This window comes from Haematobia irritans, chromosome 2, assembly GCF_050003625.1.
Source record: "Haematobia irritans isolate KBUSLIRL chromosome 2, ASM5000362v1, whole genome shotgun sequence".
In the NCBI taxonomy this organism is placed as follows: domain Eukaryota; kingdom Metazoa; phylum Arthropoda; class Insecta; order Diptera; family Muscidae; genus Haematobia; species Haematobia irritans.
This window is the reverse complement of record NC_134398.1, coordinates 108,983,035-109,055,123: the sequence shown is the minus strand read 5'-3', so window position 1 is coordinate 109,055,123 and position 72,089 is coordinate 108,983,035. Positions and strand designations below refer to the sequence as shown.

The 72,089-nt window shown below is 36.7% G+C and overlaps 3 protein-coding genes and 1 long non-coding RNA gene across 5 annotated transcripts; 2 read left to right on the top strand and 2 right to left on the bottom strand.

Annotated features, from left to right (window-relative positions):
- Window positions 1-17,812: 17,812 nt before the first annotated feature.
- LOC142224959 (uncharacterized) lies at window positions 17,813-20,305 on the top strand. The gene is made up of 3 exons (XM_075294736.1): window positions 17,813-17,989; window positions 18,278-18,484; window positions 18,983-20,305. Exons 1-3 carry the CDS (start codon window positions 17,813-17,815, stop codon window positions 20,303-20,305), a joined length of 1,707 nt encoding a protein of 568 aa, XP_075150851.1.
- Window positions 20,306-44,963: 24,658 nt separating this feature from the next.
- Window positions 44,964-45,579, top strand: LOC142223721 (uncharacterized). Its single transcript, XR_012718869.1, has 2 exons — window positions 44,964-45,173; window positions 45,282-45,579. It is a non-coding gene; the product is annotated as an uncharacterized LOC142223721 (long non-coding RNA).
- Window positions 45,580-50,910: 5,331 nt separating this feature from the next.
- LOC142223720 (uncharacterized) lies at window positions 50,911-51,982 on the bottom strand. Of its 2 annotated transcripts, none has more exons than XM_075293570.1 (3): window positions 51,704-51,982; window positions 51,405-51,615; window positions 50,911-51,340 (listed from the first exon to the last, which is right to left on the bottom strand). In XM_075293570.1, exons 2-3 carry the CDS (start codon window positions 51,462-51,464, stop codon window positions 50,966-50,968), a joined length of 435 nt encoding a protein of 144 aa, XP_075149685.1. In that variant the 5' UTR covers window positions 51,465-51,615; window positions 51,704-51,982; the 3' UTR covers window positions 50,911-50,965. The 2 variants fall into 2 exon arrangements, with proteins under 2 accessions (XP_075149685.1, XP_075149686.1); XM_075293571.1 differs by having other exon boundaries at window positions 51,707-51,982.
- Window positions 51,983-69,580: 17,598 nt separating this feature from the next.
- On the bottom strand, window positions 69,581-70,630 carry LOC142223719 (uncharacterized). Its single transcript, XM_075293569.1, has 2 exons — window positions 70,332-70,630; window positions 69,581-70,240 (listed from the first exon to the last, which is right to left on the bottom strand). Exons 1-2 carry the CDS (start codon window positions 70,378-70,380, stop codon window positions 70,089-70,091), a joined length of 201 nt encoding a protein of 66 aa, XP_075149684.1. The 5' UTR covers window positions 70,381-70,630; the 3' UTR covers window positions 69,581-70,088.
- Window positions 70,631-72,089: the final 1,459 nt, after the last annotated feature.

Sequence of the window (72,089 nt, the reverse complement as noted above, 5' to 3'; positions counted from 1 at the left end):
CTCCACCATAGGATGGGGGTATATTAACTTTGTCATTCCGTTTGTAACATATCGAAATATTGCTCTAAGACCCCATAAAGTATATATATTCTGGGTCGTGGTGAAATTCTGAGTCGATCTAAGCATGTCCGTCCGTCTGTCCGGCTGTCCGTCCGTCTGTGGAATTCACGCTAACTTCCGAACGAAACAAGCTATCGACTTGAAACTTGGCACAAGTAGTTGTTATTGATGTAGGTCGGATGGTATTGAAAATCGGCCATATCGGACCACGTTTACGTATAGCCCCCATATAAACCGATCCCCAAATTTGGCTTGGGGAGCCTCCCGGAGCAGCAAAATTCATCCGATCCGGTTGAAATTTGGTACCTGATGTTAGTATACGGCCTCTAACAACCATGCAAAAATTGGTCCATATCGGTCCATAATTATATATAGCTCCCATATAAACCGGTCCCCAGATTTGACCTCCGGAGCCTCTTGGAGGAGCAAAATTCATCCGATCCGGTTTAAATTTAGTACGTGGTCTTAGTATACGGTCTCTAACACCCATGCAAAAATTGGTCCATGTCGGTCCATAATTATATATAGCCCCCATATAAACCGATCCCCAGATTTGACCTCCGGAGCCTCTTGGAGGGGAAAAATTCATCCGATCCGGTTGAAATGTGGTACCTGATGTTAGTATACGGTCTCTAACAACCATGCAAAAATTGGTCCATATCGGTCCATAATTATATATAGCCCCCATATAAACCGATCCCCAGATTTGACCTCCGGAGCCTCTTGGAGGGGCAAAATTCATCCGATCCTGTTGAAATTTGGTACCTGATGTTAGTATACGGCCTCTAACAACCATGCAAAAATTGGTCCATATCGGTTCATAATTATATATAGCTCCCATATAAACCGATCCCCAGATTTGAACTCCGGAGCCTCTTGGAGGAGCAAAATTCATCCGATCCAATTGAAATTTAGTACGTGGTGTTAGTATATAGTCTCTAACAACCATGCAAAAATTGGTCCATATCGGTTCATAATTATATATAGCTCCCGTTCTTCAACCGTCGAACTGAACGGACGTGTTTTCTAATAGCGGAGTATTTCATCGTAATAAGTACTTATTACGAATTTCACGTGTGGTGGAAATAATAAACCACCATGCAGCGAAATTCAAAGTCATCCACTGGGTTGCTAACTTCAGGGCCCAGTGGACGGGTAACGACTGAAGTTATAAATTTGGGCATCGACCAAGAGTCAGGCCCAATTAGTCGACCTGTAGACGGGTCGACTGGCGGTGACACTTTGGCAAGTCGAACCTTTTCTAAGGTGACGACATCAAAAGGAGGCAATCCCTCTCGAAAGAGATTCAAGGAACGAAGAAATGCTTTGTTTATCCTAAAGAAATTAGGATCAGTCGACCCAAGCACGTTGTCGGCTAAGCAAAGCGATTCCTTAAAATGGGCTCAAGGAGTTCTTGAAGCTGGAAAAAGGGAACGATCACCGGATGAGCTGCCATCCTCTAAACGGGATCAAAGATCGTTTGCCTCAGTTGCAAAAGACAGCCTTGTGATGGCTATTATTAATAAAGGAGCATTGGACGGTATGATTCCAAGGCAAAAATGGGGGGAAATTGAGAACGCGATGTCTGGTGTCTACTCAGAGGTGCGAAAAAAGTTTCCCGGACCAAGTCCTCGACGGCAAGATGCTGGATGGTATCAAGGACGATATAAGTTAATAGCTTTTGCAGACCAGAGGTCTATGGATTGCTTTAAAGCTGCATTGATGCTAATTGGTGAAGTTTGGGAAGGAGCCGCTTTGGAGTTAGTCGATAAAAAAGACATACCGGCTAAACCTAGAGCACATGCATGGATACCGGCAAACCCTCCTGATCCTGAGTCAATACTAGAGAGACTAAAAGAATGTAACCCAGATCTTCCAACCGCCGATTGGAAGGTTGGTCGTTTGGATGAGGTGGATGGACCAAGACGGCATGCGGTGTTTATATTAAACATAGAGTCGCTGCCACATCTAGCCCAGACCCAAGGACGCGTAAGTTATGGCTTTCATGATATCCATATGAAGGTATACAAAAGCGATCAGCCAAAGGATACCGAAACGGACAAGCCTCCGGTAGAGTCAGCAGTGAAAAAATCTCCTAGCGAAGCCGAAGGAGACATAAAACCTGCAGACTATGGCGAAAATCATATGCGGGAAGTTTCTACAGGCTCAAGCCTCACCAAAGCTGAACCGCGGATTGTTGCGAGAGTCACCGAGATCTGTGAAGAGGAAGCCCTTGATGACTCAACTGAAGCGGCTGATGTGACGGTGGTTGAAAATTTGGATGGTTCTACGGTTCCTCCAGATAAATCTTCACCATTGTAAGGCCGCTTGTGATGCCTTAAAAGTTCTCCTGATGAAAGGAGACATAGATATAGTTCTTATTCAAGAACCATACATATATAAGAACAAGATCTGTGAATTAAGCACTCCGGGTTTCAAACTTTTGCATCATACCGGTACCGATATAAATCGAGCATGTATAATTGCTAAAAACGAACTAAACTTGTTTCTGCTTCCATCATTGAGCAATGCAGACACTGTCGTAGCCAGTCTAGAGATATCCACATGCAAATATTGGGTATCTTCGGTCTACATGGGACATGATAGGGAGATGCCACCCTGTGCCGTTAAGACCTTAGTTGAGGAGTCACTAAAAACAAAGACAAAACTCATTATGGGATGCGATGCAAATGCACATCATAGTATTTGGGGAAGTAGTGATACTAATGCAAGGGGAGAGTCGCTAATAGAGTTTATTTTGCGTACTAACCTGGTAGTTTGCAATAAGGGAGATGCACCAACCTTCGTCACCAGGAACAGACAAGAGGTTTTGGACGTAACGTTGACCTCTCCGGAACTGAATGATAAGATATCTGAGTGGCAAGTTTTGAGGGAACATAGCTTCTCAGATCATCGCTACATCAGTTTCAGATTGGCTGTTCGTACTTTAAAGACCATATTTCCGCCAAATGTTAGGAAAGGTGATTGGAATAGGTATAGGGAATCGTTCAATTCGATGATACCGGAAATGCCGGAGACAAATATGAGCACTGTGCAAGATATCGAACACGCAGTGGAGCGGATTACTAAGGCCTTCAACATTTCACTGAAAGCTGCTTGCCCTACTGGAAAGCCAATGGGAAAAAATCGGCCGCCATGGTGGACTACGGAGTTAAGTAATATGAGGAAATCCTGCAGGAAGCTCTTTAACAAAGCAAAGTCCACAAGAGCTCCGGAGGATTGGGACACGTACAAGATGAATCTGAGAGAATATAAACGAGAACTGAGAAGTTCTCAACAAAACTCTTGGGATGATTACTGTAGCAGTATTGAGAATACGTCAGAGGCTTCCAGACTACGGAAGGTACTAGCATCCACTAACACCGCTCCAGGTTTCATTAAAACATCGGAGGGAAATTGGACAACGTCCAGTGAGGAGACGTTGGAGGTACTTTTGGACACACACTTCCCTGGAAATCAGACGGTTGAACCATGTTCCGGCGGTGTAACAGAGGCTCAGCGATCATTTCCTATCGAGGAAATTGTGTCGGAATCTAGAATAAAATGGGCTTTAAATAGCTTTGGACCATTCAAATCCCCCGGACCTGATGGAATTACTCCGGCGGAGTTACAGGCAGTGGCTGAAAGAGTTATCCCCTGGTTGACGGTGATATATAAACGATGTGTAAACTTAGCATATATTCCAGAAAAGTGGAGGGAAACAAAAGTCGTCTTCATACCTAAAGCAGGAAAAGCCTCTCACTCGAGTGCGAAGGATTTCCGACCAATCAGCTTATCCTCATTCCTACTTAAGACCCTGGAGAGGATGATAGACATGTATCTTAGAACTAGCGTGGATTCAAGTTTGCTCTCGAAACGACAGCATGCATACTCGAAGGGCAGGTCTACTGAGACCGCATTGCATGAACTAGTCAGCTTTATTGAAAGCTCACTATCTGTCAAAGAATACACAATCGTGGCGTTTCTAGACATCGAAGGGGCGTTCAATAATGTCCATCCGAGCTCGATATTAAATGGACTGACAACTCTGAATGTTGATCCAGGTATACTTAGGCTGTTAGACGAACTTCTAATAAAGAGACGTATTTCAGCCACACTAGGGCAAGCAAACATACAAAGGTATGTGAACAGAGGCACTCCCCAAGGAGGAGTTCTATCACCTCTTCTTTGGAATGTTGCTATAAACAACCTTCTGGTTTCCCTAGAAAAAGAAAGGATAAAAGTGGTGGCATACGCAGATGATGTGGCGCTAGCAGTCAGGGGAAAATTCCCATCCACAATCAGAGATATTATACAGAGAGCTCTCCGGATGACTGAGAAATGGGCGAAAGATAATGGTCTTGGTGTAAATCCAGCCAAGACAGAACTAGTCATGTACTGCAAAGATCGTAAAACTCCCACGGTTAGGCCCATTTCCTTAGGGGGTACTGAAATTCCCTTTGGTGAGTGTGCAAAATACCTTGGCGTTATTTTGGACAGGAAGCTGAATTTTAAGCTTAATATTGAAGAGAGGGCGAGAAAAGCCACGGTAGCTTTGTACTCGTGCAAAAAGGCAATAGGGAAAAAGTGGGGACTAAAACCAAAAATTGTGCATTGGCTATACACTGCAGTAGTTAGACCTATAATGCTATATGGTGTTGTAGTCTGGTGGCCGGCACTTCAGAAACCGACTTGTTTAGATAAAGTTCAGCGTATGGCGAGCTTATGTATCTCAGGCGCATTTAGTCAGACAGGAACAGACTCCCTTAATGTCATGCTACATCTATTGCCTTTAGACATTTTGGCCAAACAGTCAGCTGCAACAACGGCTGTGCGGTTGCGCGAGCTATCGCTGTGGTCGGAAAAAATGTACGGTCATAGTTCGGTCCTCAAAATAATGCCAGATGTGCCTAACGTAGTGGATTATACCCTGGCAAAACCACTTTTCGACAAAAAGTTTGAAACTCTAATTCCAAACAGTGAGGCGTGGTGTACACAGACCCCGTGGAATAAAGGATATATAGATTTCTATACTGATGGCTCCAAATTGAATGGACAAGTGGGGTTCGGAGTATATTCTAAAGATCTGGAAATTCGAATAGCGAAAAGATTACCTAATCACTGTAGTGTTTTTCAGGCTGAAATATTAGCAATAAGAGAGGTGGCGAATTGGCTGAGAAGTAATGTTCCAACAAATATTGGCATTAATATATACTCAGACAGTCAACCTGCAATAAAATCCTTGGACTCTGTGTTCCTCAACTCGAAAACGGCCATCGACTGCCGCAAATCTCTCAATGAGATGGCTGAGCAGTACAATATTCACCTAATATGGGTGCCTGGCCATAGGAACATACCGGGGAACTGTAAAGCAGATGAGTTAGCAAGGCTAGGAACTACCTTACATATTCCAGGGGAACTAGAATCTGTTGGTATGCCCCTGGCTACCTGCAAGCTCATGCTGCGTGAGAAGGCTGTTATGATGGCAAATGTTCGATGGGAGAATTGCAAGGGCTGTAACGACACCAAGCAAATATGGCCCCATTTCAACTTAAACCGCACACTAGATATGCTAATATTCTCGAGACGTCAGATATCACTCCTGATATCTGCTATAACGGGTCGCTGCCTGATAGGCGATTTTGCAAAAACTATTGGCGCGAAGTATAATGACTATTGTATGAGCTGTCATGATGCGGAGGAAAAAGAATCAATTAAACACCTCTTGTGTGAGTGTCCTGCATTTTGTGTAAAGCGCAAGCAACTTTTAGGAGCATATAGCTTCAGATTACTGGCGGATCTGGAAAACGTTAACTTAAGCAGTCTGCTAATGTTTTTGGAACAATCTGGTTGGTTCAACAAAGAAAAATAATCAAGAAGGTTCAGCGGTTAAAACTAGAAGTGCCCATATGTAATAGGTACTTTTAGTTAATGTGGTATCACAATGGACTGAATAGTCTAAGTGAGCCTGAATCTTAATCGGGCTGCCACTTTAACCTAACCTAACCTAACCTAGCTCCCATATAAACCGATCCCCAGATTTGACCTCAGGAGCCTCTTGGAGGAGCGAAATTCATCCGATCCAGTTGAAATTTGGTACATGGTGTTAGTATATGGTATCTAACAACCATGCAAAAATTGGTCCATATCGGTCCATAATTATATATAGCAAAAGTCATCCGATGCGGTTGAAATTTGGTACATTTTGTCAATATATGGCCTCTAACAGCCATGTAAAAATTGGTCAATATCGGTCTTTAGTTATATATAGCCGATGACTTATTACACAAAAATTGGTCCATATCGCCAAAAATAATCTACCAAAACTTTATTTCCATAGAAAATTTTGTCAAATTTTATTACTATAGAAAGTTGTGTCAAAATTTCATTTCTATAGAAAGTTTTGTCAAACGTTTATTTCTATAGAAATGTTTGTCAAAATTTTATTTCCATAGAAAGTTTTGTCAAAATTTTATTTTTATAAAAAATTTTGTAAAAAATTTATTTCTGTAGAAAATTTTGTCAACATTTTATTTCTATACAAAATTTTGTCAACATTTTACTTCCATAGAAAATTTTGTCAACATTTTATTTCTATAGAAAATTTTGTCAAGTTTTTATTTCTATAGAAAATTTTGTCAAAATTTTATTTCTATAGAAAATTTTGTCAAGTTTTCATTTCTATAGAAAATTTTGTCAAACTATATTATATACGTATTTAATCGGCATTTTTTTGTTTAATATATACCCCGTATGGGCTAACTTACAATTTAGAAGACAGTGTTAAAAAGTTTTACGATACCTTGCCATCGGCAAGTGTTATCGCAACCCAAGTAATTCGATTGTGGATGACAGCCTTTAGTAGTAGTTCCTACGCAATCCATGGTGGAGGGTACATAAGATTCGGCCTGGCCGAACTTACGGCCGTATATACTTGATAAATTAATTGTGTTTTTCAATCAATATAAATTACATTTTTAATTTAAAATTAAATGGCTTTTGCTAATAAAATCAATTAATTTTTTTTTTGCCAAGAATTTTTCGATGCCCAATTGAAATTGTGACTGATGCTATCTATCATTTCTTGTGATTGAAGACATCTCAATTGAAAAATTGAGTGGATCAACAAACCACACATGAATTCACACGGAATTGTGTGTCACTTACTGGATAATGATACCATATGCAATTGCATGTTTTTTTTTTTTTGACATGATACTGACCTTTTGTTTTTTTTTTTATCGGAATCGGTCCAAATAGGGTTAGGTTAGGTTAAAGTGGCAGCCCGATTCAGGCTCAATTAGACTATTCAGTCCATTGTGATACCACATTAACTAAAAGTACCTATTACATATGGGCACTTCTAGTTTTAACCGCTGAACCTTCTTGATTATTTTTCTTTGTTGAACCAACCAGATTGTTCTAAAAACATTAGCAGACTGCTTAAGTTAACGTTTTCCAGATCCGCCAGTAATCTGAAGCTATATGCTCCTAAAAGTTGCTTTCGCTTTACACAAAATGCAGGAAACTCACACAAGAGGTGTTTAATTGATTCCTTTTCCTCTTCAGTCATGGCTTTCATAACTTCGCGTTGATCCCTTTGCTAAAATTACTCTGGACGAAATTCTTGCGATACACCTCCTGTCCAGCTTTAAAGTGAGTGTTCCTAGCTCTTTTATCATAGCTTCTAACATTTCTGTTGTACGCCTCGTGTAGCTTCTCTGTTATCCTACGGTTTATTATCTGCATTTTGTCTGTCTGTGGTAAAATTTGAACACTACCATCTGCCAATGCACCAATCTTTTTTAGTATCTGGTACGCTTGTGCATGAGTAATCATGTTGTAATCAAATAAGGCATAATAAGGAGTAAGACCAGTCGATGAGTGAACTGTCGAACGTAGAGAACATTCAATTTTCGACAAATTTTCATCCCATCGGTTCTGATCGCTTCCTAGGAAACTCCTTATGCTGCTTATTATAGATTGGTTAACTCTCTCACTAGCATTTGCCTGTGGATAATGTATGGCAGTTTTCATATGGTGTATTCCATACATATTTATGAGTTCTTGAAACGATTCACTCAAAAATTGTTTACCATTATCTGAGTGTAACGTTTCGGGAACTCCGAATTTATGGAATACTTCTTGTGTGAGAAATCGTATTACTGATTTCGAAGTGGCCTTAGGAATGGCTTTTAATAGAACAAATTTGGTTATATGATCCAAAACAATAAATATATAGGTATTTCCACTACGTGGACAAGGGTACGGTCCGAGAAAATCTACATAGATTTTCTGAAAAGGTCATTCGGTCTTTACTTCCAGTCCCATTGTAGGTCTAAGAGTTTGCTTTGGGTGTTTGTTCTCTTTGCAACTCTGGCAACCCTTTAAAAAGTTTCTAACGTCCGTGGACAAAGTGGGCCAATAAAAGAACTGTCGAATGTTTGAAATAGTTTTGGCAACACCACCATGACAGGTGTCCTCCTCGTGAGATTTTCGAATTATTTGGTCAGTCAACAGCCTTCCTCGAGGAATATATATATATATATATATATATATATATATATATATATATATATATATATATATATATATATATATATATATATATATATATATATATATATATATATATATATATATATATATATATATATATATATATATATATATATATATATATATATATATATATATATATATATATATATATATATATATATATATATATATATATATATATATATATATATATATATATATATATATATATATATATATATATATATATATATATATATATTTTCCTGAAATTCCTAGGAGGAACATAGGGCCGTAACAAATGCATTCCATTTTGTTCTGTCATTAGCTAAGTTTTTTAGTTTTTTAGTTCTCGCCAAGTGTATCCCGCATCGTGTACTTCGGCATCTACTAGTCTTCTCCACGTGTTCGCATTATTACCAAGATACAATTCATCCATATCGAGACGCGATAACATATCGGGTACTACATTTTTAGTTCCCTTTCTATGTTCTATGGAGAATTTGTATCCTTGGAGTTTCAAGCTCCATCGTGCTAGCCTACCATTCAAGTCCTGTTGCTTCATCAGCCATTTCAGACTTGAATGGTTGTCAATGGCTAACACAACGGCTAAACACTCCCTCTCGGTAGTCGAATAATTCTTTTGAGCCGAATTGAGTTTCTTCGAAAAGAATTGGATGTTCGTCCCCATCTCATCTCGTTAAAACAAAACTGCTCCAACTCCAATATTTGAAGCGTCGCATTGGACGAAAAATGGTTTTTGAAAGTCCGGGCTGATTAAAACCGGGCTGGAGACGAGTTTCTCCTTTAGCTTCTCAAACGCCAACGTGGCTTCTGTTGTAAAACAAAATTTAGTACTCTTCTTGAGAGTATCAGTAATAGGCGCAGTTAAAGTGGAATAGTCGGAAATAAACCGCCTATACCATCCGACTGTTCCAAGAAACGTTCGAACATATTTTGGGTTCCTTGGGGGAGTAATTTTGGTTATTGCCTCGACTTTTGAAGGATCAGTTTTGAGCATTCCATCACCGCCAATATAACCAAGATACTTCAGTTCTTTATAGCAAAATTTTGATTTTTGCATATTGATTGTCAAGCCGGCTGAAGTTAATCTTTGACCCACAATTTTCAGTATATTGATATGGGATTCGAAATCTGATGATGATGATATTACTAAAAGGTCATGCAGATATACGAACACATTTTCTTTCAGTTGTGATGGAATGACCCGATCCATCAAACGACACATACGTTGGGACGCGTTACACAGTCCGAAGGGCATTACTTTGAACTGGTAATGGGTTCTCCCTTGGACTGTGAAGGCCGTTTTGGATCTGCTAGATTCCTCCAACGGAATCTGCCAAAATGCGTCTTTTAAGTCAATGGCGGATATGTAGTACGTATCCCAATCGACTTAAAGATGGGTACGCATCTTTCTTGGTCACTTTGTTGAGCTCACGGGCATCAAGACAAAGTCTATTCTTGCCTGGCTTTATGACCAAAGTGACCCTATTGTTCCACGCAGCGTTGGTGGCAAGTTCTATTACGTCCAATTCGAGCATTCGGTCAATTTTGGCGTAAGTAAGTTTTTGGACTGCAGGCGAAATAGGATAGTAACGCATTTTCCTTGGCTCTGCGTCGCCAGTATCCATAAAATGTTGTTCAAGATTTGTTTTACCTAATCCAAACTTACTAAAACACCGAAATTCTAATTTCACGTTCTCGAGAACTATCTGTTGTTCGTGGGTCAAAACATGTACTTATGTGCCCAGTTCATTCGTCGATAATTCATTTACAGAAACATTATTGAATGAAATGTTGATACCAAACATTTTCCAGAAATCTATTCCAAGAATAAGTTCCTGTGATAATGTTGGTACAACATAAAAACACATCAATTCAGACCTACCATTGCATTCAACCTTATCTCTAATCTTCCCAACTAGATTCAATCCATATCCATCAGCAGCATTAATTGTTGAACGAAAATTAAAAAATTCTAATTTCATTTTTGAAATATTTTCAAAACAATCTTTGCCCAAACAGGAAACGGAAGCTCCGCTATCCATTAAACCTTTTAAAACAATATCGTTAATTTTAACATCTAAATAAGGACGAATATCTTTCTCCGAAGATAAAGTAGAAATAAATAAAGACGTTTGGATTTTCTGTTTTGGAATCTAATTCTTGTTTTTATTATTTTTGCAGAAGTTCCTGGAAAATCTTTAAATATTTCTTCAAGTTTCCTAATATAATTGGCTAAACGGACTTCATAGGGAATAATTTCTTTTAGTTTTCGTTCACAATTTTGCTTTTGGACTACATTTTGGGCTATATTGAAATTCATTGGTCTCTGGACAGTCGGGTTTACTTTTTGAATTCTGTTTTCGTCACAAATCGGGTTTGATGATGGTGCATTACTACAACCATGATTACTTACTGGGGCTGTTTCGGATCGGAACATGATGGCCCCGTCCTCATCATGCTCTTCCGTTGGTTTCCCCTGCATCTAGTGCAGTTCGGCGTGGTGACATTGTCGAGACCACACTTGTAGCAAAAAATGCGTCTCTTTTCAGATTCGCATTCAATATATGTATGTCCGGGTTGACAACAATTCCAGCATACCAATTGTTTGCCATTCGAATCCATTTTTAAAGCTTCCAATTGGTATTATGTTTGTGTCATTTGGTTAGAGTCATCGTAATTCCAATCAAGAGTATTTTGGAGTCCATTTACCCTACGCAATTGTTGTGGCGGCCTGTATGAAACACGTTTGGAGAGTTCCTCTCAGCTCGCCTACATTCCTCCAATAAGCCATCTATACTATAAATTTGCATTGGAAATATGAGATGTGCTAAGCCATCTTTCAAATTGTCCTTTACTATTCGAACAAGTTCATATTCAGGGATTGATCTTCGCATTTGGTTATTTAAATTCAAAATCTCTTGGAGATAAGTATCAGCAGATTCGTTGTAAGATTGGCGTCTTTCCATAATCTTACGCTGAATCTCGAAATCACTTTCGAACCGCTGAAACTTTTTCTTGAGATTTTGTTTTAAATAATCCCAATCACAAGTTGGATTTTGGCGTCTAAAACTCAAAAACCATTATATGCACTCCCGGATAAAAGATGAAGAAATCCTTTTAACAAAACATTCCAAGGGCAATTGGCATGGTGGTGGTAAATTCAAATTTGGCGGTTGGTTTGCAATTGGTCTAGGTGGCAAGTTATGCAAATCTGGCCTCTCGCTAGAAATGGCTCCCTCAGACCTCATTGTCTCTCTTACTAATTCTGGAATAATTCTTCGCAGATTCTCGTTCACCTCTTGCATGGCCTTAGCTTGTGCTGCACCGATAGCAGCTGTTACATAGTCCTGTACTATTCACACGTATATCGTTCTATACATGGTTCCTATTTTGTCCGTCATTTCTATTGGTTTGGTTTCCAGTCTGATTAACCCCTTGAGAACGCAATTCATCTCGTATACCTATGGCAGTTATGATACTAAACTCAGGTGACGGTCTTCAGGAGAGGAACTTGTCCGTGGATCTAAATTTAAATTTTACTCATTATCACCAACGAGTGTTGTATGTGAAAAATTATGGGGATTTACAAGAATATCTACTTGACTCGTAACTCTAGCATTCGAAGTCGAAGCTGTAGTAGTAGTCGTAGTAGGGTTATTTGTGGTCATGTTTGGATTTGTTGCCACTGGGTTTGATCTATTTGATCTTACAGCCTGTTTCTGTATGTCGATCGAGCTCTATCAATCGACTGAAATGGCATAGACCAAGGAAGGTATAGACATCTCAAGTGAATTCACAGCGCTGTAGTTTGTCTGCACACCGTAGATGGCTCTTTTTCGTCTGCAATTGAGTGATTTTTTAATTTGGCTTTAATTTGTTTTTTTTCCTTTGTTCTCTCGTTGAAACACCAAATATTGTGAAAGTTTATAAAATACTATTCATCCACACCTTTTTTGTAATGCAAATTGACTAATTTATACGGTTATTCTCGTTTTCCAAAAATAAATTGAGTCACTTGACTGCGCAATTGAGTGGAATGACTGCGCACCACATGCGCACTATATTTTCTTGGTCTATGGTTATAAATTCAGCTGTTTGTTTCCATTTCCATAGACCAAGAAAATATAGAGACATACCTTGCTAATTCACCATGGTTTTGTTTATTTGCAGTGCGCAGTCATTCCACTCAATTGTGCAGTCAAGTGACTCAATTTCTTTTTGGAAAACGAGAATAACCGTATAAATTAGTCAATTTGCATTACAAAAAAGGTGTGGATGAATAGTAGTTTATAAACTTTCACAATATTTGGTGTTTCAACGAGAGAATAAAGGAAAGAAAACTAATTAAAGCCAAATTAAAAAATCACTCAATTGCAGACGAAAAAGAGCCATCTACGGTGTGCAGACAAACTACAGCGCTGTGAATTCACTTGAGATGTCTATACCTTCCTTGGTCTATGGTTATAACCAAAAATCAGCTGTTTCTATGCATTTCAGTCGATCGATAGAGATCGTTCGACATACAGAAACAGGCTGTTAGTCTCATTTTCATTCTTACTCTCATTGATATCAATATACCCAAAAACGTTTTAAATAAATTTAGAAATGAATTATTGAATCGGAAGAATGTTTTAATGAATTGTTAAGGACTTTTTAAATAAATTTGAAGTAGAAATGTTTGTAGTGTAGATATTAATAAATTTTATGAGGTGTAGATAGTAATAAATATATTTGTAATGTAGATAGTTCTCTTATATATTTCGTAGGAAAAATTGGTTTGGATTATTTTGTTTTTGTTTTTTTTGTGATTTTTTTTTTTTGAAATTCAGTTTTTAATTTCTTTTTTACAGATATGAACGTTACTTTTCTTTGAAATTCACATTTCTCTACTTTTATCTTTTTGTTTTTTTTTAATTTTCCTTTTTTATGTGTATTTATTGTAAGATTTAATATTAGAAAAATTTCAATATTTTAATAAAATTTAATATTTTAACAAATTTTTCAAAATTTAATTGAAAGAAAAAGACTAACGTTCATAAATATTTTTTTATTGGTTTTGTAAACGTATGTGATGTAATGTTGGATGTAATATTTTTTTGTTTTTTGTACATGTTATGGTTAAAAAAAATAGTTTAGGAATTCAGTTCAATATGTCTGTACAAAGTAAACGTTACTTTCTTTAAATTCAAAATTTGTTGAATTAAAGAGATTTTTCTTTTAATTTTAAATTATGTTTCTAGGTTTTAACATGCAATTTTAAATCATACAGCTTCAAAAGAATAATTCGCAAAAATAACGTTTATTTTATACTGTTACGAATTTGATAATTATAGATATAAGTTTATTTAAATTAGTTTCCGTTAATTTAAAATTTAAAATTGTAACGATAAAATTTCGCTATCACTTGTTGGAATCATCTATTCATTTTCTAGTATTTTCCTGAATTTCTTTTATGTTCTTTTGTTTGCTTACCGAAATGTTAGTTCTTACTCTCTCATAGAATAACAACCCCTTTGCTTTGTTATTTTGCTTCCTCATTTCATCTCATTGTCTATTGTCATTGTTGTTGTAGTAATGCGAGCATATATCTATGTGAGTGTGTATGTGTTTGGCAGCCACCAGACGAATTACTTAATGGTCGTAGATCCTTCTAGCATTGTCTAAGAAGGTTCTGGCGTTGCCAGAATATTGTAGTGATACCAGAATGTTCTCGTATTGCCACACCGTCATATATAAAAGCGCTCGCATGCTGCTAAAGAGTCAGTCTTAATTAAAGCGTCCAACGAATAACTTCAGTGTGAAGTCATAGTAAATAAATTGTAGATTGTCGTTATTTAAAAGAACTGTGTTTTAATTGTCGGGTAATTGAAAACGCCTAAATATAAAAACGTAACAATTGGTGTCGGAAGTGAAATAACGAAAAAAAAAATCTACAATGAAGTTTAATGAGCTTCGTGTGGAAGACTTAAAAAAGGAATTGAGCAAACTGGAGCTGCCGACAACAGGAAACAAGGCTCAATTACAAAAGCGACTACTGGAAGAGTTCGAGCGGCGCAGTATTGATATCGAAACACATGAGTTCGATTATAAGGAAGATCTTGACGAATCAGTAGTAGTCAGCGCCTTGGAAACTCCATCTGTAGCTTCTAATGTTGTTGATTACACATCGATGGTCAATATTTTGAGCAAAATGATGGAAGAAAATTCTCTAAAAATGCAAGAGAATTCTAGAAAAATGATGGAAGCTAATTCTAGAAAATTGGAAGAAAAATTCGACGAAAATTCAAAAAAGATGGACGAAAATTCTAGAATATTAAATGAGAATCTTCAACAAATTGCTGAAGGCATGGGAAAACGTGTGGGCCATATCGAAAGCCAAATTGGGGAGCTGGATAAGAAGATTATTTCTGTGGATGAGAAAATTATGGTTCATGATGAGAAGTTTCTACATATTGAAAGAAGAATGTCAGAGCTGGAAATTAAAGGTGGGCCAGTGCGCGTCATCGAGGGCTCAAAAACCAAACCTCCTGTTTTCGATGGCTCAACTTCATTTGATGTATTCAAATTCCAATTTGAAATGGTTGCTTCTAGAAATTTATGGAACGACAATGACAAAGCAATTGAACTTCTATTGGCATTAAAGGGCAACGCCGCTGATGTGATACAAAGCATTCCCGCTGCCTCTAGAAATAATTATAATGAAGTAATAGCGGCACTTCAACGTAAGTACGGCGGAGAACATAAGCAAGACATCTTCAGAATGGAATTAAGAGGAAGAGTCCAGAAGTCAAATGAGACTCTACAAGACTTTGCAACAGAGGTTGAGCGGTTGGTGCTTTTGGCATACCCAGGAGAGAGTCACCCACTTGTGGACCGCATCAAAATTGAGACCTTTGTGAATGGCATTCGAGACCCAGACATAAAATGTGCAACATATGCCGCACAAAAAGCTACATTCACAGAAACAGTGACATTTGCACTTGTACAAGAGACTGCGAGATTGCTGGCACGGCCTCAAATTCACAAAGTACGCAGAGTAGAGACCGAGTGTGAAGAATCGAAATCGGTCATTGAATTGGTAAAAGAGGCTCTAAAGCAGATAATGCAAGAAATGAAGCAGCAGGCAAATAAATCTAGAATAAAATGCTATAACTGTGATAAGGCTGGACATCTTTCCCGGGAATGTAAAGCGTGGCGTAAAACGTCGGGGTCAATCTCGCCATCTCCATTAAACAATAGTCAGAAGAAGCCGACCACAAAGCCAAGCGACTCAAATTCAAATTTTGCGGATAATAGAAAAGGTGGCAAACAAGTTATTCATCAAGCCTTGTCACGACGGCATTGCAATGTAGAAAACGGACGCTACTCAAAGGCTGAACCAAAGGAGACAGTTGTAAATGTCAGGCAGCTACACATCGAATCTGGCACAGACTGGTCAACAGAGCAACGTAAAGATCCCATTCTGAGAAAAATTATTTCGGCAAAACAAGAAAATAAGAAACCCAGCAAGAAAGACATCGCAGCCGAAAGTCCACTGATGAAAGCATACTGGGCTCAATGGGATAGTTTAGTTCTGGTCAATGGATCCCTGCAACGTAAATGGGAAAGCGAAGATGGCAAGAGCAGCCGAAATTTGATCATCGTTCCAGATTCCAAAATAAGAGACGTTTTGGCGGAGTTCCATAATGGTCCCAGTGGAGGTCATCTGGGAATAACCAAAACCGCCGAGAAAGTGAAGCAACGATTCTACTGGGTTGGATGCCAGAAATCAATTGCTGAATGGGTAGCCAATTGCGAGAAGTGCATGAAGGCGAAAGGTCCAACAAGGAAAAGTCGAGGTCCTATGCAAGAGTATAGACCAGGAGCCCCGTTTGAAAGAATAGCAATGGACGTGGCAGGCCCTTTCCCAGTAAGTGATTCTGGAAACCGTTATGTCCTTGTGGTCATGGATTACTTCAGCAAATGGCCGGAGGTGTATGCAATTCCAAACCAAGAGGCAAAAACGATTGTGGATGTGGTCAACAAAAACTGGATATTGTTTTTGATTTATTATTTTGGTCCGTTTTTTAGTTTTAGAATTTTACCATATGTTTAAGCTATCAGACCTAAGGTTATTTTCCGCAAATAAAAAGACTTTATTGCATTTTTCCCAACGTTTCGACAATTGTTTGTTGTCTTCTTCAGGGGAATTCGTCTATTAAATAAAAACACGTTATAATTTTGTACATTTTACAAACACCATAAACATATCCACTTACAATATTGTTTTAACTTAAGTTACATTGAATTACAATATACACGAAACATATAAAACAACATAAAACATAAATTAAAACTAATATCACAGCCGGGGTTTCAGGATTGCAACACTGTAAGCAGCACTTATGTTGTCAGTATCTTCTTTTAAGTTCATTGTTCGTCTTATATTTTGTTGTATTCTTAAGCTTTCAATTGTCATTCGTTTTTTCTCTCTTTTCTCTTTGTCAAGTATTCTGTAGTTTTCAAAATCAGCTGTGTGTCCAGTGTTCTTTATGTGTTGTGATAATGCTGTTCTTTCTTTTCGTTTTTCTATGTCCGCTTTATGCTCTCCAATTCTTGTCTCCAGTGCTCTCTTCGTAGTTCCAATGTATATGCGATCACATTTCTCTTTATCACTACCTTTGCAGCTGATTTCGTATACCACGTCATGTTGTTGTTCTTTTTGTATTGGTGTCTTTACTTTTGTGAAAACGGCGCTTAATGTATTGTGTGGCTTGAAAGCAAAACATATGTTTTTTGTTGATATTGTTTCTCTCAAGTTCGCGTTGTCAATTAATCCAGGGATGTATTTTATATATATCGTGTATATTGTAATTCAATGTAACTTAAGTTAAAACAATATTGTAAGTGGATATGTTTATGGTGTTTGTAAAATGTACAAAATTATAACGTGTTTTTATTTAATAGACGAATTCCCCTGAAGAAGACAACAAACAATTGTCGAAACGTTGGGAAAAATGCAATAAAGTCTTTTTATTTGCGGAAAATAACCTTAGGTCTGATAGCTTAAACATATGGTAAAATTCTAAAACTAAAAAACGGACCAAAATAATAAATCAAAAACAATATCACCGGAAAGCCTGCCGAAGAACTACGTCATCTTTTAAAATAAAAAACACTCTTTCAACAACACCAGAAGAACACAATGGAAGGATATTTCCAACACATAGCACTGAAATATGACAAAAACACCTGTACGACGATGAAGGAATATTGCAACGAGAAAAAACGCCTGACACAACAACAAGAAACACTTAAGTTCTTGCTGACCTGTAGAAGCTACGGCATCATACCAAATCACACAAAATTCACAACAACAAAGGTAGCAAATCTCTTTCAATGTAATACATTAAAAAACCAATTAACGACAGTAGAGTACAATTTTCATAAGAAATAACTAAACTTTGAAATAACACAATTTAATATCAATACAAAATTGACAAGACAAAAGCTATACCACGTAGACTTAGGAATTAAAAACATGTTGACGGAAGAAGATTATACAGCATTTAAACAAAAACAAAATGACAGGATGAAAGGAATCGCAAAAAACATTAGGGAAAAACAAAACAAGAAGATCCATACACTGAAAAAAACTCTATTTAAAAAGTATGGACTTATCTATAATGACCATTGGTTCGATAATAAAACTCATATAGACATTCCAGATGAATGCAAATGGCTACTATCACTGGGAAAAAAGTTTGCTCTTCCAGTTAGCCATAAGAATTTTTCACCTTTGCACACGATAGCAGACGTTGAAGAATGTATACAACGATCTGAAGAAGAAGAAAAAGAAATATGCAGAGCCAAACTCGCAAACAAAATCAACATGTACAAAAGACACAAGAAAAATACACCAAAGGAAAAATTTATTTTAACAATTTATGACAAAACCAAAAAATTTCTAAAAAACAATAAAGACATTGTAATAATACAAGCAGACAAGGGAAATAAGACAGTTGCGATGTACAGAACCGAATATAGTAAAAAAATAGAAGCTCTGTTAGACGATAAAAATACATACCGAGTTGTGAGAGCTGATCCCACTGCGAAATTGCTCAAAACAAATAACTCCATAGTTGCAGAACTACACAAAAATAACATTATAGATAATTGGCAAAAAAGAAATTTACATTGCTCTGCTGCCACAGCACCACGGATATATGGCCTCCCAAAGGTACATAAAGAAAATATGCCTCTTCGTCCTATAGTATCGTCCATAAGTGTTCCGTGTTATAATATGTCAAAATATATTGGGAGCATTTTAAAACATATTGTTTCAACAAAATACAATATTAAAAACTCTACGCAGCTAAAACACAATTTAAAGGAAGTGAAGATAGAGAGAAACGAAATAATAATATCTTTGGATGTAATCTCTTTATTCACAAATATTCCAGTGCATACAGCGGTACAAATTATAATGAAACAATGGGAGAAAATAAAGCTAAAAACTAAAATCTCGAGATCTACTTTCCTAAGGATTCTAAATTTCTGCCTACTAGAAAACAACTATTTCATGTATGACAACAAAATCTATAATCAAATTTTCGGAATGCCAATGGGAAATCCCTTATCACCTATAATAGCAGACATAGTATTGGACAACTTACTTGACAACGCACTAGCAGATCTACAAATTAAGGACATAAATATCAAATACATAACAAAATATGTAGATGATATTTTAGCAATAATACATAAGGACGACGCTGAAACTATATTAAATACATTCAACCAATACCATCCGAAAATTCAGTTCACCATTGAAAAAGAAAAGGATAATAAAATTGCATATTTGGACACAAAATTACACAACATAGACGGGAACATAAAATTCGACTGGTACGCTAAAGAAATATCAACCGGGAGAATTATGAATTATAACGCCACACAACCTAGATCCCAAATATTAAACACAGCTAAAAACTTAATATATAGAATATTGACCCTAAGTGACGAAAATTATCATAACAAAAATATAGGGGAAATCCATAAGATATTAACTAATAACAGTTTTCCAAGGTCAATAATTGAACATTTAATAAAGGAAACCAAAAGAAAAATAAGCAAAGATACATATGATTTTACAATAAAGAACAACAATGACCAAAATGATAACAATGAACGGATTTTTCACGGTGTAAAATACATCCCTGGATTAATTGACAACGCGAACTTGAGAGAAACAATATCAACAAAAAACATATGTTTTGCTTTCAAGCCACACAATACATTAAGCGCCGTTTTCACAAAAGTAAAGACACCAATACAAAAAGAACAACAACATGACGTGGTATACGAAATCAGCTGCAAAGGTAGTGATAAAGAGAAATGTGATCGCATATACATTGGAACTACGAAGAGAGCACTGGAGACAAGAATTGGAGAGCATAAAGCGGACATAGAAAAACGAAAAGAAAGAACAGCATTATCACAACACATAAAGAACACTGGACACACAGCTGATTTTGAAAACTACAGAATACTTGACAAAGAGAAAAGAGAGAAAAAACGAATGACAATTGAAAGCTTAAGAATACAACAAAATATAAGACGAACAATGAACTTAAAAGAAGATACTGACAACATAAGTGCTGCTTACAGTGTTGCAATCCTGAAACCCCGGCTGTGATATTAGTTTTAATTTATGTTTTATGTTGTTTTATATGTTTCGTGTATATTGTAATTCAATGTAACTTAAGTTAAAACAATATTGTAAGTGGATATGTTTATGGTGTTTGTAAAATGTACAAAATTATAACGTGTTTTTATTTAATAGACGAATTCCCCTGAAGAAGACAACAAACAATTGTCGAAACGTTGGGAAAAATGCAATAAAGTCTTTTTATTTGCGGAAAATAACCTTAGGTCTGATAGCTTAAACATATGGTAAAATTCTAAAAAACTGGATATGTCGCTACGGTGTGCCGTCCGAGATTCACTCAGACCAGGGAAGAAATTTTGAATCGGCCATATTCAAAGAGATGTGTGAATCCCTTGGTATCAAGAAAACGAGGACTACACCATTACATCCACAATCCGATGGCATGGTAGAAAGATTTAATCGCACTCTGGAGGAACATCTTCGAAAAGTAGTGGACAACGGCCAGAGGGACTGGGACGAGCATATACCAAAGTTTTTGCTGTCGTATAGATCTGCCATTCATGATTCCACCTCTCGAACACCGGCCAATGTTCTATTCGGAACTGAGTTGAAGTTGCCTGGAGATCAGATATTCGGCGCTAAACCTAATGAGCTCGCCATGGAAGAAAACAGAAACGACATCCCAAACACTTTCGGTGAAGTTCACGAATCAGTGCGCAACAAAATAAAAATGGTCAGCAACAGAATGAAGGCGAGATACGATCGTGCTGTAAATACTGAGGGCTTCCAAGAAGAAGAATTGGTTCTGCTATTTAACCCGCAACGAAAGAAAGGATTGTGTCCTAAACTGCAAACACAGTGGGAAGGCCCATACAAAATCATCAAGAAGATCAATGATGTTGTATACCGGATTCAGAAGGACGACAGCCCTAGATCAAAGATGAAAGTTGTACATCTGGAACGATTGGCTCCTTACGGAACAGGTTCTGTGCCTGTTCGGGACGAACAGGCTTAAGCGGGAGGCAGTGTTACGAATTTGATAATTATAGATATAAGTTTATTTAAATTAGTTTCCGTTAATTTAAAATTTAAAATTGTAACGATAAAATTTCGCTACCACTTGTTGGAATCATCTATTCATTTTCTAGTATTTTCCTGAATTTCTTTTATGTTCTTTTGTTTGCTTACCGAAATGTTAGTTCTTACTCTCTCATAGAATAACAACCCCTTTGCTTTGTTATTTTGCTTTCTCATTTCATCTCATTGTCTATTGTCATTGTTGTTGTAGTAATGCGAGCATATATCTATGTGAGTGTGTATGTGTTTGGCAGCCACCAGACGAATTACTTAATGGTCGTAGATCCTTCTAGCATTGTCTAAGAAGGTTCTGGCGTTGCCAGAATATTGTAGTGATACCAGAATGTTCTCGTATTGCCACACCGTCATATATAAAAGCGCTCGCATGCTGCTAACGAGTCAGTCTTAATTAAAGCGTCCAACGAATAACTTCAGTGTGAACGAATTGTAAAGTGTGAAGTCATAGTAAATAAATTGTAGATTGTCGTTATTTAAAAGAACTGTGTTTTAATTGTCGGGTAATTGAAAACGCCTAAATATAAAAACGTAACAATACTTGTGTTTCAATTTATAACTTTGTATAAATTGAATTTCAAAATATTTTAAATTCGCAAAATTTTTTAACAATAATACAAAAATAGTAGCTTTAACAATTTTGTAGAAAAATTTATATTGTTGTTTCAACTAAATTTGAAAATAGTAACGTTTTTGTTTCTTTGTTTTCTTAACTTTTTTTAATTCTTTTAATCTTTTTATACTTCTTTTAATTTTTGCCATAAATTTTTAACGTGTAATAATTTTATTTTTTGTTTTTTTTTTTATTTTCAGATTTTACATATGGTTGAGCATTTCTGTAGTTGATGTCAAAAAAAGGAGATCGTGTAAAGTGCCAAATCCTCATATAATTTTTATTATTTATATTCGCCTCACTTCAACTTATTATCTTAGTTTAAAAATCGAATTGAATTATATGTATAATATTTACAATTATATATGGTTTTAAAGGAAAATCTAATAAATTGATTTGCCTGTATTGTATAAAACATTCTCTTTCTTTTTCTCTGTTTTTATTCTTGTAACCTTTAGGCTATTTTAAATGTTAATTTTATACAACTTCCATTTGAAAAATACGGATAGACAGGAACACAAACTTATACTAAAACAAATCTAAACCTAAGCTAACCTAAGTTGACTAAGTAACAATAAAGTTGTTGACGCTAATTTGGAGTAGCAAATCTCAAAAATATCAAGGATCATATGAGATGACTTACCCAACGAACTTCAACCACTCAAACGTCACTTGTAGCAACACAGGCATAGCACTTTGACTGCTTTCCGGGACTTACAGGATATCAAGAAAAATCAAATAATGGTTAAAGTGGGATTTTTATGCAATAATTATTCAACAATGAAACACTAAAACATAAAAATAGTCCCACGTTGTTGAGCGCCAATTTGTAAGGGACGAGGTTTTATTAATGAGCGGTGGCACTACTGGCTTTTGTTGCGGCTTGAGCTCGTCGGAATTGTGGGTTCTTTTCCGCACTTATCCAAATTACAGATAAATTTAGTGCCAGGTGGTAAGATGAGTTTTACTTGACAAATAACATTTGACGGTTACACTTTTGAATTTTGAATTTTTAAAACGGATGTACATTTTCCAAACGGAAGTTGATACAATACTAGGCAAACATTGGATTTGGCCCCTTATTGGAATCAGATGGAAATGATTCCTTGGGCAGCCCACCCGCTACATGAACAAACAGTGTTCATCCAAATGAGATGTTTAAGGCCCAAGATGAATATGATTAAACGTCTCCCTTAACGCACAACTCTTCTTTTCAAATCAACTACATACTCAACCTTTAGTTTACCAAGAATTCAAAACAATGTTTTTGACTTTCAATTAAATTCACATAATTTATATTATTTTTGTAATATAAAAATAATGGCTTATAACATATGTATGTAAAAAAGAGACAAATAATTAACAAAAACAAAACATAATAATATAACAATAAGTTAAACGTAAATGAAAATATTAATAATAATTGGCCAGTAAGTTTTGTTAACTAGTAATTTTATTTCAATCTTATATAAATGAAAATATATTAATTTTCTTTAGTTTTTTTTTTTGTTCACTTGGCCACTTATTGTTATTATTTTTATTTTTAGACAGTTTTTAGAAGAATTATTTTTAGTTGTCTTTTAGATTTCTTGTAGATTTTCTTAATTTTTTGTAACTTGTAATTTTAAGGAAATGACGAAATTAGTTTCATTTCTTTGAATAAATGTATGTTCTTTCGTGATTGTTGTTTTTGCAAAAAAAAAATGATGTGTTATGTTTCTGAATTTCAAAAAAAAAAAAATTATGAATTTATTTTTGTTTCTTTTTTTAGAGTGACTTTCAATTCTTGGGATTACGTAATATTGTCACGTTTTTGGTGTTCGTAAAATCTCACGTGGTTTTATGGACTTTACGTTTTTTAATTTTTGTAATTCTTCCGTTAGACTCTTCGTGATCAAAATTTAACTATTTTGGCGTAAAACTCTTGTTAATAATCATTTACTGACATCTATCTTTCGATATTATGAGTCATATACCCCTTTATAGCAAATCGCAATAATTTGGTTGAAGAAATGTGGTTCGTGTACTCACTGTTCTTTCTCACCAATAGCGTAATGAGTTCCTCGGGACATGTTGTAGATGGAGCCGTTATCCTTCACATTGTGCAGTGAATAGGTTTGTGGCCACGATATCCTACGAAATGGATTAATTCCAACTTGAATTACAACCTATTCAACAAAAATCATATAATGGCACAATATTCTGCTTACCCGAGGTATAAATGGCCATAAAAAAAAGTTCTACGATTGTTGCTGATTTGGGGGATAGCATGGATATAGATACGTAGGGACTTAGTATGGTGGGATATCATACATAGTCGGTTCTACATTTTCCTTTTCTACTCCAATTAATAATAATCCATGCTCGCATGCGTACCATAAATTGCATCTGTTCACATACAGGCGATTCAGAAAACATATGGAAAACTTCATACGTTAAACAACCCTGTAAAAACAACTGACCTGTCAGAATTAAGAACATTTGCAATCGAATTACAAATTTAACCAAAATCTATTTAATTTCTGTATGTTGGCCAATTATAATTCAACCCAAATTAGTAATGGCTATATCACATCACATAAACTTCAATGGCCTTTCAATACAAATATATTCTCATTGTCTGGAAATTAATGAAAATAAAAATAAAATGAATAGTGGCCGCTCGCTCTGAGGAGGAGACAGATAGAGGCCTGGCCACAAGGAGCATAATTAATGAACACACTCAGCCACAAAGAGTGCATTGGCAAGTCAAAACAAGAGTCATATCCACAAGGGTGGATGAAATCTGTTAGCATAAGACGTCAAACATCAACATTCCACAGATGCCGGAACCAGGAAGTTGTGGATTTTGGTCAACTTAATCCCATGGACTATATGTATTCAAATAAATGAAATAAATAAAATTATGTATTCAAATAAAATAAATTTTGCTAATGCCTACATCCACTTTTTTTCTTGGATAACATATCTTCGAAAATAGGAAAGGGTATATTGTTTATATTCCATTCCATCTAGATCAAGAACAAAAGTCTTTGCTAATGTTTACTTTTGTGTACAATGTGGTGGTACTGTGTTCATGCCAAATGTTTTTCCGAGTCAATAATTGTTTATCTAATTACTATCAATTTCCAAAAAGATATAGAATCATTCACAATAGTTACAGAGTGTCCTCTTTGACTTGGCAATATACATTTGAATAGTTCATTTGTTCTCAGAATTGAAGATTTCCTATTTTATCTTTGGGGACACCAAAACGGATTAATAATATTTATAATCATATTGCAAACATAATTTCATTTGCCTTTAAAGAAAGTACCTCATAACAAGAAGGGTATTTTGTCTTGAACCAAATTCGGGTTTAATTTTCTTTGGGAAATCTAAAAAAAATGTTTAATGTATGTTAAACCATGATATAATGCTACTTATTTATTTATTAATAAATTTATTATAATTATAAATTATAATAAACTTATTCATATGAGTTCTAGCAACTAGAGACTCAGTTCGAATATAGTAGGTATCATACACTCAAAGAAATTTGTTCTTAAAAAAATCTAAAATAAAAGCAATACTGATACAAAAAAAAATTAACAGCCTGTTTCTGTATGTCGAACGATCACTATCGATCGACTGAAATGCATAGAAACAGCTGATTTTTGGTTATAAATTCAGCTGTTTGTTTCCATTTCAGTCGATTGATAGAGCTCGATCGACATACAGAAACAGGCTGTAAAGCTAAGATTGTTTGTTTGAATAACAAGCAATTACTTCTGCTCTTTTTATTTATGTAAAAAAGGAAAGTCAATTTATTGGTTTATTTAATGACGGTTTCTGATGGAATTAATAAAAGCCATTTTTGAACGAACTGAATGTAATTATAGATTTTATTTTATTATTCCACGAAAATGTATTGGATACATTTTTTTAAAATGACACTGAGCGGCTATGCCCCCCCCAGACACCCTTCAAAATTTTGTCAAAATTTCCGAAGCGATAAATTACGCCTACTGATAAAACTATACATCCTCAATTTTATTGCGGTGTTAAAGGCAACATGCAGCAAAATCAATCAAAAACAAAAAAAAAACTCAATCACAAAAATTAGTTGTATCAATTAATTTTTTAATTGGCTTTGATGATTGATACTATCATCTTTTTTTTTTTTTTGATTGAATACATCTCAATTAAAAACAAGTAAGTAAAGTCTAAAGTCGGGCGGAGCCGACTATATTATACTCTTCACCACTATGTAGACAAACATTTGTGTTACCATCTCAACTACTTAAAATTTGCTGGGAGCTAGATAAAGGTTTGCAGATACAAATACTTTTAATGGAAACAATTTTTTGTACTTCTACAAAAACTCTAGAATTAAAATTTAAATCGGCTAACGCCCTGGGATGATACACAATGTTAGTAAAAAATATGGGAAATATGAAGCGAGAGAAATTTTAATGCAATTGTACAAAAGAGATTTATGATTTTTCAGGCGATACATATGTATTCGAGATATAGGACAATTAGAGTAATATTTACATTTTTTGCTACTCAGCAGTGGCGATTTTACAAGGATATTGGTTAGATCTCGCCAAGATATGTGTAGGGCGACTAGGAGCCTTATTTAAAACTCATCCGTTCTGTGGAAATTTTGGCATTGCAGTGTGTAGGATATGGCTAAGATATGGGGAAATCATCACAGAATTTTGTGTAAACTGTGAGAATTTTGGCCAGTCGACCATATTTCCCCAACTCTGGTGTACGTATATATGGGAGCTATATACAATCTGAACCAATTTTGACTAAATTTGACATGCATAGTTAGAATAATATTTCTGCTATCTATGCGAAATTTCACGTAAATGGGAGTATAACTTTGGGCCCCCTGGTCATATGAGTGCAAATCGGACGGGAGATATATATGGGAGCCATATCTAAATCTGAATCGATTTCAACCAAATTTGGCACAATTACCTATACTACTAAACGTACTCCTTGTGCGAAATTTGAAGCAAATCACGGCTAAACCCTGGATTTTGAGGCCATATAAGTTCAAATCGGACGAAAGATATATATGGGAGCTATATCTAAATTTGAACCGATTTCAATCAAGTGTACCAAGCATTGGTAGAATGCCAATTCTACCCTCTGTGCAAAATTTCATGAAGATCGGTAGTAAACTTTGGGCTCTGTGGTCATATGAGTCTAAATCGGACGAAAGATATATATGGTAGCTATATCTAAATCTGAACCGATTTGGCTGATATTTTGCAAGATTTGCGAGATTCATTAAATATTTGGATGTACGGTATTTCAAGAAAATCGGTTGATAAACACGCTAACTATGACCACATCGTAGATAATTATATATGGCAGCTATATCTAAATCTGAACCGATTTTTTCCAAAACCAATAGCGATTGTCTCTGTCCCAAGAAACGGCCCTATGCCATATTTGAGGACGATCGGACTTAAATTGCGAGCTGTACTTTGTGCACAAAATTACATATACAGACAGACGGTCGGACAGACAGACAGACAGACGGACATCGCTAAATCGACTCAGAATTTAATTCTAAGCCGATCGGTATACTAAAAGATGGGTCTATGACCACTATTTCTTGGCGTTATTTACAAATGCACAAACTTATTATACCCAGTACCACAGTAGTGGTGAAGGGTATAAATAATTAGATCAATTAATTTCATGGTTGAAGACAAAAAATATTTTATTGTGTGTGGGAGCCGGTTCCACGACACCGCTATAAATAATCAAATAGCAACTTACCATTATTTAATATAACAAAAAATAAAAGCATTGCTTTAAGTATGTGTTTGAAAAATATTTTATTTAAAATGTGTGTTTTAAAACAGGACTAGAAATCATAAAGCAAAACATAAACTTAACATATTCATCGTGTATAAAAAATACTAAGAATAAAAAATTAAATAAAAGGCAAAAAATAAATTGAATATTATAAAACGTCTATCTTCGATTAGTTTTTAAAAATTCTCTGAGAACAGAATACAACGAAGCAACTGTCGAGAGCAGCGGTGCCAACTCTGTGGATTTTTCGTGATTTTGACGATTTTAGATGGTAAATTGGGCATATGACGATTTATGATTTTAATCAACGTAGTTATAAATTGACTATTTTTGAAAATGTGCGTCTCAAGTTTCCTTTTAGTGTTTTTATTACGTCTTTTTAGTTGTAATGTAAATATCAATACTAAAAAATATGCTTATCATACTCTCTCTACCACAATCTTAATTGGATTAAACACATCGCAAAGCTTGAATTAAAATATAAAACAACTGTAGCTTTGATTATTCTGGGGGGGGGCAAGAACTATTCTGGGGGGGGGGGGGGGGCATAGCACCCCCCAGCACCCCCCTAGCTACGCCAATGGTCCTACATGACATTACCAACAATAATTAGATGTAGTACTTCTTTTTGTTTTGAAAACTATTTATTGATTTTCTTTAACAGCAGCCGTCACATGCGTTCGTAAGTTTCTCAAATGAGTACATTTTCATACCCTGCGCCAAACTGTGGATTACAAATAAGTTAGGTGTCGCATATGTTTGCAACACCCAGAAGTAGACACACATTGTGTATTTGGCAATAATGCTCAAGCCGGTACCAGGTAGAATTATTATTCAACCGTCGAATTGAACGGACGTGTTTTCTAATAGCGGAGTATTTCATCGTAATAAGTACTTATTACGAATTTCACGTGTGGTGGAAATAATAAACCACCATGCAGCGAAATTCAAAGTCATCCACTGGGTTGCTAACTTCAGGGCCCAGTGGACGGGTAACGACTGAAGTTATAAATTTGGGCACCGACCAAGAGTCAGGCCCAAATAGTCGACCTGTAGACGGGTCGACACGCGGTGACACTTTGGAGGAGGCAATCCCTCTCGAAAGAGATTCAAGGAACGAAGAAATGCTTTGTTTATCCTAAAGAAATTAGGATCAGTCCACCCAAGCACGTTGTCGGCTAAGCAAAGCGATTCCTTAAAATTGGCTCAAGGAATTCTTGAAGCTGGAAAAAGAGAACGATCACCGGATGAGCTGCCATCCTCTAAACGGGATCAAAGATCGTTTGCCTCAGTTGCAAAAGACAGTCTTGTGATGGCTATTATTAATAAAGGAGCATTGGACGGTATGATTCCAAGGCAAAAATGGGGAGAAATTGAGAACGCGATGTATGGTGTCTACTCAGAGGTGCGAAAAAAGTTTCCCGGACCAAGTCCTCGACGGCAAGATGCTGGATGGTATCAAGGACGATATAAGTTAATATCTTTTGCGGACCAGAGGTCTATGGATTGCTTTAAAGCTGCATTGATGCTAATTGGTGAAGTTTGGGAAGGAGCCGCTTTGGAGTTAGTCGATAAAAAAGACATACCGGCTAAACCTAGAGCACATGCATGGATACCGGCAAACCCTCCTGATCCTGAGTCAATACTAGAGAGACTAAAATAATGTAACCCAGATCTTCCAACCGCAGATTGGAAGGTTGGTCGTTTGGATGAGGTGGATGGACCAAGACGACATGCGGTGTTTATATTAAACATAGAGTCGCTGCCACATCTAGCCCAGACCCAAGGACGCGTAAGTTATGGCTTTCATGATATCCATATGAAGGTATACAAAAGCGATCAGCCAAAGGATTCCGAAACGGACAAGCCTCCGGTAGAGTCAGCAGTGAAAAAATCTCCTAGCGAAGCCGATGGAGACATAAAACCTGCAGACTATGGCGAAAATCATATGCGGGAAGTTTCTACAGGCTCAAGCCTCACCAAAGCTGAACCGCGGATTGTTGCGAGAGTCACCGAGATCTGTGAAGAGGAAGCCTTTGATGACTCAATTGAAGCGGCTGATGCGACGGTGGTTGAAAATTTGGATGGTTCTACGGTTCCTCCAGATAAATCTTCACCATTATAAGGCCGCTTGTGCTGCCTTAAAAGTTCTCCTGATAAAGGAGACATAGATATAGTTCTTATTCAAGAACCATACATATATAAGAACAAGATCTGTGAATTAAGCACTCCGGGTTTCAAACTTTTGCATAATACCGGTATAAATCGAGCATGTATAATTGTTAAAAACGAACTAAACTTGTTTCTGCTTCCTTCATTGAGCAATGCAGACACTGTCGTACCCAGTCTAGAGATATCCACATGCAAATATTGGGTATCTTCGGTCTACATGAGACATGATAGGGAGATGCCACCCTGTGCCGTTAAGACCTTAGTTGAGGAGTCACTAAAAACAAAGACAAAACTCATTATGGGATGCGATGATACCGGAAATGCCGGAGACAAATATGAGTACTGTGCAAGATATCGAACACGCAGTGGAGCGGATTACTAAGGCCTTCAACATTTCACTGAAAGCTGCTTGCCCTTGAGGAAAGCCAAGGGGAAAAAATCGGCCGCCATGGTGGACTACGGAGTTAAGTAATATGAGGAAATCCTGCAGGAAGCTCTTTAACAAAGCAAAGTCCACAAGAGCTCCGGAGGATTGGGACACTTACAAGATGAACCTGAGAGCATATAAACGAGAACTGAGAAGGTCTCAACAAAACTCTTGGGATGATTACTGTAGCAGTATTGAGAATACGTCAGAGGCTTCCAGACTACGGAAGGTACTAGCATCCACTAACACCGCTCCAGGTTTCATTAAAACATCGGAGGGAAATTGGACAACGTCCAGTGAGGAGACGTTGGAGGTACTTTTGGATACACACTTCCCTGGAAATCAGACGGTTGAACCATGTTCCGGCGGCGTAACAGAGGCTCAGCGATCATTTCCTATCGAGGAAATTGTGTCGGAATATATAATAAAATGGGCTTTAAATAGCTTTGGACCATTCAAATCCCCCGGACCTGATGGAATTACTCCGGCGGAGTTACAGGCAGTAGCTGAAAGAATTATCCCCTGGTTGACGGTGATATATAAACGATGTGTAAACTTAGCATATATTCCAGAAAAGTGGAGGGAAACAAAAGTCGTCTTCATACCTAAAGCAGGAAAAGCCTCTCACTCGAGTGCGAAGGATTTCCGACCAATCAGCTTATCCTCATTCCTACTTAAGACCCTGGAGAGGATGATAGACATGTATCTTAGAACTAGCGTGGATTCAAGTTTGCTCTCGAAACGACAGTATGCATACTCAAAGGGCAGGTCTACTGAGACCGCATTGCATGAACTAGTCAGCTTTATTGAAAGCTCACTATCTGTCAAAGAATACACAATCGTGGCGTTTCTAGACATCGAAGGGGCATTCAATAATGTCCATCCGAGCTCGATATTAAATGGACTGACAACTCTGAATGTTGATCCAGGTATACTTAGGCTGTTAGACGAACTTCTAACAAAGAGACGTATTTCAGCCTCACTAGGACAAGCAAACATACAAAGGTATGTGAACAGAGGCACTCCTCAAGGAGGAGTTCTATCACCTCTTTTTTGGAATGTTGCTATAAACAACCTTCTGGGTTCCCTAGAAAAAGAAAGGATAAAAGTGGTGGCATACGCAGATGATGTGGCGCTAGCAGCCAGGGGAAAATTCCCATCCACAATCAGAGATATTATACAGAGAGCTCTCCGGATGACTGAGAAATGGACCAAAGATAATGGTCTTGGTGTAAATCCAGCAAAGACAGAACTAGTCATGTACTGCAAAGATCGCAAAACTTTGGTGAGTGTGCAAAATACCTTGACCTTATTTTGAACATGAAGCTGAATTTTAGGCTTAATATTGAAGAGAGGGCGAGAAAAGCCACGGTAGCTTTGTACTCGTGCAAAAAGGCAATAGGGAAAAAGTGGGGACTAAAACCAAAAATTGTGCATTGGCTATACACGGCAGTAGTTAGACCTATAATGCTATATGGTGTTGTAGTCTGGTGGCCGGCACTTCAGAAACCGACTTGTTTAGATAAAGTTAAGCGTATGGCGAGCTTATGTATCTCAGGCGCATTTAGTAAGACAGGAACAGACTCCCTTAATGTCATGCTACATCTATTGCCTTTAGACATTTGGGCTAAACAGTGGTCGGGAAAAATGTACGGTCATAGTTCGGTCCTCAAAGTAATGCCAGATGTGCCTAACGTAGTGGATTACACGTGGTGTACACAGACCTCGGGGAATAAAAGATATATAGATTTCTATACTGATGGCTCCAAATTGAATGGACAAGTGGGGTTCGGAGTATATTCTAAAGATCTGGAAATTCGAATAGCGAAAAGATTACCTAATCACTGTAGTGTTTTCAGGCTGAAATATTGGCAATAAGAGAGGTGGTGAATTGGCTGAGAAGTAATGTTCCAACAAATATTGGCATTAATATATACTCAGACAGTCAATAAAATCCTTGGACTCTGTGTTCCTTAACTCGAAAACGGCCATAGACTGCCGCAAATCTCTCAACGAGATGGCTGAGTAGTACAATATTCACCTAATATGGGTGCCTGGCCATAGGAACATACCGGGGAACTGCGAAGCAGATGTGTTAGCAAGGCTAGGAACTACCTTACATATTCCAGGGGAACTAGAATCTGTTGGTATGCCTCTGGCCACCTGCAAGCTCTTACTGCGTGAGAAGGCTGTTATGATGGCCAATATTCGATGGGAAAATTGCAAGGGTTGTAGCGACACCAAGCAAATATGGCCCCATTTAAACTTAAACCGCACACTAGATATGCTGGTGTTCTCAAGGGGTCAGATAGCACTCCTGATATCTGCTATAACGGGTCGCTGCCTGATAGGCGAATTTGCAAAAACTATAGGTGCGAAGTATAATGACTATTGTAAAAGCTGTCATGATGTGGAGGAAAAGGAATCAATTGAACACCTCTTGTGTGAGTGTCCTGCTTTTTGTGTAAGGCGTAAGCGAATTTTAGGAGCATATAGCTTTAGATTACTGGCTGACCTGGAAAACGTTAACTTAAGCAGTTTGTTAATGTTTTTGGAGCAATCTGGTTGGTTCCACAAAAGTAAATAATAGAGAAGGTGGTTAAGACTAGAAGTGCCCATATGTAATAGGTACTTTGAGTTAAATGTGGTATCACAATGGACTGAATAGTCTAAGTGAGCCTGAAATTAAATCGGGCTGCCACTTTAACCTAACCTAACCTATGTCCGTCCGTCAATCTTTTTTCCAAGCCTAGTTAGGTTAGGTTATGTGGCAGCCCGATGTATCAAGCTCACTTAGACTATTCAGTTCATTGTGATACCACATTGGTGAACTTCTCTCTTATCACTGAGTGCTGCCCGATTCCATGTTAAGCTCAATGACAAGGGACCTCCTTTTTATAGCCGAGTCCGAACTTCCACATTGCAGTGAAACCACTTAGAGAAGCTTTGAAACCCTCAGAAATGTCACCAGCATTACTGAGGTGGGATAATCCACCGCTGAAAAACTTTTTGGTGTTCGGTCGAAGCAGGAATCGAAACCACGACCTTGTGAATGCAAGGCGGGCATGCTAACCATTGCACCACGGTGGCTCCCTAGTTAGTCCAATCGTCTTCAAATTTGATACAAATGTGTTTGGGTCAGAATGATTTTGGTACAAATCAGTTCCAATTTAGATATAGCTTCTATATATATCTTTCGCCCGATATGCACTTGTTTTACTACAGAGGCCAAAGTTTTTTTTCGTGACATTTTGCACTGCGACTAGAATTCACATTTTTACTATAAGGTATATTCCAATATTCGGAATCGCACACCTTTCGTTTGGCGATATATTCTTAAACCCTAGGGTTACATACAAATTTAAATTTTGGCAACACAATTTTATATAATAAGAATTTTATATAAAAATTTTATTTATTTTCGATAGTATCACAATTATTTGCTTTATAGGAAAGCTATATTGTAGCGATTTTGTTGCAGCCGATGTGACTATTCAGGAAAAGGAAACCCCTTTTCTGTGGCCAACTATTCCGTAGGCTCATGCGTCTTATGGTTGCGACTGTGTGGTAATGTTGTTCGCTCCGGCGTTAGCCCAGTCTTGCGTAGATTCTTTTCGCCACCATAACCACTCTGAACTCCATCGATCACAATAAAATACTTACTATTACCACCATTCATAAATTTAGAATTATCTACCCGTGACTGTTTTACTTGATGGTGGGGTCGTGATGTCTTTGGACCCCATTCGACCCTCCCTGTGGATGGGCTTATAGAGCCATCCCCTTTGGACACCATTCGAGTTTATGGCGGCCCCCGTTTATCATGGCTGTAAACCTCCTTACCTTTCCTTACGAAATTATTAAGCCATATTGTTCATTTCAAATTCACATACAATTTACATTTTTATTCAAGGAATTAACAAGTATGTCGTAGTATTTTATAGAGATCTCGAATTGTCTTGCTATCTATTATAATAAATAAAATAGATGAAAAACTTAATCATGAAATATAGAGTACTATCACTATGTTCCAGGAAATCTACACCAATGAACTAAAATCAGTTGAGCCGATGCCACTTTGCATCAATTCCTTTTTATTATCTTCGTTTGATTTAAATTGTACCTGCCTAACCTATCGAGCTCGATTTGTTGGGGATCTATTCCAAAATTGTTGGATCAAAGTCACATGAGACAAACAAAACCCACCGATATTAGTGTAGAAATCCTACAAACCAGTATTATAAAACAAATTCTTACACAAAAAAAAACACAAATCTCAGGATTCTATATCTGGTACTAGTGAAACTTATCGGCTTACCGTCGATTAAAACAAAAAAAAAATCTATAAATCTGAACAAATTGTTTCAGTTTCTCAAAACGTTGGAATAAATGTTATGTTTTATAGCCATATATAAGTATATGAGATATATTTAGAAAATCAAAAAAAACTATTTTTTCATTTTTTTTTTTTCAAAATTTCCCTTTTTTTTTTTTTGTTTTAATCGGTCACTGTATTTTTTATTCTTTTGCACAAAATTGGGTAGTTATAGTCGTAGACTATTATCGTTGATACCAAATACCACCAAGCAAACGTTGCATAGGCCACAATACACCTCTGTACAAAATAACTTTTCATGATAGACCACTCGTCTATTTTGAATTTATCGCATTAATGGTATTTGATTTCAGACTACATATGAATACGTTAATAGTGAACTATTTTCTTCGGCGGTGACAATTGTGATTCATTTTATGGTAAAACAGCTATATTAGCATTACTTCACAGACAATTATTTAGGTCTCTGCCCATTGAATTATATCTACTCCTTGCATGGATTCCTGGCTGTTGATTGTGCTGTGTTACGAGGAGGTCCAGTACAATCGAAAGCACTAGTGTAAATATTACACTAGTAAATATCCTTATCCCCGTCAATCGGCTCGAAATCGTGGTTATCTTTCACGATGATGTGATGCCGATACAAAAATAAGCCAGCAGTGAAGATATCGACAACTACTACTAATACTACTGAACACTTATCTTGTGAGCGGTCATTCAATCCCACGAAGGTGTCGTCGACGGTTTCCTTATAGTGCTTGTCCAAAGTTCGGTGAGTTTCTGGAACTAATCGAACGGGCACCTAGAAACGCTGATGGATGAATTCGTATGTCCTCCTAAAGCGGGACTTCGTCCCGGGCAAGGGCCGGTAGAGTGTGCGGTCTTTCCCCAAAAATAGAAAATTCGTCTTGGCTGTGCGTGTGTCATGAGATTGTCGCCAACACCAGAACTCGCACGATGGCCTACAGCGACAGCCGAATAGCCAGAAGCAATCGCTCAAGGCTTGGAAATATCTTAACCTTGTATTCGCGGCGCACAGGTGACACTTGTGGAAGCCACTTAGTCGAACGACACAACACGTGGCCAAGTGAATTATTCTATTGACATTGGCCCTAAGCCACCCGAGGGAAAATATTAAAATGTTTTGGGCATATAATGGAACCTTGGGGTTCCCTTGAGGTTGTCCAAAACGTGGTGTAAGCACAGCAATAGGAAGACGCTGCTCCGAATCTACTCTAGCCCAAATTCGCAATGTAATATGCTCGAGTACTCTTGCCGAATGGCGCGAATGAAATTGCCGATGCAATTTTAAGGTAAACACGTCAAAATGACAAGTCACCAGAGTTGCCAAACATACAAAACTATCAAACCTACAGGGTCAAAGTAGAAAACGTTCATACGGCCATAGTGATCGAAACAGGGTGACATAACAAACCCGAACAGTGGTCAGAGTCCTGACGGTAGACCACTGATTCGGGAAGTCAGCCATCTGGGAAACGTGGGGAAGAACCGCGACCCTGTTGCAACACCATAGGAGATCTCAGCCGGGCATCACTACCTCCGTGGGATCATGTGCTGAAGATCTTTTGCATGGTAGTTTCCAATCTTCCGTCCCCTAAGGTCCTCAATCTCGTAGATCGAGTTTCCGATCTTGCGAACAACTCGACACTTCACAAATTTCGGGCACAATTTCGAATTGATATTCTTCGCGGCGTCACTCAGAACGAAATTGCGGCGGAGGATTTCCTGGCCGGGCTTGAAATCAACTTGTCGAGACCTAATGTTATAGCGCGCTGCGCTCTTCTCATAAGAATCATGTAACTTTTCCTTAAGGGTACTACGAAGCAATTGAAGCATGTTACCCTTCGTTACGACTTCAATTTCTCCATCCTCCAGAGATCGCAAACGTTCCGATAAGGCATATGACTCGCCATGTGTAATCATGTGTACCCCAAACAAAGCATAGAACGGCGAACATCCAATCGAAGAGTGAGTCGTAGTTCTTAAAGAACATTCGACGGCGGACAAAAACTTATCCCAGTTCTTCTGGTCCTCAGAAACGTAGCTACGTATAGCCGCGACGATGGAACGATTGACTCGTTCCGAAGCGTTGGCTTGTGGGGAATACACTGCGTTCCTCACAGGAGTACAACCATATCGCTTTAGGAATGCAGAAAATTCCGAGGAGGTGAATTGCTTCCCATTATCAGAGTGCACATATTGTGGAACTCCGAATTTGTGAAACACCTCACCTTCCAGGAATTTAATGGCATTTCCAGAATTCGCCCTAACCATGGCCCTCAAAATGACAAACTTCGTCAGGTGGTCAACGACAATCATAATAAAGGTATTTCCAGAGCTGGACCGCGGAAAGGGACCAATGAAGTCGACAAAAATCTTTTGCCAAGGTCGGTCCGTAATCGTCTCATTTCCCATCCGAGGGCGCAAGACCCTGTTCGGAGCCTTGGTCTGTTTGCACGTGATACAACCATTCACATAGTTCCTAACCTGCAGTGCCAAGTTCGGCCAATAAAAATAGTGCTTCAATGCGGCAATGGTTTTGCCGATTCCGCAATGAATATGCACCGAAGACTCATGGACGTTACGAATGAGAGTTTCGGTAAGAGCACTCGGAACCCAAAGTTTCCACACGTAGTCCTCATGGACCAAATCACCATTCGATGGCACGGTTCTTTTATACACATAATTCTGATGAATTCTTAAGTCCGGAAGACGCTCATGATTCTCGAGGATGAGTTCTTTCAGTTGCGTGTACTCATCGCCCTGGAATTCATCAGAATTCATGTCAATGATAGGAGCATTCTCCACAAACATGTCCAATTCCTCCGTCCGTAGACGCGACAATGTGTCCGCCACGACGTTCTGGGAACCTTTGCGGTGCTGTATGTTGAAGTTGAAGGCTTGCAACTTCAAACTCCAACGCGCCAACCGTCCGCTGAGATCCTTCTGTCCCATTAGCCATTTCAACGCGCTATGGTCCGTCACCACCGTAAAAGGCATCAATTCAATGTAGGGTCTGAATTTCCTAATAGCGCTGATGACGGCCAAGCACTCCCGCTCAGTGACGCTGTAATTCCTTTCGGCCTTTGTCAACTGAGCGGAGTGAAAGGCAATGGGACGTTCCAGGCCCTCAGCGTCCAATTGGTACAGCACCGCACCGATACCCAGATTCGACGCGTCACATTGGACGTAGAATCTCTTATCAAAGACAGGGTGAGTCAACACCGGACTCGTGGTCAACGCGACTTTCAATTGCTGGAAAGAGGCAATAGCCTCTTCGCCAAACGAAAACAATTTACCCTTCTTCAAAGTTCGTGTTATCGGTTCGGTAATAGTGGCATAATTGCGGATAAACCGCCTAAACCAAGACGTCATCCCTAAAAATCGTCGCACCTCTCGGGTATTCTTAGGAATGGACATGTTGATTATCGAATCAATTTTGGAAGGATCGGGCTTCAACATGCCCTCACCCACTATATACCCGAGGTAACGTAACTCCCGGCGACAAAACTTCGACTTCCCGAGGTTGATCGTCAGATTTGCTTCAGTAAGAAGGTTGCCCACTTCACTAAGCAACTGAACATGGGAATCAAAATCTGACGATACAACCAGCAGGTCGTCGAGGTATACGAAAACTCTTTGCCTCAGTTCCGGGGGAATCACCTTATCCATTAACCGGCATAACCGTTGGGCTGCATTACACAACCCAAACGGCATGACGGTGAATTGATAATGTGGTCTCCCCGGAACTGTAAATGCGGTTTTCGGACGGCTCTCCCTCTCGAGAGGCACCTGCCAGAAGGCGTCTTTCAAATCAATACTTGAAATGAAATACGTCTCCTGTAGGCGACCCAACAAGGCGTCGATAAACGGCAAGGGATACGCATCTTTCGTCGTCAGCTCGTTGAGCTTTCTAGCGTCGAGACAGAGGCGTTTCTTCTCACCTTTCCGCACAAGGGTTATGGGCGAGTTCCACGGGCTAGTACTGGTCTCTATAACGCCAAGGCTCAACATGCGATCCAGTTCCTCGTAAATCAACCCTTCTACGGCCGGTGACACTGGGTAGTGACGCTGTTTAACGGGAGGCGCGTCACCAGTGTCGATGACGTGTTCCTCTACCCAGGTCTTGCCAAGCCCGTATCTCTCGCAGTCGCGAAAACACTTCTTCGCTTTTTCCAAGGACTCTGTCTGTTCCCGCGTGAGGATATGGCAGTCGTCGTCTTGACAAAGAACTATAGATTCGAAAACATCACGGCCAACACCGAACTGTCGCCAAAAGTCGATCCCGCAATACATGGCGTTCTCAAGTCCTGGAACCAAATAAACGCTCATGGTATGCGTACTGCCATTATAAGATAAGTCAGCCGTAATTCGTCCCACACATGGGGTCTTGCCCCCGTTCGCCGTACCTACTTCACACTTATAAATGGGACTGATCCGGAGACCCAATCTTTCGACGAACATCAGACAGTCCCTTCCCAAGCAGGTCACGGTTGCCCCACTGTCAAACAGTGCGAGAACTGTGACACCATTTACCAACACATTTCTAAAAGGTCTCGGGTCCTTGTGAACCGTAAGTTCGGAGAGACGTGCGGAAGATATTGAAGACCTTTGCTGGCAACGGATTCTATACCGGTTCCTAGCCTTGAGTATTCTATTGGATACTGGGGACTTCATAGACATCCCTGAGTCAAATATCCTCCGCCGAGCCTCAATGTAGTTTCCCATGCGGACGTGAAACGGGAGGGTCAAATCAGGTCTTGGTTTTATAATATCTGTTGTAAGTCTGGTGCTAGGGGATTCGTCATATGTCTGGGTCGATTTGCTCTCGGTCACCCTAGATCCCTGAGAGGCAAATTCATTCGCGGCGGTCACTAGTCTATTGTCTGTGTCGAACGCGATTCCCCTTTCATCGCGTTCGAAGACCGGTTTCCCTGTTTACATTTAGGGCACTGAGGAGCAGTGACACCAGGGGCTCCACATCTAAAACAAAAATACCCCCTTTGGGTGGAAGTACAATGTTTGAACAAATGACCGGTGCTCCTGCAATTCCAGCAGTGAAGTTGATCTGCACCGCTGTTATCCACTGGCCTAGGTCTGATCCTTAGCTCCTCAATCTGGGTAACCAAGTGGCCCTCGTTCTCCACAAAAATTTCATTAACACCCCTAGTGGTTGAATTCAGCCGTGTCCTTTGTTGCAGCTCTCGTTCTAGGAGCTCCTCTGCTCGTCTACACTCAGTACGCAGGTGCTCAACTGAATATATCTCAACCCCAAAAATTAGATGGGCCAATCTCGGTCTCAAACCAGATTTCATAATATCAACGAGCTCATGTACCTGCATCGGCTGGGTTAATTGATTGCGTAGGTTGGTAATAGCATCTATGAAATCTGCAGCTTTCTCATCACGACCCTGCTTTCGGTCCATCATTTGACGCAACACGTCAACATTCGAATGATACCTCTTAAATTCCCGGACAAGGTCGTTTCTCAAATTCTGCAAATTTATGTTGGGAAAAAGTCGGATGCGATCCCAATACCATTGGTTGGCCCGGCCTTCCAATAGCTGATGGAAACCATCGACTAATTCCTCATCCGGGCAACCATAAGTCCTCTGTAGCCGATCCACTCGGAATATAAAATCCTCAACAAGTGGGGTTTTAGGGGTCGCATCGAACTTAATTCCCCACTTGCAGAAAAGGGGATATCGCGGTCTGAAATTGTCGTTCCTATTCGAATGGTCTTCAGCAGGAGGCACATGTCCTACTCCTAAATCTCGTCCGTTATTACTTGCCATTGACGGCATGTCACGCGGCCAACTTATATCTCTGGCACGTGGATATGGGATCCCATTGCGTGGAAGAGACGAATCTGACATCGCGTTATGCACAGCCTCAGCAACAAGTGATTTCATTTCCGATCTCATAAGTTGAAGCATAGAGGCTTGGGCAACACTAACGTCCGCCTCCTCATTATGCCCGTCCCTTTGCGTCAAAGGGCTATATGGTGGAGGGGTGATTGTACTACTTGTAGAATCCAAACTGGCTGGCGGTACTTGGGAGGAACCCGCTGCCTGGCCAGCAGACTCAGACCTTGTCTGAAGATCAGTATTCCCCGCCACGGTTGGTCGAATATTTCCCATATCACTCTCCAAATTTCTACTTGCCAATCTGGTCACTACCCCAGTTGGTACTCGAGTCCCCGAACCCTTAGTGTCGTCCGGCATGGCACTTCCGTCCAATTATCACAATCAGAATAAGTGCGCAGACCCAAATGATGAGAAATAAAAAAAATAAAATCCCACAAAAATTATTGTCAGATTGTACAGTCAGTTATAACGGAGAATACTAGTAAATAGTATAGATTAAACAAATTACCCCTTGAAATTACTATTCAACTGATTCACTTGGATTCACTCAAAAGAAAGCCTAAACGATTCGTATATGTAAATCCTCCTTCGAAAATAGATACGCAGAACGAGTAATCTACATTCAATTCAATACACAGAACTAACAACTGAATAAACAAAATAAGAAACATAAAGCATTCAAAAAAACTAAAACTTTAAAACGTCAAACGATAAATCTGATAAACTAAGGTAAGTATAAGGAGATTAAACAGCCATAAATGAAGAACCATCATACGTAACAGCCACAAGTCAAACAAATCCGTTTGTACGCAAAATACGTAAGTCTTGACCAAAACTTGAATGTATAGCAAATGAACACGTCTTTAAACTATTAAAACGCACATGACAATATACATCTAAGTTTTGGAAACGAACTAGTTATAGTATACCGATGCAAAATTATACATTCTAAATTCCACGATGTATCACGACAATCTGCATACTCTCTCAGTCAGATGAAATATTGAGAAAAGTTTCTAGAATATCGATCCGCGCAGCTATTGATTGACGACATTTTTTTTTTTTTTTTAAACAAAATTTAACAAAAGTCCGAAAATTTAACAAAAGTCCGTACGTTGGGCGCCATTTGTTGCAGCCGATGTGACTATTCAGGAAAAGGAAACCCCTTTTCTGTGGCCAACTATTCCGTAGGCTCATGCGTCTTATGGTTGCGACTGTGTGGTAATGTTGTTCGCTCCGGCGTTAGCCCAGTCTTGCGTAGATTCTTTTCGCCACCATAACCACTCTGAACTCCATCGATCACAATAAAATACTTACTATTACCACCATTCATAAATTTAGAATTATCTACCCGTGACTGTTTTACTTGATGGTGGGGTCGTGATGTCTTTGGACCCCATTCGACCCTCCCTGTGGATGGGCTTATAGAGCCATCCCCTTTGGACACCATTCGAGTTTATGGCGGCCCCCGTTTATCATGGCTGTAAACCTCCTTACCTTTCCTTACGAAATTATTAAGCCATATTGTTCATTTCAAATTCACATACAATTTACATTTTTATTCAAGGAATTAACAAGTATGTCGTAGTATTTTATAGAGTTCTCGAATTGTCTTGCTATCTATTATAATAAATAAAATAGATGAAAAACTTAATCATGAAATATAGGGTACTATCACTATGTTCCAGGAAATCTACACCAATGAACTAAAATCAGTTGAGCCGATGCCACTTTGCATCAATTCCTTTTTATTATCTTCGTTTGATTTAAATTGTACCTGCCTAACCTATCGAGCTCGATTTGTTGGGGATCTATTCCAAAATTGTTGGATCAAAGTCACATGAGACAAACAAAACCCACCGATATTAGTGTAGAAATCCTACAAACCAGTATTATAAAACAAATTCTTACACAAAAAAACACAAATCTCAGGATTCTATATCTGGTACTAGTGAAACTTATCGGCTTACCGTCGATTAAAACAAAAAAAAAAAATCTATAAATCTGAACAAATTGTTTCAGTTTCTCAAAACGTTGGAATAAATGTTATGTTTTATAGCCATATATAAGTATATGAGATATATTTAGAAAATCAAAAAAAACTATTTTTTCATTTTTTTTTTTTCAAAATTTCCCTTTTTTTTTTTTTTTGTTTTAATCGGTCACTGTATTTTTTATTCTTTTGCACAAAATTGGGTAGTTATAGTCGTAGACTATTATCGTTGATACCAAATACCACCAAGCAAACGTTGCATAGGCCACAATACACCTCTGTACAAAATAACTTTTCATGATAGACCACTCGTCTATTTTGAATTTATCGCATTAATGGTATTTGATTTCAGACTACATATGAATACGTTAATAGTGAACTATTTTCTTCGGCGGTGACAATTGTGATTCATTTTATGGTAAAACAGCTATATTAGCATTACTTCACAGACAATTATTTAGGTCTCTGCCCATTGAATTATATCTACTCCTTGCATGGATTCCTGGCTGTTGATTGTGCTGTGTTACGAGGAGGTCCAGTACAATCGAAAGCACTAGTGTAAATATTACACTAGTAAATATCCTTATCCCCGTCAATCGGCTCGAAATCGTGGTTATCTTTCACGATGATGTGATGCCGATACAAAAATAAGCCAGCAGTGAAGATATCGACAACTACTACTAATACTACTGAACACTTATCTTGTGAGCGGTCATTCAATCCCACGAAGGTGTCGTCGACGGTTTCCTTATAGTGCTTGTCCAAAGTTCGGTGAGTTTCTGGAACTAATCGAACGGGCACCTAGAAACGCTGATGGATGAATTCGTATGTCCTCCTAAAGCGGGACTTCGTCCCGGGCAAGGGCCGGTAGAGTGTGCGGTCTTTCCCCAAAAATAGAAAATTCGTCTTGGCTGTGCGTGTGTCATGAGATTGTCGCCAACACCAGAACTCGCACGATGGCCTACAGCGACAGCCGAATAGCCAGAAGCAATCGCTCAAGGCTTGGAAATATCTTAACCTTGTATTCGCGGCGCACAGGTGACACTTGTGGAAGCCACTTAGTCGAACGACACAACACGTGGCCAAGTGAATTATTCTATTGACATTGGCCCTAAGCCACCCGAGGGAAAATATTAAAATGTTTTGGGCATATAATGGAACCTTGGGGTTCCCTTGAGGTTGTCCAAAACGTGGTGTAAGCACAGCAATAGGAAGACGCTGCTCCGAATCTACTCTAGCCCAAATTCGCAATGTAATATGCTCGAGTACTCTTGCCGAATGGCGCGAATGAAATTGCCGATGCAATTTTAAGGTAAACACGTCAAAATGACAAGTCACCAGAGTTGCCAAACATACAAAACTATCAAACCTACAGGGTCAAAGTAGAAAACGTTCATACGGCCATAGTGATCGAAACAGGGTGACATAACAATTTACGATTCCGAATATCGAAACATGCAAGCCAAATTTGTTTGAAATGTAACCTCCATATTTATATGTTTGCTCGATGGGAGCAAAATGACCTGAATACCTACAATTTCTTTATAAAATCGCCACTGCTAAGTGGAAAAATTGTGTTCCTATACCACTAGTATATATGTATGACTGTATGAATTAGGAGATTACCCAATTTTTGATTTTAAACCTGTAGAGTTTGAATAAGTATAAACAAATGTGGTCCAAATCGGTTCATATATATACCGGTTCATACATGTGTATGCATATAGAAATCTTTACATACAGTTCTCAACAAATTCGAAAGACTTAAGATGGTATCAAAAATGTTGTTTATAACTCAAGACGCAGTTGGGTTTTGCACATTGTACTCTTCCGAAATTCATGTTTGTCATACACCCACACATAGACCTTATAATACACAGATGATCCACTATTCTCTTTAAAAAAAATGTGTCAGTTCCAAAAATTAATTTTCTGACATTTCGTTTTGATTTTTTCGTAAAGAGTCAGTCCCAAACATTAATTTTCGTGCATTTGCTTTTGTGTTGTTCGTAAAGAGCAATGCTACTCAAAATTAAATTTCGCGGTTTTGGTCACAATTTTTTGTTCAAATATTAACTTTTAATATATTAATTTATTTATAAATATTCTGGTGCATCATAAACGGCCTAATTTTGTGTAAAATTAGCAAACTACAAAAAGGAAAACGAAAGAGATTGTACGCGTGCTCTTATTTTTCTCGTTTATTCTTAATCTTTGGAACTGTCAAATATAGTTTGACACCCATGGCTCATCTATGTATTATAAGGTCTATGCACCCACATTAAAACTATCGATATTTCTTTTGTTGTAGTCTTCTACCCCTGTGTACAATTTTGGTGCATCCACTGTTTATAGCTCTAGACGCAGTTGGGTTTTGTACATTGTACCATCATAGACCAAGAAAATATAGAGACATACCTTGCTAATTCATCATGGTTTTGTTTATTTGCAGTGCGCAGTCATTCCACTCAATTGTGCAGTCAAGTGACTCAATTTATTTTTGGAAAACGAGAATAACCGTATAAATTAGTCAATTTGCATTACAAAAAAGGTGTGGATGAATAGTAGTTTATAAACTTTCACAATATTTGGTGTTTCAACGAGAGAATAAAGGAAAGAAAACTAATTAAAGCCAAATTAAAAAATTACTCAATTGCAGACAAAAAAGAGCCATCTACGGTGTGCAGACAAACTACAGCGCTGTGAATTCACTTGAGATGTCTATACCTTCCTTGGTCTATGCTATTATATTTAACAACTTGCGTGAAGATACCGACGTAGGTAACTTTTTAAATTACAACAAACACCGAAATGACAGGGTGACACAGAGTTGCAAAAACCATATAAAATCCAAATAGTACGGAATTTATCAACTGTGGTGGCCACAAAAATTATGGAAAAACAAAATATGACCACAAATTTAGCGAATATAATGAATAAAGATATGTTTAACAAAATTATTAATGTGTAGATGTGAAGGTATTACTACCACAAATTGTTTAAACTGTGATTTAAAACAGAATGTGCACCCTTTCCGCGTAAAACAAGAGGACAACCTCAAGCACAAACTTCGCTCCTGGTGCCAAAATAATAGCTTCGTTCAAAATTCCGCTAATGGGACATCAAAGTGGAGGTCATTACCTACATTTTGATGTATGGCATGTGTTCCAACAGTGTTTTTTACGAAGATATCCCTGATTCCAAGTTTTCAACTGGGAGGGCAGAACATAGATTCTACCATGGAAGCCAGGAACGGACTTCGTTCAAAATTCCGCTAATGGAACATCAAAGTGGAGGTCATTACCTACATTTTGATGTATGGCATGTGTTCCAACAGTGTTTTTTTACGAAGATATCCTGGATTCCAAGTTTTCAACTGGTGGGCAGAACATAGATTATACCATGGAAGCCAGGAACGGGCTTCGTTCAAAATTCCGCTAATGGGACATCAAATTGGAGGTCATTACCTACATTTTGATGTATGGCATGTGTTCCAGCAGTGTTTTTTACGAAGATATCCCTGATTCCAAGTTTTCAACTGGGAGGGCAGAACATAGATTCTACCATGGAAGCCAGGAACGGACTTCGTTCAAAATTCCGCTAATGGGACATCAAAGTGGAGGTCATTACCTACATTTTGATGTATGGCATGTGTTCCAACAGTGTTTTTTTACGAAGATATCCCTGATTCCAAGTTTTCCACTGCGGGGCAGAACATAGATTCTACCATGGAAGCCAGGAACGGACTTCGTTCAAAATTCCGCTAATGGGACATCAAAGTGGAGGTCATTACCTACATTTTGATGTATGGCATGTGTTCCAACAGTGTTTTTTTACGAAGATATCCTGGATTCCAAGTTTTCAACTGGTGGGCAGAACATAGATTCTACCATGGAAGCCAGGAACGGACTTTGTTCAAAATTCCGCTAATGGGAAATCAAAGTGGATGTCATTACCTACATTTTGATGTATGGCATGTGTTCCAACAGTGTTTTTTTACGAAGATATCCTGGATTCCAAGTTTTCAACTGGGAGGGCAGAACATAGATTCTACCATGGAAGCCAGGAACGGGCTTCGTTCAAAATTCCGCTAATGGGACATCAAAGTGGAGGTCATTACCTACATTTTGATGTATGGCATGTGTTCCAACAGTGTTTTTTTACGAAGATATCTCTGATTCCAAGTTTTCAACTGGGGGGGGGGCAGAACATAGATTCTACCATGGAAGCCAGGAACGGACTTCGTTCAAAATTCCGCTAATGGGACATCAAAGTGGAGGTCATTACCTACATTTTGATGTATGGCATGTGTTCCAACAGTGTTTTTTTACGAAGATATCCTGGATTCCAAGTTTTCAACTGGTGGGCAGAACATAGATTCTACCATGGAAGCCAGGAACGGACTTTGTTCAAAATTCCGCTAATGGGAAATCAAAGTGGATGTCATTACCTACATTTTGATGTATGGCATGTGTTCCAACAGTGTTTTTTTACGAAGATATCCTGGATTCCAAGTTTTCAACTGGGAGGGCAGAACATAGATTCTACCATGGAAGCCAGGAACGGGCTTCGTTCAAAATTCCGCTAATGGGACATCAAAGTGGAGGTCATTACCTACATTTTGATGTATGGCATGTGTTCCAACAGTGTTTTTTTACGAAGATATCTCTGATTCCAAGTTTTCAACTGGGGGGGGGGCAGAACATAGATTCTACCATGGAAGCCAGGAACGGACTTCGTTCAAAATTCCGCTAATGGGACATCAAAGTGGAGGTCATTACCTACATTTTGATGTATGGCATGTGTTCCAACAGTGTTTTTTTACGAAGATATCCCTGATTCCAAGTTTTCCACGGGGGGGCAGAACATAGATTCTACCATGGAAGCCAGGAACGGACTTCGTTCAAAATTCCGCTAATGGGACATCAAAGTGGATGTCATTACCTATATTTTGATGTATGGCATGTGTTCCAACAGTGTTTTTTTACGAAGATATCCCTGATTCCAAGTTTTCCACTGGGGGGCAGAACATAGATTCTACCATGGAAGCCAGGAACGGGCTTCGTTCAAAATTCCGCTAATGGGACATCAAAGTGGAGGTCATTACCTACATTTTGATGTATGTCATGTGTTCCAACAGTGTTTTTGAACGAAGATATCCCTGATTCCAAGTTTTCCACTGGGGGGCAGAACATAGATTCTACCATGGAAGCCAGGAACGGACTTCGTTCAAAATTCCGCTAATGGGGCATCAAAGTGGAGGTCATTACCTACATTTTGATGTATGTCATGTGTTCCAACAGTGTTTTTGAACGAAGATATCCCTGATTCCAAGTTTTCCACTGGGGGGCAGAACATAGATTCTACCATGGAAGCCAGGAACGGACTTCGTTCAAAATTCCGCTAATGGGACATCAAAGTGGAGGTCATTACCTACATTTTGATGTATGTCATGTGTTCCAACAGTGTTTTTGAACGAAGATATCCCTGATTCCAAGTTTTCCACTGGGGGGCAGAACATAGATTCTACCATGGAAGCCAGGAACGGACTTCGTTCAAAATTCCGCTAATGGGACATCCAAATGGAGGTCATTACCTACATTTTGATGTATGTCATGTGTTCCACCAGTGTTTTTGAACGAAGATATCCCTGATTCCAAGTTTTCCACTGGGGGGGCAGAACATAGATTCTACCATGGAAGCCAGGAACGGGCTTCGTTCAAAATTCCGCTAATGGGACATCAAAGTAGAGGTCATTACCTACATTTTGATGTATGTCATGAGTTCCAACAGTGTTTTTGGACGAAGATATCCCTGATTCCAAGTTTTCCACTGGGGGGCAGAACATAGATTCTACCATGGAAGCCAGGAACGGACTTCGTCCAAAATTCCGCTAATGGGACATCAAAGTGGAGGTCATTACCTACATTTTGATGTATGTCATGTGTTCCAACAGTGTTTTTGGACGAAGATATCTCTGATTCCAAGTTTTCCACTGGGGGGCAGAACATAGATTCTACCATGGAAGCCAGGAACGGACTTCGTTCAAAATTCCGCTAATGGGACATCAAAGTGGAGGTCACTACCTACATTTTGATGTATGTCATGTGTTCCAACAGTGTTTTTGAACGAAGATATCCCTGATTCCAAGTTTTCCACTGGGGGGCAGAACATAGATTCTACCATGGAAGCCAGGAACGGACTTCGTTCAAAATTCCGCTAATGGGACATCAAAGTGGAGGTCATTACCTACATTTTGATGTATGTCATGTGTTCCAACAGTGTTTTTGGACGAAGATATTCCGGATTCCATTTTTTCCACTATGGGTCAGTAGATAGATTCTATCATGGAAGCCAGGAACGGACTTCGTTCAAAATTCCGCTAATGGGACATCAAAATGGAGGTCATTACCTACATTTTGATGTATGTCATGTGTTCCAACAGTGTTTTTGAACGAAGATATCCCTGATTCCAAGTTTTCCACTGGGGGGCAGAACATAGATTCTACCATGGAAGCCAGGAACGGACTTCGTTCAAAATTCCGCTAATGGGACATCAAAGTGGAGGTCATTACCTACATTTTGATGTATGTCATGTGTTCCAACAGTGTTTTTGAACGAAGATATCCCTGATTCCAAGTTTTCCACTGGGGGGCAGAACATAGATTCTACCATGGAAGCCAGGAACGGACTTCGTTCAAAATTCCGCTAATGGGACATCAAAGTGGAGGTCATTACCTACATTTTGATGTATGTCATGTCATGTCAAAATTTTCTATAGAAATAACATTTTGACAAAATTTTCTATAGAAATAAAATTTTGACAAAATTTTCTATAGAAATAAAATTTTGACAAAATTGTCTAGAAATAAAATTTTGACAAAATTTTCTATAGAAATAAAATTTTGACAAAATTGTCTATAGAAATAAAATTTTGACAAAAATTTCTATAGAAATAAAATTTTGACAAAATTTTCTATAGAAATAAAATTTTGACAAAAATTTCTATAGAAATAAAATTTTGACAAAAATTTCTATAGAAATAAAATTTTGACAAAATTGTCTAGAAATAAAATTTTGACAAAATTTTCTATAGAAATAAAATTTTTACAAATTTTTCTATAGAAATAAAATTTTGACAAAAATTTCTATAGAAATAAAATTTTGACAAAATTTTCTATAGAAATAAAATTTTGACAAAATTTTCTATAGAAATAAAATTTTGACAAAATTGTCTGTAGAAATAAAATTTTGACAAAATTTTCTATAGAAATAAAATTTTGACAAAATTTTCGATAGAAATAAAATTTTGACAAAATTGTAGAAATAAAATTTTGACAAAATTTTCTATAGAAATAAAATTTTGACAAAATTGTCTATAGGAATAAAATTTTGACAAAATTGTCTATAGAAATAAAATTTTGACAAAATTGTCTATAGAAATAAAATTTTGATAAACTTGTCTATAGAAATAAAATTTTGACAAAATATAGAAATAAAATTTTGACAAAATTTTCTATAGAAATAAAATTTTGACAAAATTGTAGAAATAAAATTTTGACAAAATTTTCTATAGAAATAAAATTTTGACAAAATTGTCTATAGAAATAAAATTTTGACAAAATTTTCTATAGAAATAAAATTTTGACAAAATTGTCTATAGAAGTAAAATTTTGACAAAATTTTCTATAGAAATAAAATTTTGACTTAAAATTTTGGCTTAAATGGAAATGGAAACCTCATGGTATCATGGTATCAAAATTAATTGAAATTTTCTTATGAAATCAATTAATTTTTTATTCAAGTATTTTTTTATGCCCAATTAAAAAAGTAAATAAATTAAATCAAAAATAAATTAAATTAAAAAATCAATTAATCAATCAATCTTTTAATCAAACTTAAAACACAGTCAGTCAAGAAAGTAATAGAAAATAGTTACGTTTTTAATTAAAAAATTTATTGAGTTTTGCAATCAACATCAATTAAATTTTTAATTTAATCAATTAAAAAATTAATTGAAATTTTCTTATGAAATCAAATAATTTTTTAATCAAGTATTTTTTATACCCAAAAGTAAAAAAAGTAAAATAAAGAAATGCTGTTTAGTTTTAATTCATAAACTCGAATGGAAGGAGATTCTTTTTACATTTGTTTATACAAATCTAAAACTTTCACCTTAACAGCAAAAATGTTACTACATACATAGTTTAATATAAAATCACCTTTAACGTTACTAATGAATATGTAATTGATTTTTTATGGAATCCAAAAGAAAATCAATAAAAATGTTTGTGTTAATTCATAGGTCGTTTGGAAGATTTTCCATGTTATTTAATTTGATTATCAATAACGATAACGGCGACTCCCACCACTACGACCGCCATAACTTACGCCTACTCTACCACATTGCGTTCGATTAAATTTGTGCTTCTTCAGCACAGCGTTCTTTGGTTTTAGCAAAAGGTTCAGCCATGGTCGGGAGTCAGATGGTATATACTGACCAGCTTCTTCAGGTATAGGAATTAATTCCGATGCTATGCCCCAAATCGGATCGAGTTCTATAACTAAATATAGCACGGTTACTATACTCTTCGATATTTCGGAACTGGAAATTGATGACATGGGTTTATCTTCTATGGCCACGCCACGTGAGGCAATATCAGTTGCTATAAGATTTTTTACTTCACCAGAGGTAATATCTGCAATAGCGAAAACCATCTAATTTTAAATCATTAGACAAATCAATAGCTAAAACTTCCACATATTTAATAAAATTCTTTACCAAATAGAATTTTTCATCCTCTTCAACGATTTCGATTGTTTGCCAAATCCAATGATACATCACGCACCGGTATGGAATTGTTCAAATAACCGTCGGTAAAATGTCGGACTCCTAGCACTTGTCATTAAGCATTGTTTATCGGGCCGTATATCCAATGATATCTTTCGAATCTGAGGATCAAAACCCATATCCAAAATAAGATGAGCTTCATCTAAAAATAGATAAGTAATAGTGGCTGCGTCAATAACATTCGCTTGTACAATTTAAACGATCAGGAGTGCAGATAATAATTTCCATACCACCTCCAACACATCCAATTTGTTCACGGCGACCTTCTCCATAAATCATATTCCTGAATGAATTTTGTTGTTCCCTTCTTTCTCAATTTGCATGCCAATTCACGTTTTGGCGCCAAAACGCTATGACTGTGGAATATTTTGATGTACAACATAGCGAACAATAAAAACTCTAATATGTCTACAATTTCTGTTTGTGCTGTACCGTGAGATCTTCATTTTTAATAAAATAATAAATAAAATTATTTTATTATTGTTCTAAATTTTGCACGACAACAAACCAATCCACCGGAGTTGCCAAAACTTTCGAATTTCATTGTTACCACGTTTTCTTCATGAATGCATTTTTATTGAAAATAATTGAACCTTCACATTGAGAAACATTCTCAATGTGATTTCAATGTGACAAAAATGGAAACCGGGATATCTTCGTCCAAAAACACTGTTGGAGCACATGGCATACATCAAAATGTAGGTAATGACCTCCACTTTGATGTCCCATTAGCGGAATTTTGGACGAAGTCCGTTCCTGGCTTCCATGGTAGAATCTATGTTCTGCCCCCCAGTGGAAAACTTGGAATCAGGGATATCTTCGTTCAAAAACACTGTTGGAACGCATGACATACATCAAAATGTAGGTAATGACCTCCACTTTGATGTCCCATTAGCGAAATTTTGAACGAAGTCCGTTCCTGCCTTCCATGATAAAATTTATGTTCTGCCCAAGCCTGTGGAAAACTTGGAATCAGAGATATCTTCGTTCAAAAACACTGTTGGAACACATGACATAAATCAAAATGTGGGTAATGACCTCCACTTTGATGTACCATTAGCGGAATTGTGAACGAAGACCGTTCCTGGCTTCCATGGTAGAATCTATGTTCTGCCCCCCAGTGGAAAACTTGGAATCAGGGATATCTTCGTTCAAAAACACTGTTGGAACTCATGACATACATCAAAATGTAGGTAATGACCTCCACTTTGATGTCCCATTAGCGAAATTTTGAACGAAGTCCGTTCCTGGCTTCCATGGTAAAATTTATGTTCTACCCGCCCAGTGGAAAATTTGGAATCAGAGATATCTTCGTTCAAAAACACTGTTGGAACACATGACATACATCAAAATGTGGGCAATGACCTCCACTTTGATGTCCCATTAGCGGAATTTTGAACGAAGTCCGTTCTTGGCTTCCATGGTAGAATCTATGTTCTGTCCCCAATGGAAAACTTGGAATCAGAGATATCTTCGTCCAAAAACACTGTTGGAACTCATAGCATACATCAAAATGTAGGTATTGACCTCCACTTTGATGTCCCATTAGCGGAATTTTGAACGATGTCCGTTCCTGGCTTCCATGGTAGAATCTATATTCTGCCCCCCACCACCAGTGGAAAACTTGGAATCAGGGATATCCTCGTTCAAAAACACTGTTGGAGCACATGGCGTACATCAAAATGTAGGTAATGACTTCCACTTTGATGTCCCATAACCAGAATTTTGAACGAAGATCCTTCCTAGCTTCCATGATAGAATCTATCTACTAACCCTTAGTGGAAAAAATGTAATCGCTATTGCAGATATTACATCTGGTGAAGAAAAAAATCTTATAGCAACTGTCTCACGTGCCCTGGCCATAGACGATATAACCCATGTCATCAATTTCCAATTGTGATTTCAATAATTTTTGTATTTGATTTTCAACTTATTACAAAAATCATGAATCCAATTACCAAATTGTAGCCGTCGTGAAATTAATTTCAAATATTTTTGGATGAAGATATCTCAGAATCCATTTTTTTCACTACATAGATGAAGGTGGGTAAAAAAACAATATGATTTTAACTTATAAATTCAATTCATTTATTATTATTAAAATATTTTAAACATTTTTAATTTTGTTAAAATATATATTTGGTTTTAATCTGGAATGAAAAAACTCCAGATGTTTTTATTTGAGTTTTATTTAACCTTAACCTTTTATCAAAAAATTGGAAGACAAAATCTTTAAGTCAACAAACTATTAAAAATGTAATTAATCAATCAATTTTTTAATCAAATTTAAAACAGTCAACTAAATTTTTAATTGAATCAATTAAAAAATTAATTGAAATTTTCTTATGAAATCAATTAATTTTTTAATCAAGTATTTTTTATGTCCAATTAAAAAAGTATATAAATTAAATTAAAAAAGTAACATATAAAAATTTTGTTTAGTTTTATTTCATAAACTCGAATGGATTGAGATTCTCTTTACATTTGTTTATACAAATCTAAAACTTTCATTTTAAGGTCTGTACTATGTTCGGTTTTCCCGTTGAAATTTTCGTGGTTACTTCATTAAAATAGTTTAATTTGAAGAAGATAATTAAATTTAATTGATGCGCATTTTATTTTTTTATCGAGATTTCGTCAAGCTTTAGCAGAATTATGTTTGTTTTCATTTACAATTTTGATTATTTTAGAAAAAGTAATCGAGAAAATAAAATAATTTTAAACTCGAACATAGTACCCACCTTTAACAGCAAAAATGTTACTACATACATATTTTAATAAAAAATCACCTTTAACGTTACTAATGAATATGTAGGCAATGACCTCCACTTTGATGTCCCATTAGCGAAATTTTGAACGAAGTCCGTTCCTGGCTTCCATGGTAAAATTTATGTTCTACCCGCCCAGTGGAAAATTTGGAATCAGAGATATCTTCGTTCAAAAACACTGTTGGAACACATGACATACATCAAAATGTGGGCAATGACCTCCACTTTGATGTCCCATTAGCGGAATTTTGAACGAAGTCCGTTCTTGGCTTCCATGGTAGAATCTATGTTCTGTCCCCAATGGAAAACTTGGAATCAGGGATATCTTCGTCCAAAAATACTGTTGGAACTCATAGCATACATCAAAATGTAGGTATTGACCTCCACTTTGATGTCCCATTAGCGGAATTTTGAACGATGTCCGTTCCTGGCTTCCATGGTTGAATCTATATTCTGCCCCCCACCACCAGTGGAAAACTTGGAATCAGGGATATCCTCGTTCAAAAACACTGTTGGAGCACATGGCGTACATCAAAATGTAGGTAATGACTTCCACTTTGATGTCCCATAACCAGAATTTTGAACGAAGATCCTTCCTAGCTTCCATGATAGAATCTATCTACTAACCCTTAGTGGAAAAAATGTAATCGCTATTGCAGATATTACATCTGGTGAAGAAAAAAATCTTATAGCAACTGTCTCACGTGCCCTGGCCATAGACGATATAACCCATGTCATCAATTTCCAATTGTGATTTCAATTATTTTTGTATTTGATTTTCAACTTATTACAAAAATCATGAATCCAATTACCAAATTGTAGCCGTCGTGAAATTAATTTCAAATATTTTTGGATGAAGATATCTCAGAATCCATTTTTTTCACTACATAGATGAAGGTGGGTAAAAAAACAATATGATTTTAACTTATAAATTCAATTCATTTATTATTATTAAAATATTTTAAAAATTTTTAATTTTGTTAAAATATATATTTGGTTTTAATCTGGAATGAAAAAACTCCAGATGTTTTTATTTGAGTTTTATTTAACCTTAACCTTTTATCAAAAAATTGGAAGACAAAATCTTTAAGTCAACAAACTATTAAAAATGTAATTAATCAATCAATTTTTTAATCAAATTTAAAACAGTCAACTAAATTTTTAATTGAATCAATTAAAAAATTAATTGAAATTTTCTTATGAAATCAATTAATTTTTTAATCAAGTATTTTTTTATGTCCAATTAAAAAAGTATATAAATTAAATTAAAAAAGTAACATATAGAAATTTTGTTTAGTTTTAATTCATAAACTCGAATGGTATGAGATTCTCTTTACATTTGTTTATACAAATCTAAAACTTTCATTTTAAGGTCTGTACTATGTTCGGTTTTCCCGTTGAAATTTTCGTGGTTACTTCATTAAAATAGTTTAATTTGAAGAAGATAATTAAATTTAATTGATGCGCATTTTATTTTTTTATCGAGATTTCGTCAAGCTTTAGCAGAATTATGTTTGTTTTCATTTACAATTTTGATTATTTTAGAAAAAGTAATCGAGAAAATAAAATAATTTTAAACTCGAACATAGTACCCACCTTTAACAGCAAAAATGTTACTACATACATATTTTAATAAAAAATCACCTTTAACGTTACTAATGAATATGTAATAGATTTTTATGGAATCAATAAAAATGTTTGTGCTAATTCATAGGTCGTTTGGAAGATTTTCCATGTTATTTACTACCACTACGACCGCCTAACTAACGCCTACTCTACCACATTGCGTTCGATTAATTTTGTGCTTCTTCAGCACAGCGTTCTTTGGTTTTAGCAAAAGGTTCAGCCATGGTCGGGAGTCAGATGGTATATCCTGACCAGCTTCTTCAGGTATAGGAATTAATTCCGATGCTATGCCCCAATCGGGTCGAGTTCTATAACTAAATATAGCACTGTTACTGTATTCTTCGATATTTCGGAACTGGAAATTGATGACATGGGTTACATCTTCTATGACCAGGTCACATGAGGCGATATCAGTTGCTATAAGATTGTTTACTTCACCAGAGATAATATCTGCAATAGCGAAATACAATTTTTCATTCTTTTCAACAATTTCGATTGTTTGCTCGACCAAATCCAATGATGATACATCACGCACCGGTATGGGATTGTTCAAATAACCGTCGGTAAAATGTCGGACTCCTAGCACTTGTCATTACAGGTTGTTTATCGGGCCGTATATCCAATGATATCTTCCGAATCTGAGGGTCAAAACCCATATCCAAAATACGATGAGCTTCATCTAAAAATGGATAAGTAATAGTGGCTGTGTCAATAACATTCGCTTGTACAATTTAAACGATCAGGAGTGCAGATAATAATTTCCATACTACCTCCAACACATCCAATTTGTTCACGGCGATTGCCTTCTCCATAAATCATATTCCTGAATGAATTCTGTTGTTCCCTTCTTTCTCAATTTGCATGTCAATTCACGTTTTGGCGCCAAAACGCTATGGCTGTGGAATATTTTGATGTACAACATAGCGAACAATAAAAACACTAATATGTTTACCATTTCTGTTTGTGCTGTACCGTGAGATCTTCATTTTTAATAAAATAATAAATAAAATTATTTTATTATTCTAAATTTTGAACGACAACAAACCAATCCACCGGAGTTGCCACAACTTTCGAATTTCATTTTTACCATGTTTTCTTCATGAATGCATTTTTATTGAAAATAATTGAACCTTCACATTAAGAAACATTCTCAATGTGATCTAAAGGTGTCAAAAATGGAAACCGGGATATCTTCGTCCAAAAACACTCTTGGAGCACATGGCGTACATCAAAATGTAGGTAAAGACTTCCACTTTGATGTGCCGTAAGCAGGATTTTGAACGGAGTCCCTTTCTGACTTCTATGGTAGAATCTATGTTCTGCCCCCCAGTGGAAAACTTAGAATCAGGGATATCTTCGTTAAAAAACACTGTTGGAACACATGACATACATCAAAATGTAGGTAATGACCTCCACTTTGATGTCCCATTAGCGGAATTTTGAACGAAGTCCGTTCCTGCCTTCCATGGTAGAATCTATGTTCTGCCCCCCAGTGGAAACTTGGAATCAGGGATATATTCGTTCAAAAACACTGTTGGAACTCATGACATACATCAAAATGTAGGTAATGACCACCACTTTGATGTCCCATTAGCGAAATTTTGAACGAAGTCCGTTCCTGCCTTCCATGATAAAATTTATGTTCTGCCCAACCCTGTGGAAAATTTGGAATCAGAGATATCTTCGTTCAAAAACACTGTTGGAACACATGACATACATCAAAATGTGGGCAATGACCTCCACTTTGATGTCCCATTAGCGGAATTTTGAACGAAGTCCGTTCTTGGCTTCCATGGTAGAATCTATGTTCTGTCCCCAATGGAAAACTTGGAATCAGGGATATCTTCGTCCAAAAACACTGTTGGAACTCATAGCATACATCAAAATGTAGGTATTGACCTCCACTTTGATGTCCCATTAGCGGAATTTTGAACGATGTCCGTTCCTGGCTTCCATGGTAGAATCTATATTCTGCCCCCCACCCCCAGTGGAAAACTTGGAATCAGGGATATCCTCGTTCAAAAACACTGTTGGAGCACATGGCGTACATCAAAATATAGGTAATGACTTCCACTTTGATGTCCCATAACCAGAATTTTGAACGAAGATCCTTCCTAGCTTCCATGATAGAATCTATCTACTAACCCTTAGTGGAAAAAATGTAATCGCTATTGCAGATATTACATCTGATGAAGAAAAAAATCTTATAGCAACTGCCTCACGTGCCCTGGCCATAGACGATATAACCCATGTCATCAATTTCCAATTGTGATTTCAATTATTTTTGTATTTGATTTTCAGCTTATTACAAAAAATCATGAATCCAATTACCAAATTGTAGCCGTCGTGAAATTAATTTCAAATATTTTTGGATGAAGATATCTCAGAATCCATTTTTTTCACTACATAGATGAAGGTGGGTAAAAAAACAATATGATTTTAACTTATAAATTCAATTCATTTATTATTATTAAAATATTTTAAAAATTTTTAATTTTGTTAAAATATATATTTGGTTTTAATCTGGAATGAAAAAACTCCAGATGTTTTTATTTGAGTTTTATTTAACCTTAACCTTTTATCAAAAATTGGAAGACAAAATCTTTAAGTCAACAAACTATTAAAAATGTAATTAATCAATCAATTTTTTAATCAAATTTAAAACAGTCAACTAAATTTTTAATTGAATCAATTAAAAAATTAATTGAAATTTTCTTATGAAATCAATTAATTTTTTAATCAAGTATTTTTTTATGTCCAATTAAAAAAGTATATAAATTAAATTAAAAAAGTAACATATAGAAATTTTGTTTAGTTTTAATTCATAAACTCGAATGGTATGAGATTCTCTTTACATTTGTTTATACAAATCTAAAACTTTCATTTTAAGGTCTGTACTATGTTCGGTTTTCCCGTTGAAATTTTCGTGGTTACTTCATTAAAATAGTTTAATTTGAAGAAGATAATTAAATTTAATTGATGCGCATTTTATTTTTTATCGAGATTTCGTCAAGCTTTAGCAGAATTATGTTTGTTTTCATTTACAATTTTGATTATTTTAGAAAAAGTAATCGAGAAAATAAAATGATTTTCAACTCGAACATAGTACCCACCTTTAACAGCAAAAATGTTACTACATACATATTTTAATAAAAAATCACCTTTAACGTTACTAATGAATATGTAATAGATTTTTATGGAATCAATAAAAATGTTTGTGCTAATTCATAGGTCGTTTGGAAGATTTTCCATGTTATTTACTACCACTACGACCGCCATAACTAACGCCTACTCTACCACATTGCGTTCGATTAAATTTATGTGCTTCTTCAGCACAGCGTTCTTTGGTTTTAGCAAAAGGTTCAGCCATGGTCGGGAGTCAGATGGTATATCCTGACCAGCTTCTTCAGGTATAGGAATTAATTCCGATGCTATGCCCCAATCGGATCGAGTTCTATAACTAAATATAGCACAGTTACTGTATTCTTCGATATTTCGGAACTGGAAATTGATGACATGGGTTACATCTTCTATGACCAGGTCACATGAGGCGATATCAGTTGCTATAAGATTGTTTACTTCACCAGAGATAATATCTGCAATAGCGAAATAGAATTTTTCATTCTTTTCAACAATTTCGATTGTTTGCTCGACCAAATCCAATGATACATCACGCACCGGTATGGGATTGTTCAAATAACCGTCGGTAAAATGTCGGACTCCTAGCACTTGTCATTACGGGTTGTTTATCGGGCCGTATATCCAATGATATCTTCCGAATCTGAGGGTCAAAACCCATATCCAAAATACGATGAGCTTCATCTAAAAATGGATAAGTAATAGTGGCTGTGTCAATAACATTCGCTTATACAATTTAAACGATCAGGAGTGCAGATAATAATTTCCATACTACCTCCAACACATCCAATTTGTTCACGGCGATTGCCTTCTCCATAAATCATATTCCTGAATGAATTCTGTTGTTCCCTCCTTTCTCAATTTGCATGTCAATTCACGTATTGGCGCCAAAACGCTATGGCTGTGGAATATTTTGATGTACAACATAGCGAACAATAAAAACACTAATATGTTTACCATTTCTGTTTGTGCTGTACCGTGAGATCTTCATTTTTAATAAAATAATAAATAAAATTATTTTATTATTCTAAATTATGAACGACAACAAACCAATCCACCGGAGTTGCCACAACTTTCGAATTTCATTGTTACCAAGTTTTCTTCATGAATGCATTTTTATTGAAAATAATTGAACCTTCACATTAAGAAACATTCTCAATGTGATCTAAAGGTGTCAAAAATGGAAACCGGGATATCTTCGTCCAAAAACACTCTTGGAGCACATGGCGTACATCAAAATGTAGGTAATGACTTCCACTTTGATGTGCCGTAAGCAGAATTTTGAACGGAGTCCGTTTCTGACTTCTATGGTAGAATCTATGTTCTGCCCCCCAGTGGAAAACTTGGAATCAGGGATATCTTCGTTCAAAAACACTGTTGGAATGACCTCCACTTTGATGTCCCATTAGCGAAATTTTGAACGAAGTCTGTTCCTGCCTTCCATGATAAAATTTATGTTCTGCCCAACCCAGTGGAAAACTTGGAATCAGAGATATCTTCGTTCAAAAACACTGTTGGAACACATGACATACATCAAAATGTGGGTAATGACCTCCACTTTGATATCCCATTAGCGGAATTGTGAACGAAGACCGTTCCTGGCTTCCATGGTAGTATCTATGTTCTGCCCCCCCAGTGGAAAACTTGGAATCAGGGATATCTTCGTTCAAAAACACTGTTGGAACTCATGACATACATCAAAATGTAGGTAATGACCTCCACTTTGATGTACCATTAGCGGAATTTTGAACGAAGTCCGTTCCTGCCTTCCATGGTAGAATCTATGTTCTGCCCCCCAGTGGAAAACTTGGAATCAGGGATATATTCGTTCAAAAACACTGTTGGAACTCATGACATACATCAAAATGTAGGTAATGACCACCACTTTGATGTCCCATTAGCGAAATTTTGAACGAAGTCCGTTCCTGCCTTCCATGATAAAATTTATGTTCTGCCCAACCCTGTGGAAAATTTGGAATCAGATATATCTTCGTTCAAAAACACTGTTGGAACTCATGACATACATCAAAATGTAGGTATTGACCTCCACTTTGATGTACCATTAGCGAAATTTTGAACGAAGTCCGTTCCTGCCTTCCATGGTAGAATCTATGTTCTGCCCAACCCAGTGGAAAACTTGGAATCAGGGATATCTTCGTTCAAAAACACTGTTGGAACTCATGACATACATCAAAATGTAGGTAATGACCTCCACTTTGATGTACCATTAGCGAAATTTTGAACGAAGTCCGTTCCTGCCTTCCATGGTAGAATCTATGTTCTGCCCAACCCAGTGGAAAACTTGGAATCAGGGATATCTTCGTTCAAAAACACTGTTGGAACACATGACATACATCAAAATGTAGGTAATGACCTCCACTTTGATGTCCCAATAGCGGAATTTTGAACGAAGTCCGTTCTTGGCTTCCATGGTAGAATCTATGTTCTGTCCCCAATGGAAAACTTGGAATCAGGGATATCTTCGTCCAAAAACACTGTTGGAACTCATGGCATACATCAAAATGTGGGTAATGACCTCCACTTTGATGTCCCATTAGCGGAATTTTGAACGAAGTCCGTTCTTGGCTTCCATGGTAGAATCTATATTCTGCCCCCCAGTGGAAAACTTGGAATCAGGGATATCCTCGTTCAAAAACACTGTTGGAGCACATGGCGTACATCAAAATGTAGGTAATGACTTCCACTTTGATGTCCCATAACCAGAATTTTGAACGAAGATCCTTCCTAGCTTCTATGATAGAATCTATCTACTAACCCTTAGTGGAAAAAATGTAATCGCTATTGCAGATATTACATCTGATGAAGAAAAAAATCTTATAGCAACTGCCTCACGTGCCCTGGCCATAGACGATATAACCCATGTCATCAATTTCCAATTGTGATTTCAATTATTTTTGTATTTGATTTTCAACTTATTACAAAAATCATGAATCCAATTACCAAATTGTAGCCGTCGTGAAATTAATTTCAAATATTTTTGGATGAAGATATCTCAGAATCCATTTTTTTCACTACATAGATGAAGGTGGGTAAAAAACAACAATATGATTTTAACTTATAAATTCAATTCATTTATTATTATTAAAATATTTTAAATATTTTTAATTTTATTAAAATATATATTTGGTTTTAATCTGGAATGAAAAAACTCCAGATGTTTTTATTTGAGTTTTATTTAACCTTAACCTTTTGTCAAAAAATTGGAAGACAAAATCTTTAAGTCAACAAACTATTAAAAATGTAATTAATCAATCAATTTTTTAATCAAATTTAAAACACAGTCAATTAAATTTTTAATTGAATCAATTAAAAAATTAATTGAAATTTTCTTATGAAATCAATTAATTTTTTAATCAAGTATTTTTTTTTATGTCCAATTAAAAAAGTATATAAATTAAATTAAAAAAGTAACATAAAGAAATTTTGTTTAGTTTTAATTCATAAACTCGAATGGAAGGAGATTCTCTTTACATTTGTTTATACAAATCTAAAACTTTCATTTTAAGGTCTGTACTATGTTCGGTTTTCCCGTTGAAATTTTCGTGGTTACTTCATTAAAATAGTTTAATTTGAAGAAGATAATTAAATTTAATTGATGCGCATTTTATTTTTTATCGAGATTTCGTCAAGCTTTAGCAGAATTATGTTTGTTTTCATTTACAATTTTGATTATTTTAGAAAAAGTAATCGAGAAAATAAAATGATTTTCAACTCGAACATAGTACCCACCTTTAACAGCAAAAATGTTACTACATACATATTTTAATAAAAAATCACCTTTAACGTTACTAATGAATATGTAATAGATTTTTATGGAATCAATAAAAATGTTTGTGCTAATTCATAGGTCGTTTGGAAGATTTTCCATGTTATTTACTACCACTACGACCGCCATAACTAACGCCTACTCTACCACATTGCGTTCGATTAAATTTATGTGCTTCTTCAGCACAGCGTTCTTTGGTTTTAGCAAAAGGTTCAGCCATGGTCGGGAGTCAGATGGTATATCCTGACCAGCTTCTTCAGGTATAGGAATTAATTCCGATGCTATGCCCCAATCGGATCGAGTTCTATAACTAAATATAGCACTGTTACTGTATTCTTCGATATTTCGGAACTGGAAATTGATGACATGGGTTACATCTTCTATGACCAGGTCACATGAGGCGATATCAGTTGCTATAAGATTGTTTACTTCATCAGAGATAATATCTGCAATAGCGAAATAGAATTTTTCATTCTTTTCAACAATTTCGATTGTTTGCTCGACCAAATCCAATGATACATCACGCACCGGTATGGGATTGTTCAAATAACCGTCGGTAAAATGTCGGACTCCTAGCACTTGTCATTACGGGTTATTTATCGGGCCGTATATCCAATGATATCTTCCGAATCTGAGGGTCAAAACCCATATCCAAAATACGATGAGCTTCATCTAAAAATGGATAAGTAATAGTGGCTGTGTCAATAACATTCGCTTGTACAATTTAAACGATCAGGAGTGCAGATAATAATTTCCATACTACCTCCAACACATCCAATTTGTTCACGGCGATTGCCTTCTCCATAAATCATATTCCTGAATGAATTCTGTTGTTCCCTTCTTTCTCAATTTGCATGTCAATTCACGTATTGGCGCCAAAACGCTATGGCTGTGGAATATTTTGATGTACAACATAGCGAACAACACTAATATGTTTACCATTTCTGTTTGTGCTGTACCGTGAGATCTTCATTTTTAATAAAATAATAAATAAAATTATTTTATTATTCTAAATTATGAACGACAACAAACCAATCCACCGGAGTTGCCACAACTTTCGAATTTCATTGTTACCAAGTTTTCTTCATGAATGCATTTTTATTGAAAATAATTGAACCTTCACATTAAGAAACATTCTCAATGTGATCTAAAGGTGTCAAAAATGGAAACCGGGATATCTTCGTCCAAAAACACTCTTGGAGCACATGGCGTACATCAAAATGTAGGTAATGACTTCCACTTTCATGTACCATTAGCGGAATTTTGAACGTAGTCCGTTCCTGCCTTCCATGGTAGAATCTATGTTCTGCCCCCCAGTGGAAAACTTGGAATCAGGGATATCTTCGTTCAAAAACACTGTTGGAACTCATGACATACATCAAAATGTAGGTAATGACCTCCACTTTGATGTCCCATTAGCGAAATTTTGAACGAAGTCCGTTCCTGCCTTCCATGATCAAATTTATGTTCTGCCCAACCCAGTGGAAAACTTGGAATCAGGGATATCTTCGTTAAAAAACACTGTTGGAACACATGACATACATCAAAATGTAGGTAATGACCTCTACTTTCATGTACCATTAGCGGAATTTTGAACGAAGGCCGTTCCTGCCTTCCATGATAAAATTTATGTTCTGCCCCCAGTGGAAAACTTGGAATCAGGGATATCTTCGTTCAAAAACACTGTTGGAACTCATGACATACATCAAAATGTAGGTAATGACCTCCACTTTGATGTACCATTAGCGAAATTTTGAACGAAGTCCGTTCCTGGCTTCCATGGTAAAATTTATGTTCTACCCGGGCAGCGGAGAACTTGGAATCAGAGATATCTTCGTTCAAAAACACTGTTGGAACACATGACATACATCAAAATGTGGGTAATGACCTCCACTTTGATGTCCCATTAGCGGAATTTTGAACGATGTTCGTTCCTGGCTTCCATGGTAGAATCTATATTCTGCCCCCACCCCCAGTGGAAAACTTGGAATCAGGGATAGCCTCGTTCAAAAACACTGTTGGAACTCATGGCATACATCAAAATGTAGGTATTGACCTCCACTTTGATGTCCCATTAGCGGAATTTTGAACGATGTTCGTTCCTGGCTTCCATGGTAGAATCTATATTCTGCCCCCACCCCCAGTGGAAAACTTGGAATCAGAGATAGCCTCGTTCAAAAACACTGTTGGAGCACATGGCGTACATCAAAATGTAGGTAATGACTTCCACTTTGATGTCCCATAACCATAATTTTGAACGAAGATCCTTCCTAGCTTCCATGATAGAATCTATCTACTAACCCTTAGTGGAAAAAATGTAATCGCTATTGCAGATATTACATCTGGTGAAGAAAAAAATCTTATAGCAACTGTCTCACGTGCCCTGGCCATAGACGATATAACCCATGTCATCAATTTCCAATTGTGATTTCAATTATTTTTGTATTTGATTTTCAGCTTATTACAAAAAATCATGAATCCAATTACCAAATTGTAGCCGTCGTGAAATTAATTTCAAATATTTTTGGATGAAGATATCTCAGAATCCATTTTTTTCACTACATAGATGAAGGTGGGTAAAAAAACAATATGATTTTAACTTATAAATTCAATTCATTTATTATTATTAAAATATTTTAAAAATTTTTAATTTTGTTAAAATATATATTTGGTTTTAATCTGGAATGAAAAAACTCCAGATGTTTTTATTTGAGTTTTATTTAACCTTAACCTTTTGTCAAAAAATTGGAAGACAAAATCTTTAAGTCAACAAACTATTAAAAATGTAATTAATCAATCAATTTTTTAATCAAATTTAAAACACAGTCAATTAAATTTTTAATTGAATCAATTAAAAAAATTAATTGAAATTTTCTTATGAAATCAATTAATTATATAATCAAGTATTTTTTATGTCCAATTTAAAAAAGTATATAAATTAAATTAAAAAAGTAACATAAAGAAATTTTGTTTAGTTTTAATTCATAAACTCGAATGGAAGGAGATTCTCTTTACATTTGTTTATACAAATCTAAAACTTTCATTTTAAGGTCTGTACTATGTTCGGTTTTCCCGTTGAAATTTTCGTGGTTACTTCATTAAAATAGTTTAATTTGAAGAAGATAATTAAATTTAATTGATGCGCATTTTATTTTTTATCGAGATTTCGTCAAGCTTTAGCAGAATTATGTTTGTTTTCATTTACAATTTTGATTATTTTAGAAAAAGTAATCGAGAAAATAAAATGATTTCCAACTCGAACATAGTACCCACCTTTAACAGCAAAAATATTACTACATACATATTTTAATAAAAAATCACCTTTAACGTTACTAATGAATATGTAATAGATTTTTATGGAATCAATAAAAATGTTTGTGCTAATTCATAGGTCGTTTGGAAGATTTTCCATGTTAGTTACTACCACTACGACCGCCATAACTAACGCCTACTCTACCACATTGCGTTCGATTATGTGCTTCTTCAGCACAGCGTTCTTTGGTTTTAGCAAAAGTTTCAGCCATGGTCGGGAGTCAGATGGTATATCCTGACCAGCTTCTTCATGTATAGGAATTAATTCCGATGCTATGCCCCAATCGGATCGAGTTCTATAACTAAATATAGCACTGTTACTGTATTCTTCGATATTTCGGAACTGGAAATTGATGACATGGGTTATATCTTCTATGACCAGGTCACATGAGGCGATATCAGTTGCTATAAGATTGTTTGCTTCACCAGAGATAATATCTGCAATAGCGAAATAGAATTTTTCATTCTTTTCAACAATTTCGATTGTTTGCTCGACCAAATCCAATGATACATCACGCAACGGTATGGGATTGTTCAAATAACCGTCGGTAAAATGTCGGACTCCTAGCACTTGTCATTACAGGTTGTTTATCGGGCCGTATATCCAATGATATCTTCCGAATCTGAGGGTCAAAACCCATATCCAAAATACGATGAGCTTCATCTAAAAATGGATAAGTAATAGTGGCTGTGTCAATAACATTCGCTTGTACAATTTAAACGATCAGGAGTGCAGATAATAATTTCCATACTACCTCCAACACATCCAATTTGTTCACGGCGATTGCCTTCTCCATAAATCATATTCCTGAATGAATTCTGTTGTTCCCTTCTTTCTCAATTTGCATGTCAATTCACGTTTTGGCGCCAAAACGCTATGGCTGTGGAATATTTTGATGTACAACATAGCGAACAATAAAAACACTAATATGTTTACCATTTCTGTTTGTGCTGTACCGTGAGATCTTCATTTTTAATAAAATAATAAATAAAATTATTTTATTATTCTAAATTTTGAACGACAACAAACCAATCCACCGGAGTTGCCACAACTTTCGAATTTCATTGTTACCAAGTTTTCTTCATGAATGCATTTTTATTGAAAATAATTGAACCTTCACATTAAGAAACATTCTCAATGTGATCTAAAGGTGTCAAAAATGGAAACCGGGATATCTTCGTCCAAAAACACTCTTGGAGCACATGGCGTACATCAAAATGTAGGTACAGACTTCCACTTTGATGTGCCGTAAGCAGAATTTTGAACGGAGTCCGTTTCTGACTTCTATGGTAGAATTTATGTTCTGCCCCCCAGTGGAAAACTTAGAATCAGGGATATCTTCGTTAAAAAACACTGTTGGAACACATGACATACATCAAAATGTAGGTAATGACCTCCACTTTGATGTACCATTAGCGGAATTTTGAACGAAGTCCGTTCCTGCCTTCCATGGTAGAATCTATGTTCTGCCCCCCAGTGGAAAACTTGGAATCAGGGATATATTCGTTCAAAAACACTGTTGGAACTCATGACATACATCAAAATGTAGGTAATGACCACCACTTTGATGTCCCATTAGCGAAATTTTGAACGAAGTCCGTTCCTGCCTTCCATGATAAAATTTATGTTCTGCCCAACCCTGTGGAAAATTTGGAATCAGATATATCTTCGTTCAAAAACACTGTTGGAACTCATGACATACATCAACATGTAGGTAATGACCTCCACTTTGATGTACCATTAGCGAAATTTTGAACGAAGTCCGTTCCTGCCTTCCATGGTAGAATCTATGTTCTGCCCAACCCAGTGGAAAACTTGGAATCAGGGATATCTTCGTTCAAAAACACTGTTGGAACTCATGACATACATCAAAATGTAGGTAATGACCTCCACTTTGATGTACCATTAGCGAAATTTTGAACGAAGTCCGTTCCTGCCTTCCATGGTAGAATCTATGTTCTGCCCAACACAGTGGAAAACTTGGAATCAGGGATATCTTCGTTCAAAAACACTGTTGGAACTCATGACATACATCAAAATGTAGGTAATGACCTCCACTTTGATGTCCCAATAGCGGAATTTTGAACGAAGTCCGTTCTTGGCTTCCATGGTAGAATCTATGTTCTGTCACCAATGGAAAACTTGGAATCAGGGATATCTTCGTCCAAAAACACTGTTGGAACTCATGGCATACATCAAAATGTGGGTAATGACCTCCACTTTGATGTCCCATTAGCGGAATTTTGAACGAAGTCCGTTCTTGGCTTCCATGGTAGAATCTATATTCTGCCCCCCAGTGGAAAACTTGGAATCAGGGATATCCTCGTTCAAAAACACTGTTGGAGCACATGGCGTACATCAAACTGTAGGTAATGACTTCCACTTTGATGTCCCATAACCAGAATTTTGAACGAAGATCCTTCCTAGCTTCTATGATAGAATCTATCTACTAACCCTTAGTGGAAAAAATGTAATCGCTGTTGCAGATATTACATCTGATGAAGAAAAAAATCTTATAGCAACTGCCTCACGTGCCCTGGCCATAGACGATATAACCCATGTCATCAATTTCCAATTGTGATTTCAATTATTTTTGTATTTGATTTTCAACTTATTACAAAAATCATGAATCCAATTACCAAATTGTAGCCGTCGTGAAATTAATTTCAAATATTTTTGGATGAAGATATCTCAGAATCCATTTTTTTCACTACATAGATGAAGGTGGGTAAAAAACAACAATATGATTTTAACTTATAAATTCAATTCATTTATTATTATTAAAATATTTTAAATATTTTTAATTTTATTAAAATATATATTTGGTTTTAATCTGGAATGAAAAAACTCCAGATGTTTTTATTTGAGTTTTATTTAACCTTAACCTTTTGTCAAAAAATTGGAAGACAAAATCTTTAAGTCAACAAACTATTAAAAATGTAATTAATCAATCAATTTTTTAATCAAATTTAAAACACAGTCAATTAAATTTTTAATTGAATCAATTAAAAAATTAATTGAAATTTTCTTATGAAATCAATTAATTTTTTAATCAAGTATTTTTTTTTATGTCCAATTAAAAAAGTATATAAATTAAATTAAAAAAGTAACATAAAGAAATTTTGTTTAGTTTTAATTCATAAACTCGAATGGAAGGAGATTCTCTTTACATTTGTTTATACAAATCTAAAACTTTCATTTTAAGGTCTGTACTATGTTCGGTTTTCCCGTTTCCCGTCGTGGTTACTTCATTAAAATAGTTTAATTTGAAGAAGATAATTAAATTTAATTGATGCGCATTTTATTTTTTATCGAGATTTCGTCAAGCTTTAGCAGAATTATGTTTGTTTTCATTTACAATTTTGATTATTTTAGAAAAAGTAATCGAGAAAATAAAATGATTTTCAACTCGAACATAGTACCCACCTTTAACAGCAAAAATGTTACTACATACATATTTTAATAAAAAATCACCTTTAACGTTACTAATGAATATGTAATAGATTTTTATGGAATCAATAAAAATGTTTGTGCTAATTCATAGGTCGTTTGGAAGATTTTCCATGTTATTTACTACCACTACGACCGCCATAACTAACGCCTACTCTACCACATTGCGTTCGATTAAATTTATGTGCTTCTTCAGCACAGCGTTCTTTGGTTTTAGCAAAAGGTTCAGCCATGGTCGGGAGTCAGATGGTATATCCTGACCAGCTTCTTCAGGTATAGGAATTAATTCCGATGCTATGCCCCAATCGGATCGAGTTCTATAACTAAATATAGCACAGTTACTGTATTCTTCGATATTTCGGAACTGGAAATTGATGACATGGGTTACATCTTCTATGACCAGGTCACATGAGGCGATATCAGTTGCTATAAGATTGTTTACTTCACCAGAGATAATATCTGCAATAGCGAAATAGAATTTTTCATTCTTTTCAACAATTTCGATTGTTTGCTCGACCAAATCCAATGATACATCACGCACCGGTATGGGATTGTTCAAATAACCGTCGGTAAAATGTCGGACTCCTAGCACTTGTCATTACGGGTTGTTTATCGGGCCGTATATCCAATGATATCTTCCGAATCTGAGGGTCAAAACCCATATCCAAAATACGATGAGCTTCATCTAAAAATGGATAAGTAATAGTGGCTGTGTCAATAACATTCGCTTATACAATTTAAACGATCAGGAGTGCAGATAATAATTTCCATACTACCTCCAACACATCCAATTTGTTCACGGCGATTGCCTTCTCCATAAATCATATTCCTGAATGAATTCTGTTGTTCCCTCCTTTCTCAATTTGCATGCCAATTCACGTATTGGCGCCAAAACGCTATGGCTGTGGAATATTTTGATGTACAACATAGCGAACAATAAAAACACTAATATGTTTACCATTTCTGTTTGTGCTGTACCGTGAGATCTTCATTTTTAATAAAATAATAAATAAAATTATTTTATTATTCTAAATTATGAACGACAACAAACCAATCCACCGGAGTTGCCACAACTTTCGAATTTCATTGTTACCAAGTTTTCTTCATGAATGCATTTTTATTGAAAATAATTGAACCTTCACATTAAGAAACATTCTCAATGTGATCTAAAGGTGTCAAAAATGGAAACCGGGATATCTTCGTCCAAAAACACTCTTGGAGCACATGGCGTACATCAAAATGTAGGTAATGACTTCCACTTTGATGTGCCGTAAGCAGAATTTTGAACGGAGTCCGTTTCTGACTTCTATGGTAGAATCTATGTTCTGCCCCCCAGTGGAAAACTTGGAATCAGGGATATCTTCGTTCAAAAACACTGTTGGAACTCATGACATACATCAAAATGTAGGTAATGACCTCCACTTTGATGTCCCATTAGCGAAATTTTGAACGAAGTCTGTTCCTGCCTTCCATGATAAAATTTATGTTCTGCCCAACCCAGTGGAAAACTTGGAATCAGAGATATCTTCGTTCAAAAACACTGTTGGAACACATGACATACATCAAAATGTGGGTAATGACCTCCACTTTGATATCCCATTAGCGGAATTGTGAACGAAGACCGTTCCTGGCTTCCATGGTAGTATCTATGTTCTGCCCCCCCAGTGGAAAACTTGGAATCAGGGATATCTTCGTTCAAAAACACTGTTGGAACTCATGACATACATCAAAATGTAGGTAATGACCTCCACTTTCATGTACCATTAGCGGAATTTTGAACGAAGTCCGTTCCTGCCTTCCATGGTAGAATCTATGTTCTGCCCCCCAGTGGAAAACTTGGAATCAGGGATATCTTCGTTCAAAAACACTGTTGGAACTCATGACATACATCAAAATGTAGGTAATGACCTCCACTTTGATGTCCCATTAGCGAAATTTTGAACGAAGTCCGTTCCTGCCTTCCATGATAAAATTTATGTTCTGCCCAACCCAGTGGAAAACTTGGAATCAGGGATATCTTCGTTAAAAAACACTGTTGGAACACATGACATACATCAAAATGTAGGTAATGACCTCTACTTTCATGTACCATTAGCGGAATTTTGAACGAAGGCCGTTCCTGCCTTCCATGATAAAATTTATGTTCTGCCCCCAGTGGAAAACTTGGAATCAGGGATATCTTCGTTCAAAAACACTGTTGGAACTCATGACATACATCAAAATGTAGGTAAGGACCTCCACTTGACCTCCAGTGGAAAACTTGGAATCAGGGATAGCCTCGTTCAAAAACACTGTTGGAGCACATGGCGTACATCAAAATGTAGGTAATGACTTCCACTTTGATGTCCCATAACCATAATTTTGAACGAAGATCCTTCCTAGCTTCCATGATAGAATCTATCTACTAACCCTTAGTGGAAAATATGTAATCGCTATTGCAGATATTACATCTGGTGAAGAAAAAAATCTTAAAGCAACTGTCTCACGTGCCCTGGCCATAGACGATATAACCCATGTCATCAATTTCCAATTGT

Coding starts and splice junctions, on each gene's coding strand:
- LOC142224959 (XM_075294736.1), top strand. CDS start 17,813: ATGGAAGGATATTTCCAACACATAGCACTGAAATATGACAAAAACACC. Junction 17,990..18,277: donor CAAAATTCACAACAACAAAG/GTAGCAAATCTC, acceptor CTATTTAAAAAG/TATGGACTTATCTATAATGA. Junction 18,485..18,982: donor AAATATGCAGAGCCAAACTC/GCAAACAAAATC, acceptor AACTCTACGCAG/CTAAAACACAATTTAAAGGA.
- LOC142223720 (XM_075293570.1), bottom strand. CDS start 51,464: ATGTATCATTGGATTTGGCAAACAATCGAAATCGTTGAAGAGGATGAA. Junction 51,341..51,404: donor AGGATGAAAAATTCTATTTG/GTAAAGAATTTT, acceptor ATTTAAAATTAG/ATGGTTTTCGCTATTGCAGA.
- LOC142223719 (XM_075293569.1), bottom strand. CDS start 70,380: ATGATTTATGGAGAAGGCAATCGCCGTGAACAAATTGGATGTGTTGGA. Junction 70,241..70,331: donor ACAAATTGGATGTGTTGGAG/GTAGTATGGAAA, acceptor ATCCATTTTTAG/ATGAAGCTCATCGTATTTTG.